This window comes from Drosophila serrata, unplaced genomic scaffold (genome assembly GCF_035046125.1).
Source record: "Drosophila serrata isolate PLE 108 unplaced genomic scaffold, ASM3504612v1 contig_363, whole genome shotgun sequence".
In the NCBI taxonomy this organism is placed as follows: Eukaryota; Metazoa; Arthropoda; class Insecta; order Diptera; family Drosophilidae; genus Drosophila; species Drosophila serrata.
Genome location: NW_028257261.1, coordinates 44161 through 105108, shown reverse-complemented (window position 1 = coordinate 105108; position 60948 = coordinate 44161). Strand labels below are relative to the sequence as shown.

The following is a 60948-nucleotide window of genomic DNA, read 5'->3' as shown; positions in this document are numbered from 1 at the left end:
GGGGGGCGATCCTGCCACTGAAGATCCTGTAAAATGTAGCCCAGTGAAAATTCCCACGTCGCAAACGAAGTCGAAAAGTAAAGGCGGGGGCGTCGTGGGCAATTCAAAATCGTCTGCTTTATTTCGCTGCATACATAAGACTAAATAGCCTCAATGTAAGGGCTGCGCTCCCGACCGATAAGCTACGCTTAACAGTGCGAGAGCGGGCACGAGAAGTGGAGCGCGAACTAGCCGTCCCTCAGCTCGCTTAGCAGCGAGAGAAGCTCGGGAACTCGGGAGCGGGCGTTCGCGAACATCGAAGAGTGGGCGCGGGAGCGCTTTGTCTAGCCCGATGAGCAGTGCGAAGAGCCTACTTGCGGGAGTGCAAGAGCGGCCAAAGCTTTGGAGGCTCGGTGAACAGAGGCGGCGCCGCGAAGGGCCTTCTGACGTGAACATTCTCATCCCCTTGCAACAACTCGGGTTGCAAAATATTCGTCCTGTATAAGCACTGCCGCGTTCTGCAGGCCGTCCTGACTAGCGGCGGAAATTGCCTATGCGCACCGGAGTGGAGCGGTGGACGGAGGCCGTGGAGTGGCTGAGGAGGGCGGGGGAGAGGCCCAGGATCGTAGAGGAGACGTCGACGTCGGTAGCGGATGAAGTTCGGTGGCAACCTCGGAATCGGTTGGATTGGACCTCTGATCAGAGCGTTCGCGTGGTGCGAAGCGGTGGCATCTTCTCGAAGCGGACTGGAAAAAAAAATGTATCATTTAGAAGAGCGGTCAGTAAATAAAGCGAATTGGGAGCACGGAATCATCCGATGCTGTGATCGGGGTGCGGGAACTGGACTTCCCGTCATATGCAGGAGCGTGTGGTGATGCTGATTGCACGTCTTGTTGGGAATGTTCGTGGGCCAAACAGTTCGAACAGTAACGTTTGGTGGACACCGCGCTGAGCCTCTTCTCAGCACTGAGCCTGAGGAACTTGTGGCATTTTTGAAGCGGATGGATTCCGCTGCAGACTCGGCATGGGTAGGATAAATTACCTCGGGAACGTCTGCTCTTGATGTCGTGGGGTACCCAGTAATTGAGGGCGTTGGGAGTAGTGATTCGCGTGGAGAACGCGGATATCCTTTGGATCGGTGCGGTTAATGGGCTGGAAGGTTCAGGAGCAATCTGAACACTGGAGGAAGAGTTTCTGGGATGCAGCAGAGTGTGATGCCGTCTGCGGCACTTAAGGCAGGAGTGGGCACTGGGGCAATCCCGCTGCTGATGGCCTCGTGCCAAACAATTCAGGCAGAGCTGCTTTCTCTTAATGTATTCGGAGCGCCCACTCACGTCCATCTCAAGGAACCGTGGACATAAGCGCACGGGGTGGTTCTCTCGAGAACAGAGATCGCACCCCTTGGAGGCTGGCGCCACTCGGGTTTCGTACGAGTTGAGTCTGCGAACCGGAGCGCTCGTGGGTGCCGATCTGACATCGCCGATGGCCTCCAGAGTGCGATGACGCTCGGTCAAAAAAGCATCCAACTCCTTCCAGGTTGGGATGTCGGCTTTGTTGTGGATGGATTGTTCCCACAGAGAAAGGGTTACTTTGGGAAGCTTTGAGGAAACCATATACACCAACAGACAATCCCAAGCCTCAACTTGAATGGAGGACATTTCTAGCGCGGTCAGGCAGCTTTGGATGGTGCTTTGCAGTTCCTTCAGCGCGACTCCCGATTGTTGAGGGACAGCCTGGATGTTGAAGAGGATTTTCAACTGGCTGTTAACTAATAATCTTTGATTTTCGAAGCGGTCGGTGAGGCTTCGCCACGCCGAGACGAAACCTTCATTGGTGAGCGGGGCCTTGGAAACTATGGCGTTCGCGTCGCCACTTGTTGTCGAGAATAGGTGGAACAATTTTTCGACTGGTGTGACCCGAGAGTTGATGATATAAATTGCCGTGAACAAGTCCCTGAAGGTGGGCCAGCGAAGATAGTCGCCCGCAAACACCTCGGTGTCTACCGGTGGTAAACGACAACCGGTGGAAGGGGGTGTGTTGTCGCTGCTGGGAACCAGAGTTGACTGGGCCGCGCCCCGTTCTATTATCTCCTGCAGCTGGGCCACGCACCTGGAGTAGACGGAGTAGCAGTAGCTATACTTAGCTTCTAACACCGCCGTCGTCGGACCCGAAGAGCAGTTCGGAGCAGCTCTCGTAACTCGACTCCACCTTTTCCCACAAAGCCCGGATTTGGTCCCTATGAAACTGGCACATGTAGGGGGAGAATCGTTCAGAATCCAGGGCTCCCGGAGTGTGGATCGTAGCCTCGAAGTGGCTAACCCGATCTGTGGTGGCAATGAAGCGCTTGAGAGCGGCATCTACCGCATTCTGAGCCACTTTTGCAGCTGACCGAGTTGTTACCGGCGAGGAACCGCGAATGGTATCGACAGACTCGTCGCTTTTTGCCCTTGAGATGGCCGTAGTAGGCCTTGGCTTCAATTGGGACGCCCGCGGAGGTGCGGATTGGGACCTGCCCAAACGGATGGATGGGATCGGACGCGGTTTTTTGGCGTCTCCCGTGGGCATTCTCGGAATAGAATGCTGTAGATCAGGACTTGTCGACTGTAGGACGAGAGGACGGTCACACTAACGCACAGTCTGGGTCGCCCAAAACGGATAAAGTGGAGAAAAGAAAAAATAGATGAACCTCGGCAACAAGGCTTGACGTTCGGATCGAGGAAGCCGACTGAAATGTCAACAACAGCCGCAGTCGCAGATCGTGGGGGTGGGAGTTCGGATTTGAGTGGTATTGGGAGTTGTCTCGCAACCCTAACACAAAAATAATTTTTTAATTTTTAATTAGCCGCGAATGTTTGAAGCCGTAAAGGTTGAATTTAAAAAAAAAAACTCGATTTTTAGTAGCGGAACTGCTTGCTGGGTGATGCCGTCGGCAAAGCAGTGCGTATGTGAGGGACCCAAGAATTAGACGGCCAAAACCAACAACAACTCGCCGGCTGTGGCGGATAAGTGTAAACATAATTAAACACTTGCCGTTGCAGTCGCAGATCGTGTGGGAGGGAGTTCGGATTTTAGTTGTGTTGGTAACTGTCTCGCAACCCGAAAACAAAATAACTTTTAATTTTTAATTAGCCGCGAATGCCTATTGTTTGAAGCCGAAGGTGGAAAAACAAAGAACTCGATTCTTGGTAGCGGAACTGCTTGATGTGTGATGCCGTCAGCAAAGCAGTGCGTATGTGAGGGACCCAAGAATTACAAGGCAACAACAACACGGCCGTGTCGGCGGCTAAATTGACGACAATTAAAAAAAAAACCCATAAAAACAACCCTCGTTTGTGTTTGGGTTTCGCTGCTCCGTTCAGAAGCGAAGCTTGCCCGATATATGTATGTACAATTTGTCACAAAAGTGTTTTCGCATGAACTTTTTCTTATATTTTTCCCAATTTTATTAATATAAATCAACTATGAAATAAGTTTTGAACAAATTTTTTTATTATTTTATATTCTACATTTATTTCTTAATAGTATTCAAAAAACAAAACTTAAATTCTTCAATTAACAAAAAACATATAACAAAAACAAAAAAAGTCTCCCTAAAGCCCACTGTCACAAAAGTGTTTTCGTTTTTACCATCTCTGCTGTTTCTCGTCTTTCGCATATGCTTGTACCGTTATAACGGTAGTTTTTCTGCGAATAGATGAAATTAATGTGCATTTCGAGCATTTCGTGGTCATTTTTTGGTTATATGCAGACGGAGACAGTCGAGAAATTAAATGTTTTACAATGCCAGGAAAACGAGTGTCGTTCGATGTAACACAACTGGTGTATTACAACCATAACAATGGAAAAACCACTGCAGAACTTGCAAGTATGTTCAAGCTGCATATACGCACTGTCCAAAATATAATAAGTCGCGCAAAAAATGAAAATAGACTCGAAAATAAACCAGTAAATGGTCGGCCGAGTAAGCTCTCTGACAGAGTAATTCGTCTTATTATGAGGAAGGTGGACCAGAACCCCATGATCTCGACAAGACAACTGGCGGCTGAGGTGAGAGAGGAATGTGGAGTGGATGTTTCTCATGAAACTATTCGAAGGACAATTAAAAGCAATAATTTTACATCCCGGGTAGCTAGGAAGAAACCTTTGCTATCAAAGGCAAATGTTGAGAAGCGCCTTTCTTTTGCAACAATTCTTGTAAATGAACCCCAAACTTATTGGAACGACGTTATTTTTTGTGACGAGTCGAAAATAATGTTATTTTATAACTTGGGACCCAACCGAGTGTGGCGAAAGCCGTTGACAGCTCTAAACAATAAAAACATAATACCGACAGTAAAATTCGGCAAATTGTCCGTCATGGTGTGGGGGTGCATCTCCATCAAAGGTGTCGGCGATTTGGTTTTTATTGAAAGTACAATGGATGCTAATCAATATCTGAATATATTAAAAACCAATTTAGTAAATAGCGCGAAAAAATTTGGATTTGGACAGAGCTTTAAGTTTTACCAAGACAACGACCCAAAGCATAAAGCTCAGAATGTACGACTATGGACACTGTATAATTGCGGTAAAGTGATCGACACTCCTGCCCAGAGCCCGGATATTAACCCCATAGAGAATGTGTGGGCGTTTTTAAAGAAGAAGGTAGCAAAAAGACATCCCACATCCCGACCAATGCTAAAAGCAGTCATTTTGGAAGAGTGGAATCAGATCCCACTGGATTATATAGAAAAATTAATAAATTCGATGAATTCACGACTAACATCTGTTATTAAGGCCAAAGGTCATCATACAAAATATTAATTTCTTCTAATTATAAGTCTAGCTTTAAAATATCACCGATATGTTAAAAACGAAAACACTTTTGTGACAGTGGGCTTTAGGGAGACTTTTTTTGTTTTTGTTATATGTTTTTTGTTAATTGAAGAATTTAAGTTTTGTTTTTTGAATACTATTAAGAAATAAATGTAGAATATAAAATAATAAAAAAATTTGTTCAAAACTTATTTCATAGTTGTTTTATATTAATAAAATTGGGAAAAATATAAGAAAAAGTTCGTGCGAAAACACTTTTGTGACAAATTGTATGTATGTAAAATGATTGTGGAGATCGATGCTCAGCGCAGCATTGCGCGAAGCTTGCCCAATATATATGTATGTATTGTAAGTTTATATAGATAAAAAATAGGATTTATAAATTTCGGAAAATTTCAAATCCTTGGTTCACGAACTTTATTTCTTTAAAAATTGTAGGTGTCGGATTTTGTCACGTCGACACTGTTCAGCTGTCGAATGTATAAGTGCAGGTGCTTGTACACGCTCTAGGCACAAAGAGGAGACGAAAAAAAAAGACAAATAATTACTTGATATGCCCTTATGCGGGCGTGTGTATATATGTATGTAATAGCTGGGAGATCGATGCTCAGCGCAGAATAGCGCGAAGCTTGCCCAATATATATGTATGTTCGCCCAATATATGTTGGTATGTAAATATGTAGGGTTTGTATTAGCACAGTGGAGCGTCGAGAAGTGGACTGTACTGAACTGTGCGAACAGAAAAATGTGTATGGATACAGCACAAAAAATTAGCGAAAAAAATATCGTGACAGCGGCAGACTTTTCGGCGATCAGGGTGAATTCCCGCAACAAGCGCACACCGGCTGGCCGATATTAATTATGCCTTTCTTTTTGTAACACAATTTCACTGCTCACGGATAATTTTTTTTGTACGGAAATATTAGCCCAAGTTTAGAATGCGTGTGTGTGTATGTGGCTGCACATAGGCCCCGACCGTTGGCAAGTGGAGGAACAGCGGGGAATCGAAAAGACGGCGAGGACGATGGCGGCGCACACAAAACGGACACGGATGGAAAATTTCGAAGTTCGGAGGCGAATAGAAAGTGGAATTTTTCACTGCCGTGGTGTCAGGAAAACTCGTACGGGGAGTTGACACGAACAAAACAGTAAATTTTGCAGCGGTGCGATCGAAATTAAATGTTCGGCCCACTGTTGAAGACCGGCAGCGAGAACAAGACGGAAGCAAGCATATACTTATCTCTAGCGGAAAAATCACCGGGAACTGCTGGTGAAAGGACGGAAGGATATCCGATCCGGCTCGAAGGACCAATGTTTGTAGGGGGGCGATCCTGCCGCTAAAGATCCTGTATTGGAAAATAGCTCCCGCGACGCAGTCGGAAAATAGATAACCCGTAGTGGTTAAATCATAAGTCGGTGGCGTCGTGGAGCTCCAATAATTGCTTCCGCTTTATTACGCATCATACATAGTACTAACTAGCTTAAACATAAGGGCTGCGCTCCCGACCGATAAGCTAAGCTTAACAGTGCGAGAGCGGGCCCGCGAAGTGAAGCGCGAACTAGCCCTCCCTCAGCTCGCTTAGCAGCGAGCGAAGATCGGGAACTCGGGAGCGGGAGTTCGCAAACATCGAAGAGTGGGCGCGGAAGCGCTTAGACTAGCCCGATGAGCAGTGCGCGAAGAGCCGACTTGCGGGAGTGCAAGAGCGGCAAAACTTTGGAATCTCGGTGGGCAGAGGCGGCGCCGCGAAGGGCCTCCTGACGTGAACACCAACTATTGCCGATCTCCTGCTCTCGCTTTAACTAGGCAAACTGACCGGGAGCTCGTTTTTTCTCTTTAAGTTAGTCTTATGTAAGCAGCGAATAAAAGCTGACGCTCAGCTGAAACTACCACGACGCCCCCGCCTTTATCTTTTCAACCCTGACGGGTTAAATTTTTCGCCAGCAACGTGGGACTTTCTTGGGCTTCCATTGCCGAGTCTTTGCGGGCAGGATCGCCTCCATAATCATAATTTCACACTCGAACTATGTGTGGATAATCAAATATTAAATACATTATTACTATAATGTTTCAATCAATTATTCTTTTTAATAAATTTGAGCCGTTGAACAGTAAAATGTAAAAGCAAGCATGGAGCAATTGCGTCAAGAATAATCAGACGATACACGAGCTTTCCTCATAATTTACTGTGTTCCAGGCTTTTTTTACCCATATATCAAATCCTTACACACATACAGCAAGTTGAATATTTTTTTCTATGTTAGGAATTCCCCAGAAACTATTTAAATGACAAATAATTACGTTAACCGGGTCAGATTGTAAATATATATATATATATATCAACATGTCAAAATTTTCACTCAAGAATGTTCTAATTTGATATTAACATAGTCCAGTTAGGTTAGGTTATCCCAGAAGGCTCTCGTGGGAGCCATGTATAGGTCAAGATGGCCCTAGTTGTGTCAATGTTATTTGTATGGACCTGGAGAAGTTCTTAAAGATCAAGGTGTTTTTGTCCAAGGCAAGTAGTTCATCTGGTAGAACTAGGTCATTTAGTGGCTCTTTGCACATGATCTTAGATGGTGTGCAGGGTGTAGAATGTCTTCTTTATCTGCTTTTGCTTGTGTGAAAGGAGATGTTTTCCGTTCTGTCGCTCGTCAGTCTGACGCCATCCATTGCAAGTACGTCAGCGGTCTCGTTGGCATCGATGCCCTGATGGCTGGGAACCCAAAGATCCGCACTGACGTTGTCGTCCTTGGGAAATAAAGTCCCTTCGTGCTTGCTAGTACATTTTTGGAACTGACCCCTGACGATTGCATGTATATAATTGTCGCTTGATTGTCTACGAACAGGTTTACCGTCTTTGGTGGACGGTCTATTTTCTGCGCAAGCTTTGCCGCGTTCCTGATGGCGAATATTTTTTAGGCTTATCTCAGGGTCTGTACAGTATATGCCTATGTATATATGTATGTTTTCCGTTCTGTCGCTCGTCAGTCTGACGCCATCCATTGCAAGTACGTCAGCGGTCTCGTTGGCATCGATGCCCTGATGGCTGGGAACCCAAAGATCCGCACTGACGTTGTCGTCCTTGGGAAATAAAGTCCCTTCGTGCTTGCTAGTACATTTTTGGAACTGACCCCTGACGATTGCATGTATATAATTGTCGCTTGATTGTCTACGAACAGGTTTACCGTCTTTGGTGGACGGTCTATTTTCTGCGCAAGCTTTGCCGCGTTCCTGATGGCGAATATTTTTTAGGCTTATCTCAGGGTCTGTACAGTATATGCCCGCACCTACTTTGTCAGTATAAATGTTAAGTATTGAGTATGGCACTGAGCCGTTTTCCAGTCCTCGAGTCCCATGAATGTTGTTGTTTTGACATCCGGGCAGGTTCTAGGTATCTTGTAGTCAGATTTACTGCTCATGTCTCAACCAATGGAACTGTGCTCGAATCCTTGAAGCGACATATTTCCTGATGTTACTAGGCGTTTCACCATTGAAGCGGTGCCCCAATCTGATTGTACCCGTCTGCAACTTAGTAGATTTCCTATCCAAAAGTTGATGGCGGGGTGCGTGTTGGTCGCTCCTAGGCGCTCCATTATTGCGTCTGAGCTTACGTTGTTGAATGCACGGATATGTCTCCAATGACTCCGAGCGCATTTTCTTTGTTGTGCAGGGCTCTCTCATTTGTGGGTACTAACGAATGTAGTGCCGTCTTCACTGATTTCCCTTTTGTGTATGCACGCTGGTTGGTTGACAGTGATCTGCCCACATCGTTTCTGATATATCATCATATTCTATCATCTTGAGTAAAAAAGAGGTGAGACTCATCGGCCTGTAGTCCTTGGGACTGACGTGGCTGCTGTATATTTCGTATAGATCTGGAGTGATAACTTCTTTGGTCGCGTGCAGCATGGCTGGAAATATTCCATCTAGTCCTGACGTTTTTTGTCCCCGCGAAGGAGTCTATAGCCCAGTGGATTCTTCTAGTGGATATGAGTTTATTTGGGAGATGCTCTTCCCTGGTTGCTAGTACCTGGTGCTTGTTAGCATCGGTGATCTCTGTGCAGCCTGTGAAGTGCGCGTGCATTAGTGCTGTTAGGGCCTCTTCGCTACCCTCAGTCCACTGCCCGTCGTCGCGTTTGAGCTGACTTTGTATGGTGGGTTGCTTTAAAATCAACTTCCGTAGTCTTGCCGTTTCTGGGGCCATCTCTATGTTGGAGCTGAAGTTTCTCCACGAGCTTCTTTGTGCATTGCGTATTTCTTTCTTGTAGTTCCTTAGCAGGATTTTGTATTCCTCGTTGATTATATCATCCTTCGGTTGCTTGACGATTTTGAAGAACTCTCTGACGTTATTGCGTTGGAGCGGTCCTCCAGGGTGGTCTGGTCCACTTCTTGGTTCTTGATATTAGGTATGATGCGTGGTATGCGCCTAGTAATTCCTTGGAGAGGGTCTCCAGGAACTTTTCTATATTTACCTCGGATTTTACTAAGCTCGGAAAAGTCGCGAGTTTGACAGCGATTGTTTTTTGAACTTTCCCCAGTTGGTATTTTTGGTCTCTTAAGGACTTTCCAATCGAATACCATAGTACTCTGTCCCGCTGCGAGTGTTATATTTAGCACGTTGGACGAGTCGGGTCCTACATAGGTGTGTTCCTCCCCTACGTTTGCAATATATAAGTACGTTAAAAGTATCAAGTCTAAAGGTGACTCACCTCTGTTGCTTATATAGGGGATCCCCCACACGCTGTGGTGCGCGTTGGCGTCTGCACCCACGAGAAATTGGCGTTCTATCGGGCTGGCTGCTACCAGGCTCCTGAGTTTCTTCGGTGGGGCTGTCCTGCCGTGTGTCATGTAGCAGGAAGGCGCCAGAAGGCGTTTCTTCTTGCTTTCCAGCATCACAGCAGCCAGGTCATCCGAGCTGTGTAGACCATTCAATACGAGTACGGTGGTTCTGTTTATGCTTACCTATGGCGTGTAGAACACATTGTAGGTCGAGGACTTTAGTCCGGCATTGACATTGCCCAAGGCAATCCACGGCTCTTGGACCAAAGCTAAATTGACGGACCATTGCTCCATGGTAATGAGGAGTTCCGCTGACACTAGTTTACTTTTATGTAAGTTGAGCTGTTACACTCTGAGAGTCATGGCATTTCTTGGGCGGCGTCTATGATGGTGTTCAGACCTAGGTCCTTCACCACCTCAACTGAATACGGGGTGGCGCTTCTTGAGACGCAGGAGGATACAGGATATCCTCCGCCTCCCTGTTGATATGGAGTTTTGCGTATTGGCCCCCCTCTTGGGTAGTGGGCTTGCAATCTGCAGTACCCTCCAGTCTGCTATAAGTACGTAGGGGCTTTGTCGCTGTAGCAGCTTCAACGCCCGGTCTCCTTTGATTGCGATGGGGAAGAGTACCTTCGCCTTCGGTATGGATGGAATTATTTCCCTTTCCACCACCTCCAGCTTGGCCCCCTCCCACAGCCCTTCCATTTGGCCGACCGTTTCCGTCAGCCATTTCCAAATTGAGTCGTCCATACACTTCGGGATTTTGACCCGCGTCGCCGGAGCATTTTTAATTACGCTCCTGGCGGAGCGTTGCCTTTTGCTGGCCAGCAGCTCCTCCACTTTATTAGCAAATCCACCTATTGGGGATATATCCGAAAGCTACAAGCCAGCCTTGTTTAATAATTTGCTCGGCCCAGGCTAGCTTTGCCTATTCTTCTAGGGAGAGGTACGCCTTATCCTGGAGTGGACTCTAGATCTAGAGAGACGCCTTGCACTGCGCCTTAGCTTTCATGCTCTCGCTTAACCGTTTCGGTCAGTCACTGCATGGGGAGCTAGAGAAGGCTCTCTTCCACTTCCAACCATGGCTAGTGATTCATTTCCTCAAGCGTTTGGGCGGGAGAAATTGAAACGAAACCTCAGCTAGACACTGCATTACCACGTTGTACAGGATAATTCAGTGCCCATTGCCATCCGGCGCCCTCGTGGAGGCTAGAAAGCTAGAAGCTAGAAATTTTTGACGGACACTGAGGCAAATTCGCTTAACAATTATTATTGGTTGCGTTCAGCAGTGTCTCTATTGTCTTCTCTATTAAATTAGGCTATTAGTTTATTCCATTTATTTTGTTAAATTACATTAATAAAATTTAGTTTAATGCCGGACATTAAAACTGTAATCGATTTAAAGCCTGGTATTGACATAAGACTTTTCACAACGAAATGGCTATATATTTCGCGCGGAAATCAATGTAACCAAAGAAAATCAGTCTTTCGGTTTCTACGCAAACTACTTTCTCAGTTTTAAAGCGAACTGAATGCAGTTAGTCTTCTATATACTCTCACTCGTATGTAAGTATGTAGCAGCCATTGGAACGATCCGAAAATTAAAAATAATAAAATCTATAACCTTTCCAGTTTTCAATAGATTTTCATCAAGAATTTTGCTTTAAATTTTATACAAATCGGACTACTTTCTAGAATTACAATTAAAAATTATTATTCAACATATTTTCATCATATTTTAGATATATATGCCTGCTCCGGTGTTCACTTTCGCAAAAATTTACCGATTTCGATTTTGAAAATGAAAATCGGTGCTCCCATTTTCACTTTAACATGATTCTCGCAATTTGAGAAACGGGCACCTTTGTCTAACCGAAATGAAGAGTATATGCCTGCTTCTACATCAAATCAGATCTTATTTGATAAGGTAAAAAAAAATTTATTCTGTGGTCTATTGATGTTTACTCGGCACCAATAATTTTTAATAATTTTAAAGGAGGATCAAAAACATTGTTTAAAAATAATGGCTATTTAATTGAAGTACTTAAGTGGGGGCAAGCGAAATTAAAACAGTGAAAAATTTGGCTCTTTTTAGAGGGAAGCAGCTGTTTGCAGTTTAATTCATATTTGATAATGTAATCCATATCAAATAAAAAAGGCATTTTTCACGTTGTATGCGTTTGACCAGACAAGGTTCCAGCTATTTAAGAAGCAATAAACGATAAGAAAACTAAATATTCCGATATCAAAAATTAAAATTTTGCAAATCTATGAATGTAAAACTGTAAATATGATATGAATGAATGAAATCAGAGCAGGCATTACTTCATTGTTTCTTAAAATAAACATATATAATTTATATTGTATTTATTCCTAAAGATCGAAGTTCAATCTGCAAGGGTATATAAACTTCGCCGTGCCGAAGTTTGGTTCCTTTCTAGTTTTTATTATATAATACAACAGTAAAGCTTTTGCATGCAATAAGAGGCACAAATGCACACAAAATATATTCTGCTTCCTAGAAAAAATAATGTAAATAAAAACAGCGCAAAATTTGAACTATTGAAAATCTGTTGTAATTTTTATACCCTTGCAGGGTATTATAATTTCAGTCAGAAGTTTGCAACTTAGTGAAGGAGGCACCTCCGACCATATAAAGTATATACATATATCAGGATCAACAGTCGAGTCGATCTAGCCATGTCCGTCTGTCCGTTTCTACGCTAACAAGTCTCTCAGTTTTGAAGATATCTGAATGAAACTTTGTAGTTAGCATCCTATATACTCTCACTCGTATATATGTCGGAACGGGCCAGATCAGACGACTATATCATATAGCTGCCATAGGAATGATCGGATAATTTTTCCAAAAAAAATAATTACATTTTCATTTTTCAACAGAATTTGACCAAATTTGAGATATAGCCATATTATATTATGTTACATTTTTATGTAACATTTTATGTATGTATATTATATATCATATAGCTCCCATAGGAACGATCGAGAAATTAATACAATTAAAAATTAGAAAATTTTCCGTTTTCAAAAGAATTTGATTAAATTGAGACTTTGCCAATTTATATTACTCTACAATTTTGTCTCAAATTTTATGAAAATCAAACGACTATATCATATAGGTGCCGTATAAACGATCGTAACATGTAGAGGAAAAATGAAAGTATGTGAATGTAAAACTGAAAATATAATATGTATAGGTGAATGAAATGAAAGCAGGTATTACTTCATTGTTTTTAAAATATATAATATATATAATTTATATTGTCTGCATTCCAAGTCATCGAAGTTCTATCTGCAAGGGTGTATAAACTTCGACGTGCCGAAGTTAGCTTCCTTTCTTGTTTTAAGTAAATTCTACTTTACCTATTTTATAAATATACACAGAAATACATATATGTAGCAGGCTAGTTAGTATTACCATGCTCTGGTCACATTAATTAAGTGGTTACGTTCTCATGAGAGATCATCAAGCTACTCCGTGTAAAATGGGGGTCGATGTATATTAGCCAAGAGTGAGAAAACACTTTCTGAGACAAACCAAACCAAAGGAGGTTGTAAGTGAAAGAAGAGCTAACCTAAGAAAAATAATGACAAGAAAGGAGAAAAACAAATTGTTAAATAAATAAATAAAGTGAAGTGGAAAACTAAGAAGCGGTCACTAACATCAGTAGTGGGATTCGGTAGAAAATTTTTGTCCTTTTATTGGAAAACTGAAGTAATGAAATGGTACAACGGTACAATGATACAAGGGGTAGCAACAACAGTTTCGAGAATTTTTAACAGCCACTTAACAGAAGCTGCCGGAATATAAAACGCGGCAAGGGCAGAGATGGCGGCAGAGACGAGGGCAGAGGCAGCGACAGAAACAACGCTGAAAGTACATGGCAGCGAGATGGCATCAGAATGGCAACGGAGAGCTTTGCATCAACTGGTTTCAACATGGCCAGGGAAATTCTGACGGACTTCGGTGGCAAAGTCTGTATGCGGTCATGGATTGACGGATGGGACAACATTTCGGCGCTACATAGGTTGACAGACATGCAGCGGCGAATTTTGCTGATCAGCAAACTTAAAGGAGATTCCCTACAATGGCTGCATGCTGATGCCGGACGGTTTGCGAAACCCATAGATGAGCTTATCGAAGAACTGAAGTCAGCTTTTGGGGGCATCGAATCTAAAGCGATATTAAGGCGCGGGTCTGGTCGTCAGATGAGCAATTTGCTTGTATTTTGAGGAGAAGTTCTGATTGGCTCGAGACGTGGCGATGGAAGATGATGATCTGGTAGATGGGCTCGTAGAGGGCATCCCAATACCAAGTCTCCGAACGAAGGCTAAACTGCAATGTTTAGATGGCCCAAGAAGTATGTTACGAGCATTTTCGGACATCAAGTTGCCAGCAAGAGTGTCAACAACATCGAAGGTCTCTGCAGCGAAGGAGGTTTCAAATCGCTGCTCGTTGCGCTGTTTCAATTGCAACGGAAAGAGGCACTGGATGAGGGAGTACTTCAAGCCAAAAAGAGGGCCAGGTTCGTGCTATGGCTGCGGCACAGATGATCGCCGTATTGCCCGTATTGCCGTATTGCCCGCCGTATGTACGACCTGTAGTTCCGAAAGTAAAATGTGAAATTAATATAGTTTATAAAAACTAAACCATTTATCAGTGCACCAAGGAGACTGTCATATTGTAAAAAAGGAAGAATTATAAAAATTTTTAGAAGAATACATTAGAGATGGAATTATCCAACCTAGTAGATCGGAGAACGCTTCGCTCAATGTGTTAGTGAAGAAGAAAACGTCGGGGAACTTAGATTTTGTATAGATTTTAGAAAATGGACCAAAATCATGGCGAAGAGCAATTATCCGATACCATTAATTAATGACCTTTTAAATTGTTTAGTGGGAAATGGAGGGGGGCGACTCTAAAATACTTCCACTCAATAATAAAAACACGGAAACTATTTCGGAGCATTACGCGACGTGCGTCGGATCTTTACTGATTGGGGAGTGATATATAACTAACTACATCTAAATAAAAGCTAGCGTAGGCAAGCGGATTGAAAGCTCTTTGGACTGACTGAAAAGGGAGAGGGACCCTACGTGACATTTCGTGGTTTGTAGCTGGATCACACTGCCTCTCGAAAATAAGCGTCTTTCGTCGTAAACATTCATGTTTTGGTATTTTCGAAACGGTTTATAAGTTCGCCACCTTTTTATTTAGATTTAGAATTTAGGAACCAATCGTAATCGGAGTATAGCTATAATATAGTTAATAAATATTTGACAATAATTTTACATTTATTTGGAAACCTTTGATTTTGGCTAAGGAAAATAAAAAATCAAAACCGAAACTAGTTGGACTAGCTATTAAATAGCTTACGAGTGTGGTGATAATTATTTGCCGACAATTTAAAATTATTCGGCAAAAATTAAAAATTTTTATTTTAGATTTAATTTCCTTAAAGTCGCTGGTGGAGGATTCTGTCTCGTCGGCACTGTATCACCGTTCTTTGCCAATGAGTCATATTTGAGTGCAGGTGGATGTGCACGTTGTACGAGCAAAGAGGAGACGAAATAAATTTGACGACTTCGCTGACACTTTATAAATAAATTTATTTAAATCTTTGTTACAGGAATTTATGGTGCCTTTGGACCTCTTAATAAATGAGTTCATATGGCAAACAAGTAGCCAGGAAACCGCCAAATATTTTGTTTCCATTGGAGACCGTGGATACAAAAGTCAGTCATCAACTTCCGGAATCACAAGAGATGGAGTCATGTTTTACACACAAGTTCACCGGGATAACATTGGTTGCTGGGACACTGCAAAGCCATATACTCGCGGGAATATGATGTTACTTTTCAATCAAAGTTATAACGGCTCCAATACCATCCTCCAATTCCCAAATGATTTAAAAGTGGATAACGAAGAGCAACAAAATGTGTGGATAATGAGCAATCGTTTACCAATTTTTTTGTATAGTACCTTGGATTACAGTGAAGTTAATTTTAGGATTTTAAAGGCTAGTGTCAGTAAGATAATATATGCTAATCATATATGTAATCCCGGTTATAAGAATAGCAATGACCGAAAGTCAGCTAATGTAATAATAGAAGAAGGACAATGTTATTAAAGATGTTAATACTATTTGTTCAACTCAAACACAATATAATTATACAAAATCATAAAGGAAAGAAACCAGTCTTTGGAATTATTTGGAATTTTGTTTCTTTTGGTTTGCTCATCTGTGGCATACCTATATTATAATAAATACTACAATTTTTATTTTTATTAATGTTTTGAAATGTTCTTAAATATTATATTTATTCGTCATCCATATCATATCATCCATGTTTTCTAACATTTCAATTGGAAATAATCAATAAATCAAGTGTATTATGTTTTTTTTTTTTTTTTATTTCAACAGCAGGAATTTGTCTTTAGGGAGTTAAGTTAAACTATTTTACTTATGTGAGGTTAAATTCATCGCTCTGTCTAGTTCCAAATGCCTAAAGGACGACGTGCGAACTTCGGCTGCCGCAAAAGACAAGCAAGCCAGCAAACAAGTGTATTTACAGAACTTAAGCGAAGAAAGGAAAAATATAATAATAATAAAGTATAATATAATAATAATAAGAGAAATTACCTAATGAGACAACGCGTGAGCACACGAAAATCGTTGGCATCATACAATCGGTTGGCAGAGAAGTGCAATACAATATTGATACCCTGCAGGAATTCGTTAGAAATAATGTGCTGTTGCTGAATGAACAGGAAAAACATGTATACGAAACATTAATCCAAGCGGGAGACAATATTACTGGTGGTGTATTCTTCCTGGACGCACCTTGAGCTATACGGAAAACAATAGTAATTTTAATGATTTTGGCCACTATTCGATCCAAATGTGACCTAGCTTTGGCGTAGTTCTAAGTTCAATAAGTGACCCTTAAGAAGATTGGAGAAGAAGGAATAAAAAAGAAGAAAGAACCCTTTGGTAAGCGAGAGGCTTTAAAATAAGCACGGCGCTAAGAAAATTCTTGTGTGGGAATATCGGCAGCTTTAAATTTTCGTCGCCGAATTGGGCAGCAAGACAAACGCTCAGGCCGAGAGGAGAGCGGAGGAAGATAAGCCCAAAGAGGAGGAGACGAAGAAGCGATACTCATCCAAGCGCGGGAGACCGGCGTCGGAAGGAGTTGTTATCAACATTGGCTAATTAAAATTAAGCATTCTGGAAGAGGGCCAAATTTTCGATAGGATAGGAGTAAATTTTGATTTTCAGCCTCCTCATCAACAGCTCTATGCAGGAAAGCGCTTTCTTCGCGGGATGATTACTGGTGAGTGAGTAAGTGGGTGGCTCGTAGCCATTAATTTGTAATTACGGCCCAAATGCGCCATACAAAGTCCTCCTAGAATTTGAGTCTCCGTTCCATATGAAAGAAAAACCCAGAGAATGCTAGCTTAAGGTAAAAAGGGAAATAATAATCGAAAGCCTCTAAAATTAAAACCTAATTAAGAGGTTCACAACTCTTTGCGAGCCTCGAACTGTCCCCTATGCTTTCTGATCTCTACGCCGAGAAAAATTGTGTTTATGTTTGCAAATGCGAATGTTTGCAGAGGACACATTGTCTTTTATATTTATATCGCTTCGCGATTAAATCAACATCATTGTCGGGTCATTTCCAAATAGTTTAAATTTAGATATAAGTTTTAGGGTACATGGTTTATAGGGAATTTATATTGCCGAATTTTAAGGATGCAAATTTTAGATTATAAGGAATAAACTTTTTATGAGGTAAACAGCCACTCTCAATTTGTCTTCAGCTAGCCAGCCTTCCTTAGGGATGCCTTAGCCAGGGTTCAGAAGGGGTCATCCAATGTCATGTAGGATGTGATGACCATGGAAGGGTGGGCAAAGCCGCTTCAACTCCATCAGGAGCGAGCTAAATGTCCCGCAAGTTGGTTTACCAGTTGTTGTCTCAGTGTATGTGTTTGGTTTGGTTATGTATTTTTCGTCGTAGCACGCATTGATGTAAACTATGAGATTCGTTTAATAGGCATTTCCTAGAGAGGCAAGAATACCACCCATTAGCCGATGAGCCCGAGTCGAGATAAGAAGCGTGCACCGACCTAGGAATAAGAACATCTGCCAGAATCGTTACAAGAATTATCAGAATTATGCTTGTTTAAGTCAAAAAGCAATTATTGTCGCAAAGAATAATGATGTACACGCACTGAAAGACACACAAATCCGTTGATACCATAAGAAATCCCGATGATGTAGTAAATTGTTTAACTGAGTTTTTGAACATTTTGGAGTTACCAGGATTTCCATCACATAACTTCCAAGTTTTTATGATATTGCGTAACTGGAATCCACCACGACTTTGCAAAAGGATTCGACTTTCGGTAAAAAGACATAGGCCGTATTTGATTAATGAACCATTATTAATGGAAAATACGTTGGTGAAAATGTACATGTTCCTTGAATACCAATGATTCCGCCTGATCTTCCGTTTGACTTTCAATAAATTTAGAAAATCATTGTTTTGCACATGGGCAGGTATAATTTGCGTGTTCACGAGTTGTAAAACCATCCGGTTTGTTTGTGTTAACGTCAGACCAAAAAACTAAAAAAACGTGCTTTCCCAAAAAGCACTTTAATGAAACGGATCATTTGGGGATACGCATAACGCGTAACGATTTAGTATTTACTTTGAATTCACTTTCATTTACTTAGAGAAGTTCAAGTAAATATCACTTAATTTATATGATAGAAATGAATTCATTACAGTTGTGAAATGAAATAACATTTTTTCTTTTCCAAAAAAAATAGAAATAAAATTTTTCGTCATCTTTTAATCACCAAACAAAATATTGCATAAAACGAACCCATCTGGTGGAGAAACGGAGTTCGCCAGATTTGCTAGTTATCATTATAAATTTGTTTAAAAAAATACTTTGATCTTGTAAGGATACTAATCACGGGCCGGAGTATAAACAAAGCCGGCCCAGTATCCTCCACAAAAATGTTTATATTTACTGGGACAGGCAGGATTTCGGGAGTAAAGAGGGAAATCCGTCTCCCGGATACCGACGCCTGTCCCACTCGGCTTCGGGCCATGCCTCGGGGCCGGCCCCGGTGCCTGGTGCCAACCGTCCCTCAATCCGACCAAGGCGCGGCCCGCGTCCACGTCCTCGTCACCCGAGTATCGGGGCTGCAGGACTCGCCTGGGTAGAGGGACAACTCCGTGCATAGGCATGATGACCACGTCACCCGTGTGCCGCCCGCTACGCCCAGAGAGGAACCCTGTCAACCGTGAACCGTTCCCGCCTTGGCCGCCAAGCTGGGTGGTGGGATAGGAGAGGGAGGAAAACCTAATTGGACAAAACAAAGACCGCAGTAGCGTCACAAAATAATTATTTAATGTCAAAGATCCCTACCGTAACTCTTCCTCGCACATGACCCCCTCTACAAGAATCGCGTCAAGGCCCAGCTCACCCGCTCCTCATTGTTCTTCATGGGGCCGCGTCTATGCCCTGAGCCTGGGTCGCCCGGCACTCTGGAGGCGTGGAAGTTCTCCTGGCCGCGTGGAGCCCGGCTCCTATTTTCCGGTTGCGGACCGACTCCAAGAGGCACGTCTGCCCTCTTGGGCTGTTGAAAACCGACTTCACGATCGGGGGCAGAGGGCCTTCTTCCGCCCTCCTTCGCCTGTTCCTGAAGATCGTTATGGTCGTCGGCGATCGGCTTCGCTGTCGGCAAACGGGTTTTGCCGAAGCTCCTCGTTGTAATCTCGGGTGTGTGTTGATGCTCGGCCGTGTGCTGTTTTGCCAAGGGTGCGACTGTACTTGGCGCCGCTCGGATGTGTGACTATGCTGCTGCTCTGCCGGGTGTATGGCTGTACTTCGGCTTTGCTGTCGGCAAGCGGGTTTCGCCAATAGCGAGTGGCCGATGGCTGCCGATGGCGAGTGGCTCTTTCGAGTGCGTGGCTCCGCCGTGTGTGTGTCTCCGCCGTGCCCCACTGCGTGTGTGGCTCCACCGTGTGTGTGGTCCTGCCGTGTGTATGGCTCCGCCGTGTGTGTGGCTCCGTCGTGTGTGGAATCTGGTGGGGTGTTGCTCCTATTCTTGTCCTTAGTACTATTTTTACTACTAGTCCAACCGCTATTCCTACTGCTAATCTTACTACTATCTTTACATTGTACCCTCGTTGGGTCTTTTCCTGTCTGGTTCCCTATATATATTCCTACTATGTACAAAACTACAAATATTTATCCCTGTCGGGGCGGTGCTGGCCAACGCCCAGCTGGATGCGCTGCTGCTTCCCTGAAGTTCGGCTTGGGCCTGCTCATGTTGAGTCCGGAACCGCTCTGTACTCGTCGGTGGACGGGAGGGGTTCCACCCTCATGACCGGGTGATTCCGGGTGGCAGCGTGGCCTAGCACGACGCTGAAATCAATGCGTGGTGACGCAGCGGCTAACGCGGCCAGATCCGGATCGCGGGACGGTTCCGCGATTCGGTGAACGTTGATGTCTGTATGAGACGCCGGTGGATGGCGGCAATGGGGGGTGCCCCATTCGTCCCTGAGGGGGCTGTACTGGGACATCGGTGCGGGTGTTGTCCGGCTGTCGTCCCGGCCGACGAACATTTGCAGCAGTGTGTTGTCGGGCGATCCTTCCCACTGCATGAGACTGAGGGACACTAGCAGCCTCTCAAGGGACGGGGATTGGGTTCGTCCCGAACCTTGACGACCTAATAAGGTCCATCATACTTGGCTGTTAGCTTGGCAGCAAACCCTTCGGCAGCGTTGGATAATGCGTACCGGCGCACGAAAACTAGAGCACCCAGTGCTGGTCTCCTTTCCCTTCGTCGTAAGTTGTAGTGCCTGCCTTGCTCCGCGATGGCACGTTTGGCGTTATCGCGAGCAACTTTGAAGATGCTGTGTAGTTGTTGGCTTCGCTCTTCAGTCGGGATCATGATGATTCCTCGCCCAGGTGTTACCTTGTCGTAGAGAGTGTTGGGTAGGCGTGGCTCCAGGCCTTGGACAAGGAAGGCGGGGCTGAATCTTGTAGTGTCGGATAAGGTACTTTTTACTGCGAGTGATATCTCTGGGAGCAGCTGGTCCGGTGCAATTTGCCCTCTCTGTCTGTCCCGTCGTCTCAAACCAGAGTCTTCGGGATTCCGAAACGTCAGAGTATCCTTTCCCGGAAGGCTCGCTCCAAGTATGGCACAGTGGCTCGTCGCAAGGGGATTAGCTCGACCCATTTGCTGATCGAGTCCAGAAACACAAGGAGAACTGTGTTTACATGTTTGGACAGCGGGAGAGGTCCCACGAAGTCGGCGCATAGGATCTGGAAAGGTTCGTTAACCTGGCGTGTGAATATCTTTCCAGCTGCTTTCTCCTGGCTAACCTTAAAGCGTTGGCAGCTACTTCCCGGAACGATCGGGGCCAGTAATACCTCTGGGCCACCAGTGTACATGTTTTCTGTACGCCCAGGTGCCCGGCGGTCGGAGGATCGTAGCATTCCTGTAGTACCCTCCTGCTCCGGACGCAAGCCTATACGTCGGTATAGCTGTCCGTTGTCCGCGCGGTAGTCGGGATACTTGGTGGGTTCCTGCTGAATTGCAGGTGTTGTCCTGCACCTGCGCTTATTGAACGCTTGCAAGGGGTTGACGCGTCGGCAACCAAGTTCTGGGTCCCACGTCGATAGTTGATGTCGTACTGGAACTGTTGCAATTCCAACGCCCATCGAGTGATTCGTCCCGTGGGGTTGTCGATGGAATTTAACCACTTTACGGAGTGGTGATCGGTGAGTACCTCGAATCGGTACTCTTCCCACACTATCGCAAGACATTCCTTTTCGGTGACCGAGTAGTTTCACTCGGCGTTGTTGAGCCGGCGGCTGGCGTATGCGATGACGCGTTCCTGCTGTTGGATGGTTTGTGTCCGTCGACCGTGACCTCTGCCCGGATACGACTATGATCCTGTTAGATTGCGGTGGTCAGTTTCTCTGGGCATTTGGCGGTGTCCTCGAGTAGTTCCCTGATACTCGAGGCCCTTGCACGTTTTCCGGGGTCTGGGTCCTTCAGCAATCGATGGTTCGAGGGGTTGCGACATTCCCTGGAGGCGTGTCCCTCCTGTTTGCAGTTTTGGCAAGCGGATCGAATCGGTACCCTTCCCACACTGTCGCAAAATATTCCTTTTCGGTGACCGAGTAATTCCGCTCGGCGTTGTTGAGCCTGCGGCTCCTACTTTCCAGACCATTCCCACTTCCGATTCTTCTTGAGAAGGGAAGTCATAGGTTCCACTACGTCGGCAAAGTTCGGTACAAAGCGTCTGTACCAGGACGCTATGCCGAGGCATCGGCGAAGCTCCTTGAGGTTCGTCGGCGCTGTTAGCTCCCTTATGGCGACTATCTTATCCGGATCCTTGTGAATCCCGGCTTCACCAATCACATGTCCAAGTTATGTGATACTCCGTAGAAATAACTTACACTTATCCCGGCTCAGGCGGCGGTTGGCACCGCTTACGCGTCTGAACACTTCCCGTAGATCACTATGATGTCATCCAAATATGCGAAGTAATGTGACTCCATGTCAGGGCTGATGACGCTGTCGCACGTTAAAAAGTTGCCGAGTGTAGGCCGAAAGGCATCACCTTCCAATGAAATAATCCTCGGCCGGTGAGAGTGAATGGTGGTATACGCCAGTATCCATTCTTGAGATCCAGCGTCGATATGAAACGGGCTTTGCGCAGTCGTTCCAAAATATGATGGATCCTCGGTACGGGATATGCGTCAGGGATTACCCTAATAGGACAAAAAAATCACCGCAGTAGCGTCACATAATAATTGTTTAATGTCAAAGATGCCAACCGTAAAACAACACCTAACTCTTCCTCGCACGTGAGCCCCTCTACGGGAATCGCGTCAAGGCCCAGCTCACACGCTCCTCATGGTTCTTCATGGGGCCGCCTATCCACGGTGGAGGACCCCATGGTTGGTGTCGTTGTCGGCGTAGCTGGCAGCGTCGATGCCCTGAGCCTGGGTCATCCGGAACTCTGGCTCCTCGTGGTGACGACTCCCGGAGGCGTGGCAGCTCTCCTGGGCGGGTGGAGACCGGCTCCTAGGCACGTCTGCCCTCTTGGGCTGTTGAAAACCGACTACACGATCGGCGGGCATAGGGACTTCAACCGTCGTCTTCTGCCGCCTATCTCTCTGCTGCTCTGGCGTTTGCGCCCTTCGCTGGCTCTGCCGATGGCGTGTGGCTCTGACGCTGTGGGCTCTGCTGAGTGCGTGGCTCCGCCGTTTGTGTGGCCCTGCCGTGTGTGTGGCCCTGCCGTATTTGTGGCCCCGCCATGTGTGTGGCTCCGCCGCACTACTACTATTTCTACCGATAATCCTACTGCTAATCTTACTACTATCTTTACATTGTGCCCTCCTTGGATCTTTTCCTGTCTGATTCCCTATATCTATTCCTACTATACACAAAACTATATCTACAAATATTTACTTAAGTATGTGGGGAACCATCGGTTCCTCACAATCTGAAACCAAAAATAAGTAAAGACACAGCTTTATTCGAGAAAAGAAACGAATGTATTTCACAAAAATATTAATATACAAATCAAAAACATGGTTGTATTGTGTTTATGGTTATAGCATCATTCTGTTACTTCTTTTTTTCCATTCTCCTTTAAAATTTCCGGATATTCCAATTTAACTCCCGTCTCGCAAGTAAAAATGGGACAGCAGTAAGGAAACGGTGCGGTCTTGTTTGTCTTTTCCGTATCCAATTTACATTTTTCGTTGGCCAAGGGCAATGGGCCACAATCCTCTACGAGCTCCAGAAGTCTGATCAAAAAATGTTTATTTAAATATATAAATAAATTAAAAAATGGTACTAAATTAAAATTATATTGTAAAAAAATACAAAAAAAAACTTTTACTTGGCATCGTTTTCCTCATTTTGTACACATGTAGAGCGACCACAAAATGGCGTCAAGTCCCAGGATTTTCCTGGCTCAACAGTTGCACATCGAGTTGAGGCAAAGCACATTGCTGGAAAATCTTTAAATGGGAGAATAATTCAATAATCTAAGTATACTAATACATTACTAAAGATAAATCCATTTTGCAATTTCTAGGATTTTGGTTTTAACATAGTTCTATGAAAATATACTCCTACATATAGGATATTTTTCAAAATATTTTTTATTTACTTTCAACTTTTTACTTATGATACTTGTATACTTTAGGTACTGGTACACTTTATTTACTTTTTTGTTAGTTTCAGAATTAATTTTAATTTTTTGAAAATCAGTATTATATCATATATACATATGTAGATGTCATAGAAACATACGGGAAATTAATATAAAACAAGAAAGGGAGCTAACTAAAATTAATACCTAAATTCTAGTATAATATAAAATGGATATATGTATCTCAAATTTTACAAATATATGTGCAAAACTGAAAAAGTTTATAATGTTTAATTTTAATAGTTTCTCGATCGTTCCAATGGCAGGTATATGATATAGTAGTCCGAATTTCATAAATTTAATACCGAATTTCTAGAACAGTACAAAATGGCAAAATCTCTAATTTTATGAAAATCTGTTGAAGACTTGAAAAGTTATAATACTTTTCTCAAAAAATTTCCTAAGGCAGCTTTATGATATAGTTTTCCGATCCGTGTCGTTTTGAATTATATACGAGTGAGAGTATATAGAAGACTAACTGCAAAGTTGTATTTAGATAGCTTGAAAACTGAAAGACTAGTTTTCGTAGAAACAGACAGAAGGACAGACGGACATTAGGGTGGGTCGATTTCAAAATCGCTTAGGCACATATAATTATCTACAGACGTTTTGGTTTAACACATGTTCGCCTGCGCAGAGCGCTACACAAAACGTATATGGTATATATATATATACATATATGTTAACAGCAATAACAGCCGAATATATGTAAATATATCATCCTGATTGCACGTCTTGCATCGGATTATCGGATGGATTCAGCTGCATACTCGGCAACGGTAGGAGTGAGTGCATGTGGAACGCCTGCTTTTGATGCCGTCGTACCCAGTAATTGGCGGATTCGAAGTTATAAATCGAGCGGCGAACGACGAAATCTCTTGGATCGGTGCGGAAGGTTCAGGAGGAATCTGAACACCGGAGGACGAGTTGCTGGGATGCAGCAAGGTGTGATGCCGTCTGGTGCTGGTGGTCTCGTGCGAAAAAATTCAAGCAGAGTTGCTTTCTTCGGACGATATCAGATCGCTCGAATACAGTCATTTCGAGGAAACGGGGACATATACGCACGGGGTGGTATTTCCTGGAAATCAGGACACAGCTTTACTCGACTTGGACACAAAAAACAAAATGTTCGGCCCACTGTTGAAGACCGGCAGTGAGAACGAGGCGGAAGAAAGCTTATACTTATCTTTAGTGAAAAAATCACCGGTAACTGCTGGTGAAAGGACCGAAGAATATCCGTATCCGGCTCGAAGGACGAAAAAATGTAAGGGGCGAAACTGCCGTTAAAAATCCGTGAAGAAAATTAGCGTGGGATAATTCGAAGCGTGTCAGCTTTATTGGGCTGCATACAAGTTACTAATTAGCTTAAACGTAAGCGCCACGCTCCCGACCGATAAGATAAGCTTATCAGTGCGAGACCGAGACCGGGAATTGGAGCGCAAACTAGCCGTCCCTCAGCTCGCTTAGCAGCAAGGCTAGAGGCCAGAATTAGAGGAGTAAAACTTCACAGTTGAATATTTAAAGGGAAAAGTTAATTTTGTAACTGATGCGTTATCAAGAATAACCTTCAAGGACTTACAAAACAATACTGTAAATATACCTGAAGTCACAACAAGAAAGCAATGTAGACAAGAATCCTGCGCAGCAAAAGATAAAGTAGAATTGCCTAGGTAATCTACAAAAGTAGCTTCAAAGGCCAACGTATACGAAGTCATAAACAAGTTGTGACCATGCATGTAAACAATATGACATGTTTATTTAAACATAGCAGAAAAATTACAGCAACATATGATCTTAGCTATTTATATACTAATGGAACCATTGATTTACATAGATCAACTCTTTCACAGGCTTGAAAAGCAAGTCGGTATATATAAAATCAGCCAACTTAAAGTGGCACCGCGGTGACCATAATAAAGAATACAAACGAAAAAGAAGTTACATTATCTACATTCCAAGATGATTCAACACAAGGAGGTCATACAGGCATTACAAAAATCTAGGCCAAGGCCCAGAGACACTATTACTAGAGAAATATGTCTAAAGACATAAAAGAGTACATAAGAAAATGTCCTAAATGCCAAAAGTCTAAAACGGCTAAACATACTAAGACTCCATTAACCATAACCGAAACTCCTCAAACAGCTTCCGATAGGGTAATTATGGATACAATTGGCCCACTAAAAAAATCAAACAATGGCAACGAATACGCAGTAACACTCATAAGCGATTTGACTAAATATTTGGTAGTCATAAAAATACCATAAAAAATTATAAAACAGTAGCTAAATCTAATTTTGAAGAATTTAGTCTGAAGTACGGTCCAATGAAGACGTTCATTACGGATATGGGAACAGAATATAAAAACTCAATAATTACAGACTTGTGAAAGTATTTAAAAATCGACAATATAACATCATTTCAGTAGATATAACTGATTGGGACGTATGGCTCCAATATTTCGTATACTGATTCAATACGACACCTTCTATGATACAAGATTATTATAAGCTAGTTTTTGGTAAGGCATCAAACTTACCAACTCAATTTAATATGGCAGATAGAATAGAACCACTATATAATTCAGATGAGTATTCTAAGGAATATAAATTAAGATTTGTAATAGCTTATAAAAGAGCTAGAATAATAATAGAAGGAAATAAGACTAAAAATAAGGAACAATATTATAGAAAATGTAGAGATATTCATCTCAGCATAGGAGACCTAGTTTTGCTTATTACTTATCTCTTAGTCTAAAGGTGGGCACACTTTTTTTTCTGCACAGTATATTTGGGTGTGAATGAGTAGGATAGTATGGTCGGTTTCGATTAACAGTGTTCTCACTCATTTCATAGTTGTACAGCTGTTGATGAGTGCAGCGAAATCGGTGTACAGTAGTCAAGGCACTGTACAGTGTTTTGGTGTGCTGTTGACTTACTGTACAGTGAGTGAAACTTCATGACTGGTACATACACACATATAGAGTTCTCGTGTGCATGGTAGAATTATACAAGGTAGTCTCGTCGGCTGCCTATCCGTTCGGCTTTTTGTGAGTGCGTTCTCGTTTGTCAAAGGAAAAGGTTGTGTGCGGACGATTTTTTTTTGACTATTAACCCTTGTGTGAGATGTCGTTTTGCAATTTCTGTCGGAAGCACGTGCATGGAGTAAAATTGATAAAAGCACCGAAATGTTTAACGAAGTGGACATTGTGGGAGGAAATTAAGGAGCTGGAAATTGTTTTTTTAGATATAGTTTCTGATTATTTTAGTACTACAAAAAAAGTTAAGGAGAAACTATTAATACCTGCTAAGAATATAAACATTAATTTAGATATAAACAAATTTTACTTTAAGATTCGGATTTATTTTAAAATTAAGAATTAAAACAACAAAATAGCTTTACAAAAACAACGATTAATTTCAAATTCAAAACTATTAAAAATTAAATTATAAAACACTTCAACTCTTTTTCCTATGTATGAACAATTTAACCCCCATGGACTATCTAAGGGTTAAACTAAAAGCTCTTTTATCGTTTCACTCGCACTTACTTCGCAGACTCCTCTCACTCGCACTTGCTGTGAGTAATGCATAGGGGAGTGCTTTTGGCGACGAGACTACTTTATATAATTCTACCATGCTCGTGTGTATGTATGTCATAGAAAGAATACGTTTAAAAAATTGATTTGTCGTTTTAAATGTATTTAATTTAAAATAAAGAAATTAGAAATTTCGAAAATAATAATATTTGACTTAAACATAGATTTAATAATTATTTTATGTTATTAAAAAATTTATATTTAAATTATTAATAGTGATATGGAGAAACATTATTCTATTTACCATGGGTTCAGTGGTGGCAATTTTGGATCGTTTTTCACAAATTAAATTTTTGGCAACAGAAAATGCCCTTTTCGATGCTGAACTGCTCGCGGGAGCTGCTAGTATCTTACAGCTAATTTGATAAAGTAAAGGAAAACTGTCTTTATTAATTGTCCACCACTGCAGGACATCAAAATCTTCACTGTACGCTTTATTTATATGTCTATATGTTTGAAGTTCATCCAGAATATATTGCAAAATATTTGTGCTCTGAACAGGTTCCGAATAATCTGAAAATATATTATCTATGTCATGTGCAGGTGCGTCGAGCGTCGTTTTCTTTGCAATCCATGTTTATGCACTTATTAAAAAATATTGCACTCATCTGTACAGTTGTACACAGTCATCCAACAAGCTGTACAGCTATTTAAAAAGAGACAAATATAGTACTCACTCACGAAGAGTACAACCATATACAGTTTTCACTCGGAGTGAGTACACTGAAAATGTTGTGCTATCTTCTTCTGGCCAATAGAGAATACTGTGCACTAAGAAATGGGTGCAGTATTTTTAAGAACACTACACTACTGTACAGAACTGTTGTGCTGCAAATGAGTACATTCATGGAGAAGTCTCATATGTAAGTTCGATTTCAAACATACAGGGCCCTACAATGTAAAACACATAGGAGAAAGAGAAACATCATAATCTCCGATGATAAAAATAAAAAACAAACAGTACATAAGGATAGGTTTAAATTATTCATTTCTTAAACCAATAAATTTACTATTATTTCATTACAAAAATGCGTTTAATTTAAATGTTCCTCTAACTTTATATATTTCAAATTCCATTTGATTTTTTTAACATTTAATAATAATAAAAATCTTAATAAAAATAACCAAAAAAAATAATAATAAATATATTTATTTTTTTCCTTAATATTCGGTAAAATCGTAAAAAAAAAGACGTTATATAATTACGTTATATACATATCGAATGCGCACTGTACGCAGTGTTGCGCATTAAAATTATTACAAACACATTGTAACACTTGGCCACAATATGCATTAACAAATCTAAGATTCAAGCAGTTCCGAAGTGCCCTGTAATATGATCGCGGATGAGTGAACTCGGCATAGAAAATTCTTAATTGACATATTTGACATGCGCAACGACTATGCCACTATATTGGCTATATAACTCCTCTCCGCCGGACCGACTCTCGGCTGCCCTCACTTACGCATAAACACTTATGCATAAGCATTGACCGCTGCTCTGCCAGCGGCACTTATTTATATATATATATTTATATACATAAGCGTTGGCCGCTGCGCTGCTCACTCAGCTATGCAATTCTAAGCTTAATTCTTAAGTCAAGGCAGCATTCAACAAATGACTCCCAAACGAAATGGATGGTTTTGTATAAATAAAATAAAACCAATATAAAAACTAAAACAACAAAAAGTAGATCTTTTATACAAGGAACAATTAATTACAAGGGCCTCAACGCAATGACAACGCACTGTAGGGGCGTACAAGTCATCTCATTATAAGATTTATACACATGCAGGGTATTATAACAACAGTCAGAAGTTTGCAACGCATCATCATCTCAGACCATATAAAGTATATATATATTCTTGATCAGTATCAACAGGCGAGTCGATCTAGCCATATCCGTCTGTCCGTTTCTACGCAAACTAGTCTCTCAGCTTTGAAGCTATCTTAATGAAACTTACTCGTATATACATATATCGGAACGAGCCGGATCGGATATATAGCTGTCATAGAAAGGATCGTAAAATTCTTAGAAAACAAATCTTAACTTTTCCAACTTTCAACAGATTTTCATCAAATTTGAGATATAGCCCTTTTATATTATTCTAGTGTTTTTGATTTAATTTTATGAGAATCGGAAGAATATATCATATAGCTGCCAAATGCAAGACTGTGAATGTTAAACTGTAAATATAATATGTATAGGTGAATGAAATAAAAGCAGGCATTACTTCATTGTTTTTTTTTAACATAAATTTATATCATTTATATTGTATTAATTCCTAGTGACCGAAGTTCAATCTGCAAGGGTATATAAGCTTCGGCGTGCCTGTTATTAGGCGATCAAATATTGGACGGAATACACCTGCTGCACATTCGCAAGTGAATATTCGTAATAACCAAGCACAAAATTAACGTGCCTAACAAAATGCATTGAGACGAACCAAATATGGACAGGTTCGACCTGCAGAAATTATACCTCAAAATAGACTACATTTTACTAGAAGAAGGAAACATGTAAATATAAACTTGACTTCTGCAACCGTATATAAAGATCTTAGCTGGGTTGTTATTGGTGGTTTATTGTCTGTCACATGTCCGCATTGCAAAGCAGTGAAATTTAAGTTGGACTGTGATGCATCGTCCAGAGCCATTGTATTCGCTTCTCTATGGAAATATGTACAACACAATCAAATCGTTTTCTGACGTATGCACAAAAATATTATGGATCCTTTCTAATATCACTTGGTGATGATATCGTTAACAGTCAGTCCGTTCTCAAAGGTAATGGCTTATAAATATTATGAATTAAAAAAAAATTATTATTAAAGTTTTCAAAAGGCCCGCTGGAAGCCATGCAAAAATTGAATGCACCCACAATCAGTGTTGTGGCAGTTGTAATTGTTGGCGAAAATGAACAATTACAGCGCGTGTACGAGAACCTGTAACGTGTAACAGTGAGTCGCGGGCTGTGACTCCAAGAGCCGATACTTGATGGGCACGCTATAGAGTCCGGCCTTCCTCGTCGGCTTGGGGGGTGTTGTTCTTGCTTGTACCGACTCCAGCTCTTGCGACCATTTTATTAATAAATAGCTAGAATTGAGCGTGCTGCGACGATATGAACGAGCAAAACAATATCGGTAACTGAGAATAGAAAACTCGAAAAAAAGGTTTAAAAGCAAAAAAGATTGAAGAAACCCAGGGAAGCGAACCCACGGCTGTTATTGTGGTCGCGATATCCCCTCCCATCCTATGATCACGCCCGTCCAGCTGGGCTCGGATGACCCCTTCGAATTCTTCCTACGCGCATCAGCAGAGTTCAGTTGGATTCAAGCTTAGAAATAGTTTTATTGGTATTCATTAATTCCGCCCGGTGTTTAGTTCAGCACTAAGTTTAGTAATAGAAAACGACGAGATAATACTACATCCCATAGCCATAATATTTAACGATAGTAAAATTGTTTTCTTTCTTAATAGTTCTATACAAATTCAACTTAATTGACTTTAACTTCTTCCGAATATTTCTAATTTCTTAATGTACAAATTCAAAGATGGCTTCACGTGCACGTCGGCCTCAATCAATGACCACGGCCTGATCTAAACTTATAATAATAGTATCTAAAATTTACCTCTCTATTCTTTTGGTAAATTCGGTTTCAAAGTACGGGCGCTAGCGTCAAAAAAAAAAAAACAAAAAAATCATCCAATTATCTTAATTTTAGTAGGCAATAGAAGCAAGCGTTACTTAATATTTTATATCAATCTCTTGAGAAAAGCGAAAGGAAATTCTTAAACTTGGGTTGGTGACTCACTGCATTTTTTTCCACGCTCTCTCAAAAGCGACAGCACGCGCTTAGTTCCAATTCTGCCTATTCTAGCAATTGGCTCCCTTTAAATTATCCGCCAGCTAAGAAAACATTTAAGGCTAAGCTTAACAAGAGGGTTTACAGGCTAGTTAGAAATGGCTTTTCAGCCGAATTAAGTTTAGCAAGAGTTCACTTCTAATTCAGACTCGATTCAAAAGCACAATTTGACGACACTAAGCGTCTAGAGGACCATCAGCCAACAGCGATCGTTACGTCTGGCGAACGAAGTGTGAGGTTATGTCAAACGGCTGTGCGGTACGTGGCTTGCAGGCAAAGGGAGTAGGGCCGTGAGCCGAGGCTGAAGATCGGCGACGAAGCGTGATGAATATTCCGCGGCGTTGGAGACGGCGTAGGTCCGAGCCGGAGGCACATCCTCCCAATTGGCAATGCGCGCGCCCTAGCACATGAAGAATCCCTCGACGAGGCATCCGACACCATTGATGCTCAGCACAAACTTATATCTCCATTTGGTCTTCTCGTTGGTCCTTGTTAGTTCCGGAGCAACCTTCCCGCAGAGGCAACAGAGGGTGTTCCTCTAAAACAATTCGTTCGCCTCGAAAGGTCTGTAAGGCCTTCCGGGGAGAAATTCTCGAAACAATATAAACACAGCCTCGCCCAGCCGCAAACTCAATGCCCGTGGCGCAAAGGCGAAGGCGGTGCCCGAAATCACTCCTTTGGCGACCTGTAAACAGTTTAATATTAAACTTATATCCCAAAGACGACCCACCGTTTCGTTACTTTTGGCTTTGACTATCAGATTTTCGCACCAACTGTGAACACTTTCTTTCTGCGAATTTGGATTATACCCCAGTCAAGGCGAGACAGGTCCGAATAAACTTTGCCTTTAAAATGTAACTATTGGCAACTCCAAACTCACACACGTCTATTCGCAGATAAATCAAGAACAAAATAGGATGAGATCAAAAATGGCTGGCGGAACTTCGCGGCCACTGACAAGGAGTCACACTTAGCAACAGTATTTGCTAACAGCTGATCCTCGATAACTATCTTCACTAGGTAGCAACATCCTTTTTTAGCTCCCCTAGTTAATCGACGTTCATTGGCGGGGTTTTTAAAACTGTCGCTTCAGGCCGTTACAAACCATCGATCATATCATGCACTTTAATGCCTTAGAGATGAAGTCCAATCTTCCATTTTAATTTAAGCGGATTCACTTAACAGTTCGTTTGGCTTTTGCGATGATAATCAATACATAGCATGGTCACCCGTCTGTGGATTAACCTTGAATATCCCTGATTTTCGCATGGTCAGTTGTATGTAGCATGTTTCCGTGTTGGAAAGCCGTTTCCATTGTTTATTTTTATGCCCGAAAAACAATTTTTAAATTTAATTTATTATATCGCTCATCATATCAAAAAAATTGTTGCCGTCGGCAACAAGTATTTGAACCTTTCGACCCTTCGCTTCTCACCCCACAAACCTTCCAAGGAGGAACCCTCAAAAATGTTTATTTTTAATGCTATTGAATTTAATTCGTTAAATGGTAAAAAGTAGTTGAAACCACTCGAATTAAAACTGTGAAAATATGACGATCCATTTGTTAAAAAAAAAATATGTTTAAAGGCTGGTAATAAAATAAAGTAAATTCGTTTGAATGTTGGTAGCAGAATTGGTATAACTGAAATCAAAGAAATTAAAAAAAAAGGCGCGAAAATGGTCATACTAACAGCTGAACATTTTTTTTTTAACAAACTTGCCGGGCTAGCTTGCGGATGCCCAGGGTGGGGTCCGACCCAATGCCAGCAGTCCGCACATAGGTATTCGATATATCGGACGTCTAGGAAACTTTCATCACGGACAAAAACTCACATCACTATGAACGAAAAAAATAAATAAACAAGCAAACATATCTGGACGACACTTCAGGGACGCAATTGTTGGCATAGATCAGTGTTGCCAGGTGATGAGCGCCCATATAAGCTAGATTTAAAAAAAAAATAAGCTAGAATAAGCTAAACAATTTTTAAAAAATGCGAAAAAACAAGCTACACCCAAATATGAGAAAACACGAAACATATAATATATATTATTATATTATATGAATATGTTATTATTAAAGAAAGTCTTAAAAATATGTTCTTAAAGTAAGCACTTAAAACAAATTAGTTAATATTTCATCAATTCCTTCATGTTGTTCGTCGCCGAGTGTTCGGCAATGAACAAACAAAGCGCTGCTTCCTGATCCTGAGTCTTGCAACACTTAGCCGGAAAATTTATTTTTTGCGATTCAGCAACTGATCTCATTGATAAAATGTGCTTTTTCGATGCCGCATGCTGCCTGATTTAAAAAATTTTGGCTGATATTGTCGACTTACAGTAGCAACAATATGCTTTGGTTCCTTCTCCTGGCACTTAAATTCGTTGTTTTGGAGCCAAGCATCCCGAAAAATCTGTTTATATATAACTTTCGGCATTTTGAGGACACGCTTTACCTATTTTCACAACACAACAAAATTATTGGTGGTAACACTTCAGCCAACAAATCGATCTCCGATGACACTTTCGATTAGAAATAAGTTCACGATCACATTAAATGCACATAACCATCGGAAAAAAAGAACAAACTCCAATATTTTCATGCTATAAAGCATATTTTTCGTAAAAAACATTCCGTGGATGTCAAAAATACATAAAAAGCTAAAATATGCTAGATGAATTTTAAAATAAGCTATATTTCAAGCTATAAGCTAGATGGAAATTTTTCAAGCTTTTCTAGTTTCAAATATGCTAGAACTAGCTTATAATAAGCTAACCTGGCAACACTGGCATAGATATATCCACCACAACGCACCAAACCATCCTGTGATGGATTACCACTAGGTAATCTTGGGACACCACCCATATCCGGCGAACCGGAGCCTAATCCAGGCGGTCTGGCGACCAGCCTTCTTGCCATGTAAAGTTTTTACTTAGCGTTCATTTCAGGTTTTAATTCGTTATAAACTAACAGTCTCTTACGTCTAACATAGCAGGGTTTCAATAGTTTTAATCTATCCTATTCCGGACAAACCGTCACCCCATCCCGGAAAGCGCTTCCGCCAAGATTGTGACAGCGGAGAAGAAGCGGGGGGTTGATTTTCACGATCGCACTAACTGCAGTTTATTCTAAGCAGATTCTTTGATTTTGCAGCACTTGTGCAAGTCGGCCCGGATTTTCGGCCGGCAATGGGAGAAACGAAACGAAACGAGCTGCGGCTCGTTGGCGGACTGGATGAAGCTCCGGTGGTAGCTGGTCCCACTTCACAAACAAATTGCCGGCGGCGGGTTCAGCCCCAGATAACATCACAGAAACCAAAACAGAAAAAAGTGCTGTGTCCAGTGAATTTTTCACGGCCACGGTTTTTCTATATTTTCAGAAAATTGCCTTTCACCTTTGGCTGCTGCCGGTCCGCTGCACGATTTCGGCCAAACCGTAATAAGGAATTAATGAGAACAGCATATTAAAAGAAACAAATAATATATTTTCTTTAAAAATAAAAATAGATTTTTAAGTATTGAAGTTATGAAGAAAGGAACCTATCTTCGGGACGGCGAAGTTTCTATACCTTATTTAATCATTAATATTATAATACAATATAAATTATATATATATATTTATGTTTCATAAAAATAAAGTAATGCCTACTTTTGTTACATGTAGTCGTCCCGTTTTTTTATACCCTTGCAGGGTATTATAATTTCAGTCAGAAGTTTGCAACGCAGTGAAGGAGGCACCTCCGACTATATAAAGTATATATATTCTTGATCAGGATCAACAGCCGGTCGATCTAGCCATGTCCGTCTGTCCTTCTGTCCGTCTGTCCGTTTCTACGCAAACTAGTCTCTCAGTTTTGAAGCTATCTGAATGAAACTTTGTGGTTAGCCTTCTATATACTCTCACTCTTATATATGTCGGAACGGGCCTGATCGGAAGACTATATTCTATAGCTGCCATAGGAACAATCGGAAAATTTTTACAAAAAATATGTTAACTGTTTCAGTTTTCAATAGAATTGGCTCAAATTTGAGATATAGCCATTTTACTATACTCTACAATTTTGTATAACATTTTATGAAAATCGGACTACTATATCATATAGCTCCCATAGGAACGATCGAGAAATTAATACAATTAAATTTATAACTTTTTCAGTTTTCAGCTGACTTTCATCAAATTTGAGGTATAGCCATTTTATTTAAGTCTTAAATTTTGTGTCTAATTTCATAAAACGATCGTTTGATGTAGAGGAAAAATGCAAATCAGTGAATGTAAAATTGCAAATATAATATGTATAGGTGAATGAAATGAAAGCAGCAGGTATTACTTCATTGTTTTTTAACACAAATATATATAATTTATATTGTATGGATTCCTATTCATAGAAGTTCTATCTGCAAGGGTATATAAACTTCGGCGTGTCGAAGTTAGCTTCCTTTCTTGTTTTTAATAAATCCGAAATTCTGGAATATTATATATGGGGGAAGATCTCTGAGTAGATGAAAAAAATTGTAAAAAAGGAACATCGAAGTTATCATTTTTAATAGTATTAATTTCTCGATTGATCCTATGGCAGATATATGATAAAAAAATACATAATGATTTTTTATAAAACTTGATTAAAAAATATGTTGATAACTGCAAAAGTTATAATTTTTTTTTTTCTAAAAATTTTCCGATTATTCCTATGGAAGCTGAGCAGAGCTCGCAAATAACTGTCGACCGTTTCTCGTTGTCTGCAAATAAGTGTCTTTTCCTGACACTTTACGAAAAAACTCAGAGAGCAACCGAAATAAGGAATCCGTTTTTTTTAATTCTGTTTTGTTCTGGTTGTTCAAAGACCGTTTTGTCGTGTTCAGTGAAGCAAAAAGTCTTTTGCATATGTATTGGTATACACTCACACGCATAGGCAAGCAAGTCGTTAAGCGTCTGTATTGCGATCGTGAATTGAGTGTGTGTGAGTAAATGCAAAGACCGTTTGCGTTGAGTTTTTCGGTCAATCGGTCTTTTGCTGACTCTCATTGTGCGAGCGTTTCTCGTTTCGCTCTTTAGGCAATGCTCATTGAAAGAGCGACACACAAAGAGCTCAACGAAAAACGTTCAACAGAAAACATAAAAGAATACAGCAAGAGTCTCTTGCTCAGAGCGAGAGCGAGAGAGTATGAACTTTTTCGGTTGTGCTCGCAACGAGAGCGCAAGAAAAAAATCGGTCGACAGTTATTTGCGAGCTCTGAAACTGAGAGACTAGTTTGAGTAGAAACTGAGAAACGGGCGGGCAGACGGACATAGCTAGATCAACTCGGCTCTGATTATTATAGAGCCGGAAAAGTCTTTTTCACTGCGTTGCAAACTTCTTATATTTTAGTTCCCTGGAGGGGTATAAAAAATTTAAATTAACAAACAATATGTCAAAAGAAAAGATGGTGTTTCATATGCTCATGAAACAAATTAAGTTAATAGGGCTTCTTAATTTACAAAAATTAGTACGATTGTTTTGTTATTTAAAAATTAACTTATGGGAAAAAATAATACAATTTAGTTAAATAGCACTATTCAAAAAAATTTTAACATGTCTTATTCATAATTTGTAAGACCAAGATTGGCAGCACAAACGTCAATTATTTCAATTTCTTAAAAAAAAAAATAATGAGAGATTTCTTAATAATTTCATTAGTATATCTGTAGTCTTATCCAAAAAGTGTTAAAAGTAATGTACGACCTTGGCTGAATGAGCATAAATTTGAATCAAAGTGTATCTTTTGAACTTTCTATATTAAATCTAAAATTTAAAAATATTTATAATATGTATATGTAATATATACATACGTACATACATATTTATATAAAAATAAAATACTTTACTATTGAAAATAAAAAATTAAAACTCACCTCTTAGAACATCAGCAGGAATAAGACGTTTGTAAATTCGAATTTCCCCAGCTTTATCTATAACTTCAACATTTTCTTCAGCTCCACTTATAAAAGGAGCCAAAAGAGTTGCTATAGACAAGGCCAGAATAACAAAGTGAAAACGATTGCTCATTTTTTATGAAATGCCTTTAAAGGTTTGAAATAATATTGGAACACTTTGTCCCAGTAGTTTCAAAATGTATTTCCACTAAATGGCATCAATTGTGCCAAGTTAAGTCTGAGAGCAGCGAAAGTTTACAACAAATTGAAACCAGTCAAAAGGCACACCTATACTTTTATGGAAAAGTCATATGTCCATACATACATATGTATGTATATGCATGCATGTACATATTTATATGAAGTCTTTCTATAACAAAGCTCTTTTTTCAGAGCTGCTCTTTCATATTATAGTGTACATACGTGAACGGCAGTGGTATTTGCCGACCCGCGGTATAGGGTAGAAGCGACCATTTATTTAAAGCCCAGCTTTGGTACGGTCCGGTTTGCACAAGAGCTTACATACATACATATGTATGTAAGTATTTTCACAAGTAAGCACACCATTGAACATATAAATAAAAGTTAATACACTTTGCGTCATTTAAATAGGCCCACTTAAAAACATCTTGGACATTACACCACTAAGATTAGAATTGACTTAGTTATTTGTTTTTTTTTTACACAATATTTATAAGAACGTTATACTTTTGCATTAATATTATGACATAACTGCATTAATTAGAATTTGTATTATAAATTTGACAGCATCATAGTATTTTAACTAAGTCCGAGCATCTCTTCTGTTCGTGTCCGGCTAGAGCTGGAAAAAAGTCGATGTCAACATTCTATGCATTCATCCATAGAATTCGAATTCATTCATAGAATTCGATGCATTTTATTTCGGTCGATGCATCCATCCATCCATCCATCCATCTTAATCAATTTTTAAGATACATTCCCTATGTATAAGAAGATAAATCAAACTGATGTTCCCGTACTAACACAGGACTTCGTCAAAAATCGCAACAATGTAAGACCCCCGCTGAAAGGAAGACTTTCGCAGTACTGTCTCTACTGATTCGGCAGTATAAATCCTTCAAACAAAATATGTATCTAGCCAACCAACGAATTTGTACTTGTTCCGATACAGAAAACGATCCACCAAACAAAACTATCTCAACAAAAAAATACGCTTTTGGGTTTTATGAAAAATCGGATAATATATCACTCAGACAATACTTGGAGACTCCAACTCCAGGCATAAGTCTCTTAGACTATTGAAAGATCTAAAGAATCGTAATAACAATTACTTTTTTTCAGATTCACGCCAAAACTATTATTAGACATGTAATTTTCTTTATTTAATAAATGTATTTTAATTTTGTATACCCTTTCAAGGTATTACATTTTCTGTAAGAAGTTTGTAACGCAGTAAGGGAGTCTTCTCCGACCATATAATGTAACATATGTATGTACATATATATATTCTTGATCAGTATCAACAGCCGAGTCGTCCACGGTCGTTCTTCTGTCCGTTTTTACGCAAACTGGTCTCTCAGTTATGAAATTATCTGAATGAAACTTTAAAGTTAGTCTACTTTATACAAAAATACATTTTTTCTCAGCTCTATGTCCGACCCTAACCCAGGTAAAAGTAAGATATGTATGTAACTGGGCACCCCATTACTGGTATCACTAGTAGGTGTCCCCATAAAAATTAGAGTCGAACTATTTGCCTTCGCCAAAAACACCTTTAAGATTTTAATTGACCTAAGCCTGGCCCCACGTTGTGCGCCCGGTTCAACTTAACCTAACCAGAATAACAAACAATATTAGGATTAAAGGCATTACACACATATTAATGTAGAAGTACTTTGTTAGTTACCCCTTCAGAACCCTTTAGTACCAAAATTTTTTCCGGGATTAACCAAAGGCATTACAGTTTATATATAATATATAATATGCAATATTACGCTAATTTTTTTATTCACACAACAATGGCGCTCACCCTGCTCTCACAAATTGAACGCGTAAAAATCTAAAAATAGAATACGTTTGCTTGAATGAGTAAACACAAGAGCAACCCTGCAGTACCTGTCATCGGTAATTCATCAACGTTTCATCAACATTCAAGGGGGTGCTGTTGATTTTTCATCGATGACAGGCCATACAAACTGTTAATTTATTTAACATGGGCATGTCCTAGGCTGTCTTCAATAAAAATTCATCAACAAATTCATCAACAATTTATCCTCAATTTATCGATGATTCATCAACAATTCATCGATGTTTCATCAAAAATTTATCGATGTTTCATGAACAAATTTCTCAGCGGCCGGGTCATGGTACTGCCGACGACCGCCGTAACTGTATCGTGGGCAGAGCGTCTTAGTAAAAGTCGCAGTCGGCAGAGCGTCGACTCAGTAGAAGTCGCAATAGGCAGGGCGTCGCCTCGGTAGAAGTCGCAGTCCGCGCGTTGATTACAGAGGCTTATTGATGACATGCGGTACTGCAGGGAAGGGAAGCAAGTGCGTATGTGTGCGTGAATATGAGTGTGCTTCTGTCCGCAAGCGCAACGACGAAAAATTTTAATTTTATATTTTGGGCTGCTGACCGCTTGTTAGGTAGAGAGAAGATCATGGCGCGTGGCTCAGAGTTTAGAACATCCGCCTTCCAAACAAGTTAGCGCGAGTTCAAATGCCGCGTGAGGCAAACTTTTTCTTAATTGAATCTTCAATTTGTTAATGGAATGCATTTTTTTTTAAGTTTGTTTCAGTAAAGGATCGACCAACAACATTAAAAGGAATCAATAACTGTGGTTAAACAAGATAACAAAATTATAGTACATAAAAAGTACACAAACTCTCAAAAATATAATACTAAGTTCATATTAATGGGATTCTACTCTCTAGATATTTTCAGATTTTCTTTTAAAGGAATTCTACTTAGTTTGAAAAGCAAAACGTAAAATAATTGCGGGGATTTTGTTTTTTTTTTTTTTCAACGCACTTCATGTTAAAAAAAAAAATCCCGAAAGGGAAATACCTCAGCACCGAATCATACGTTGAAAGGAGCAGCGTTCAATTCAGGTACTGAATGATGATTGATTGATGCTTGTAATTTTTTCTTTATTTTTATAAGTAATGGAACAAATATAAATACTAAAAGCTTAATTCCAATTTAAGAAAATCATTTATTTTCATATCAAATTCTACAAATTGGGTTATTTACATAATATGTACATACAAAATATATAAATGTGTATGTATATTACATATTTAAGTAATTATATACATATAATTGTTATTTTTATTAAAACAATAAAAATATCATTTAAATTTATAATTATATATATATATATATATTTACAATTATTTAATTCAACTGACTAAGAAACAATATATTAAAACACAAATTATAAAAATAAAATAAAATACATGTTAAAATATGTAATAGGTTCAATCGCGGAATCGGTATTTTTAGGGACGCCATGTTGCTGAATGCGTATAAGAGAGGTGCTGGCTCTAGAGAGAGCGTGAGAAAGAGCGGCTGGGTCAAGAGCGCTGTCTCGGCTTTTGAAAAAAAAGTGAGTGTCGACGATCGAATATTGTTATCGATAGGCGTCGTTAGTATATTAAGAGAGAAAATACTAATGTATTTGAGCACTAGTGTATATGGGCATATTTTTTTATTGCAATTATTCAACGCCAAAATGTACAAAAGAAGTTGTACAGGCAGTGTTACACAAGAAAGAAGCAAACTTCGGAACGCCGGTGATTGAAATTCCGGCAGCCATGCAGACTAAAATTCGGTCATTAGGAATTAATACAATATAAACTATATATATTTATGTTAAAAACAATGAAGTAATGCCAGCTTTTATTTCATTCACCTATGTACATATATAACATATTATATACATACATACATATATATCCACAGTTTTACACTCACAGTTTTGCATTTTTTTTCAATATCTAACTATCGTTTGTGTGGCAGCTATGTGATATAGCTTTCAGATTTTCATAACATTAAAACCGAATTAAAACTAGAAAACTGGTTATATGAAAACAAGAAAGGAAGCTATCTTCTGCACGCCGATGTTTATATACCCTTGCAGATAGAATTTCGATGACTAAGAATCAGTACAATATAAATTACATGTATTTATATTAAAAACCAATAAAGTAATACCTGCTTTCATTTCATTCACATATACATACATATTATATTTGCAGTTGTACATTCACATACTTTCATTTTTCCACCTACATATATGATATTGTCGTCCGATTTTCATAAAATATGTTACGGAACTGCCTTTCTTTGGGCAACGCCGGGCTAGCTCAGGGTGCCCAGGGCTGGGTCCGACCCAATGCCCGCAGTCCGCACAATTAGAATATACCGAATTAATCGGACGTCTCAGACTAAACGATAAGTGTCATCACTAACAATACAAAAAGGTAAACAAACACGAAAATTAAGCTGCTGGGTTGAATTTGTGGCTCGGCTGGTTCCGCCACGACGCGCCCACCCATCCAGTGATGCCTCCTCCACCTTTCGGGGCATCACCCATCTCCGGCATGCCGGAGCTTACTCCAGGCGGCCTAGCGACTGGCCCATCTCCCCCCCAGGTAAACTTACTCCATTTTAATTTTTAATCTCTTACTGGCTATTGATTATAAATTTTTGGCATCTTACATCTAACAGATTTATAAACATGGTTTAGGCGCCAACTCGTCCACGGCGAGAACGTGGCCTCAGCCAGGGATGCGCTTGCACCAAGGCTGCCCTTTATTGAGGACCGACAACGTTGGCGGAGGAGAAGCTTTTCGGCCACAATTTGGCCACGATTGGCTGACAAGAAATTTCCCTCTTTCACCTACTATCCCTACTGGAGCTCCATAAGAAATAGCATAGGGTCGGGGTTCAAACAAAACTGAGGACTTACTAAGGGCTTCTTCCCCGTTCCCCTATTGGTCGCAGCGCATGGGTTGCACCAATCCCGGACCCAGGATACGATCAATCCGGAGGGCGAGACAAACACACTAATACCTCACATCTAACACTAACTAACAATAACAATAATGTCTTACACCTAACAACAACTAACCATAACACTAATGTTTTACACCTAACAACTTAAATGTATTATTTTTTTCTTCTTTTATATATTCCAACTCGCCCTGGTTTGGCGCCGGGTGGTAAGGGCAGCCCGCAGGTCGGCGGCAGCTGCCTGGGCAGAAATTAATGCGCAATTCGCCCTTGGTATCATCCCATGCGGAACGGACTCACCGGATCTGGGGTCTTCTTTGGACTGCGGCGGCGGCGACGGCTCCGAAGTTGGCTCCGGCCGGCGGACTTGGCTGCGCCGGTCACTCTGGCCGGTGGTTGTTGGTTGCGGCAGCGGCGACGGTTGTTGGTTGCGGGGGCCGGCGGACTTGGCTTGCGGCGGCGAAGACGCGGTACCCAGCAGCTCGGGCGACGGCTCTGGGAAAACGGCACTGGGTGGCTCTGAGGCGACGGCTCAGGCAAACGGCACTGGGTGGCGATCGGTCACGTCTCCCACTTCTTTCCGGGATCACGTTTTTTTTTTCCCTTTCCGAAGTTAACCGGCCGAAAATCACGCACCACGTTATCCATCCAGTTTTTTTCCGCTCGCACCTCCCTTTATAGCCCGGTTCCTTCCCTCTGTTCCAGAGGTCCAGGCGTTACTTTTCCTATTCCTTCATTACCTTTGTCGAGAGAAAGGGCAAGAACCCTTTCTCTTAGGCCGCATTCGAACTTCCCGGCTCGCTCATTTTTCCTCGCCCCCTCCTGGTCCAACCAATCCCACCTATCCCTATCGATATATCGATAGTCCTGCAGTCCGTTCCCACCCGAAATGCAACAAATATGACAGAATAATATAAAATGGCTATATCTCAAATTTGATTAAAATTGAAAAAATTGAAAACTGAAGATGTTATAATTATACCCTTGCAGGGTATTATAATTTCAGTCAGAAGTTTGCAACGCAGTGAAGGAGGCACCTCAGACCATAAAAGATATATATTTTCTTGATCAGAATCAACAGCCGAGTCGATCTAGCCATGTCCGTCTGTCCGTTTCTACGCAAACTAGTCTCTCAGTTTTTAAGCTATCTGAATGAAACTTTGCAGTTAGTCTTCTATATACTCTCACTCGTATATATGTCGGAACGGGCCGGATCGGACGACTATATCATATAGCTGCCATAGGAATGATCGGAAAATTTTTACAAGAAGAATTATAAAATCATCAAATCATCATCATCAAATTTGAGATAAAGCCATTTCATATTATTCTACAATTTTGTGTAAAATATGAAAATTGGACAACTATATCATATAGCTCCCATAGGAACGATCGAGAAATTAATTCAATTAAAAAGTATAACATTTTCAGTTTTCAACAGATTTTCATCAAATTTGATACATAGCCATTTTATAAGAAATAAAAGAAATTACTAAAATTAAAGATTATAACTTCTTCAGTTTTCACCAGATTTTTTTCAAATATGAGATATAGCCATTTTATTTTAATCTACAATTCTGTGTAAAGTTATAAAAAAAAACCGGACTACTATATCACATAGCTGCTGGAACGATCAAAAAATGAATACAATTAAAAATTATAAAGTTTTCAGTTTTCAGCAGATTTTCATTAAATTTAAGATATAGCCATTTTATATCAGTCTTAAATTTGTTGGCAAATTTTATGAAAATCGGACGACTATATCACATAGGTGCCATACAAACGATTGTTAGATGTGGAGCAAAAATGCAAATCTGTGAATGTAAAACTGAAAATATAATATGTATAGGTGAATGAAATGAAAGCAGGTATTACTTCATTGTTTTTTAACATTAATATATATATATTTTATATTGTATGGAAGGAATCCAGGAAGTCATCGAAGTTCTATCTGCAAGGGTATAAAAACTTCGGCGTGCCGAAGTTAGCTTCCTTTCTTGTTTTTAATTGTATTAATTTCTCGATCGTTCCTATGGGAGCTATATGATATAAAAGTCCGATATGAATAAATTTTTTTGTGAAAATTTTCCGATCTTTCCTATGGCAGCTATATGATATAGTCGTCCGATCTGGCCCGTTCCGACATATATACGAGTGAGAGTATATAGAAGGCTAACTACAAAGTGTCATTCAGATTGCTTCAAAACTGAGAGACTAGTTTGCGTAGAAACGGACAGACGGACATGGCTAGATCGACTCGGCTGTTGATTCTGATCAAGAAAATATATATCTTTTATGGTCTGAGGTGCCTCCTTCACTGCGTTGCAAACTTCTGACTGAAATTATAATACCCTGCAAGGGTATAAAAAATTATGCCACTATTAGAACAGAGAATGAAGAGCCCAATGGGGCGGGCGATTTTGTTAACAAAGAAATTCGAAATCTTTAAAATAATGGCATAATTACAAAATCTGTGTCTCCGTACAAGAATCCAAAATGGATAGTAGACAAGAAGGGCGCTGATGAAATGGGTAACAAGAACATGTGACTAGTAATCGACTTTCGCAAACTTAATGAAAGAACGGTTTCTAATAAGTATCCCATGCCGAATATCTATAATATTGGGAAACTTTGGCAAGTCCAGGTATTTCACGACATTGGACTTTTAGTCAGGTTACCATGCTTGCGGATCGTAAAAAGACTTCCTTTTCGGTAAACGGAGGGAAGTATGAATTTCAAAGACTCCCTTTTGGTTTGAAAAATGCAGCCAGCATATTTCAGAGGACAGTCGATGAAATTTTTCGGAAACAAATCGAATATGTGGATGATGTGATTATTTTTTCGGAAAGCTTAGAATTAATGTCACTTACTTAGTTTGGGTGGTTAAGAATCTTTACAAAGCCAACATGTGGGTGTCAGTGAAATCGAGCTTTTTTAAAAAGAGTGGAAGTTTTTTGGGATTCATAGTCACCAGTAGCGGTGTAAGAACCGACCCAGAGAAGGTAAAAGCCATTCAAGACTTCCCGGAACCAAAATCCGTTTTTAAAGTCAGATCATTCCTCGGCCTGGCGAGCTATAACGGATAGGCTATTAAGGATTTTGCAGCAATAGCTAGACCCATTTCAGACATCTTAAAAGGCGGAAACGGAAGTGTTGGTAGGCATAGGTCACGAAACATTCTGTTACACTCGTCTAAAACGAAGCAACAAGCTTTTTAGAAACTACGAAACATATTGGCATTTGATAACCCTGATTACAAAATGGCGTTTGATCTAACGACGGTCCCCTCTGCCCATGGTATTGGTGCAGTCCTATGCCAAGAAGGACGCCCCATTACAATAATTTCAAGAACGTTAAAAGACAGAGAAATCAACTACGCCACAAATGAGATAGAGTTATTAGCCATTGTATGGGCTGTGGTCAAATTACCACAAAATAAATATCTTCACCGACCACCAGCCGTTAACTTTTGCGGTATCGAAATCCAATCCAAAAGAAAAAATCAAAAGGTGGAAAGCTCGCATTGACCAGTCTGGTACGCGTGTTTATTACAAACCCGGTAAAGAAAATCTTGTTGCCGATGCACTTTCTCGGCAACAACTAAATGTCATGGGGGAACAAGAGCGCTGCCACACAGCGAACTTTCCCTGACCCACACGATCGAAACAACGGACAAGCCATTGAACTGTTTTCAGTATCAAATAACTCTGGAGGAGGGACGCTTTCCGTTAAAACGCAGTTTCGTACTCTTTGAAAACAAGAAATGACACGCGGTAAACATTTCCTGCAAAGAGTCATTACTTCATAAACCCGCAATTATACAGTACGAACTGGTTCGCCTATTTCCAAAAATTTTGGCATTGGAAAAATTGCGCGGAGAGACGCAAGATCATGACTGCCGAGCACAATTGGCCACTCAGATCGGCACAGGAAAATGTCAAGCAAGTACTCTCCATATATAATTTTCCCAAAATGGCGAAACTAGCTAACGAAATCGTTCAAACCTGCAATACCTACGCGAGGGTCAAATATGATAGGCATCCAAGGAAACTGGAAATCGGCGAGTCGCCGATCCCCTCCTATGCCGGGGAGATGTTACACATAGATATCTTCTCAACAGATAGGAAATATTTCCTGACATGCATCGATAAGTTCTTAAAGTTCACAGCCGTGCAACATATTCCCTCTAGAACGATTGAGGACCTCAAACCGGCAATGTTGCAGTTAATGAACTGCTTTTCAAGAGCCAAAACGATCTACTGTGACAATGAACCGTCATTAAATTCGCATACGATTTCGGCAATGCTGACTTACCACTTTGGAGTTAGTATCCCAAATGCACCACCCTTACACAATGTATCGAACGGTCAGGTGGAACGACTTCACAGCACCCTGCTGGAACTCGCTAGGTGCATTAAAATCGAAAAAGGACCAACCAACAATGTAGAGTTAATTTTACAGCAACTACCAAGTACAAAAAGTCAATTCACTCGGTCTGTAACAAAAGACCATCTGATGTTGTGCAGTCGTACACGGATGACTTACAAATAGAAATACGAAAAAAAAAGCCCCCAGAATACGCAAAGAAAGAAGGAAAATGCGTCTCGGCAGAATAGGGTCTTCGAGGTTGGTGACAAGGAAATAAACTCACACCCTTGTGTGAAGAGAGAGCCGTATAAACGGACCTGGGGACAGCGGTCCTCATTAAGGGGAGGATGGTTCAAAAGGACAATTTTAGTTCAATTTTTATCACACCTTTAAGCCACTTTGCGCAATTTCTTACTAACTATAAGGTTCATTGGCAGTGGCATAGTTTGTTTTAAGTTTATTTCATTGGTGGTGGGAACCAGAGAACTGCAAGGGTGGCATTTTTTGACACCCGACTCACACTCAACAAATTTCGGGTTCCAGTGCCACTCACCACCGGCCACTAAAGTAACATGCAAACACCCGCACAAAATCGGTTGTATGCAAGCACCCGGCACATCGGCACCCGATCAATGCGGTTCTTTTATTCGGCGGGCGCCGATCACCATGGAATCAAAACGAATGAGTAGAGCAGGCAGGCGGTACGAAAAACACCTAGGCAAAAAAGGGTTGTGGGAAAAACACACAAATAGTGTCTCGTAGACACCTAGGTATTTATGACGTCATCGCCTGTTTGTTTTTTTCTCGAACTCTTGTGGGCGATTGGACTCAGACAATTCTTGAAAGAGTACAGTTATGAACTGCATACATGTATCTATAGCCGAACTTATTCGTCAAACAATCAAAAACAAAAACACGCACACGACCTTTTTTTGGGTTTCTTTTCACCCTATTTTTCTTAGACCGTCTTGCTCGCACCCATGCGAAATGTATCCATACAAAAAAATAGCTGCGATCGATCTTCGCTTGTGTGTAGGTGACTCGAAACATTGTGCCACAACACTCGCTCGCACCCTTTTAGTCAGTACCAAAAAACTCCCGGGTGCCAAATACACTCGGTTGTTTTTTACCACCGCAAAAAGGGTACCATAAACACCTGGGTGTCTCAGTTACCCAGTGTTTTGCGGGTGCACTTGTAGGAGCGGTGGCTCGTTGCATTTCTCTATAAGCAAAAAATTGCTACAGTTTAATCTCACAGGTTTGGACCCATACTTTGTCTGTTCCTATCCTTGACTTCGGCTCACATTACTGATTATTCACTGGCCAAGTATATCCCCATCGTGGTGAAATCCTAGTATGGGAGGAGTTCGCATTCATCACACACACAGCAAAACAAGCAAACACAGCAAATAAGGCGATATGTTATATAGAGTCGTTGGGCGTACATCACAGAGTAGCTATGAGTTTAGATTTCTTAGGACCAATGCTAAAGATCGTAGCAGGGACACCGGAAGCTGGTGACTTAGACTGACTGTCAATTTAATTTTTAGATCGGCCAAAAACTCACAAGTAGATACTGGACATTTATATGAGACATTACTTGCTGGAAACAGAATGCTGATGACAGAATTACAAAATGTAATGCTTGCAATAACCCTTGCCAAAATTTATATTTTTGTCCGAATATTTTAGATCATGAAGATTTAAAATCATGTTAAAAGCATGTCAAAGAATAAGTTTTCGCAGTCGCCCATTGTGAGACAATTTCGCAGATAAAAGACAACTTCGTAGTGAAATGCAATGGAGAAATTCACACCACTAAGAACTTCTCAGTTCCAGCTTCCCTCTGTTGCACATCACCGCCAACCAGGATGTCCTCAGCCTCCCATACCTTCACCGCTTGAGTGAACGGAACTTGGAGTTCATCAAGGAGTTTAGAGTAGAAATCGACAACAACCAAACGCATCTCGGCCTTGACTTAGAAGGGGGAGTAGTTAACTGTGGTTTACCAGAGTAAATACCATCGTGTCGGCCAAACTGCTGACCTAGCAATGGGCCGGACGCTCATGCACAGACGACAAACACAGCATATTTGTGTGGCTGCTGTGAGCTTATTTTAGATATAAGACCATTCCTTAATTTCAGTTCTGTTTTCAAGGTACTCCAATAAAGATCTAATGCTCATAAGTGCTACTACGGCCATCGCCGTTAGTATTATATAGAGGTTTCTTGAGCAAAGTTTCTTATTTTGATCCAATCCAAAAAAAAAATCCAAAAATCATATGTTCATAAGCATTTTTTTGACCCCCTAGAAATCAAAATCATATAATATATGTATATCGTTTTATAAAAATGCATAAGAACTAACATTAACTTATATTTATTTTTAATAAAAGATTCCATCAATGTAAGCACTTTCCTAAGTCATCTAGATTATTTATTAAAAATTAACAGATTTATTTAGTCTAGTGTAGTCGTTCGATCCGACTTATATATGAGTAAGCATATTTAGAAGACTAAGACTTCAGATTGCTTCAAAAAGTAGACTAGTTTGCGTGGACACGAACAGACGGACATGGCTAGTTCGAATCGGCAGTTGATGCTGATCTCGAATATATATGTATACCTTATAGGTCCGTAAATGCCGCCACTATGTTGCAAGTGTATATAAATAGCAATGTCCGACATATACATACAAGTTTATTGAAGGATCTTCAACATTTATATTTGTTACAGCGAAGAATGCGAATGCTCTTATTGTACAATTAAAATATATATTTTGTAGTATTATTTCTTAGCCAATTCAGCGGAGAGCCAATCAAGTCCCTCATAAAGTCCGTGACCCTGTGTAGCGCAAGTAGCTTGAATAAACCACTTAAAAAGGAAAGATAATTACAGTTTTGATTAAAGTAACAATACAAAACATACGTGGCGATTCCTCAATTGATTAAGACGTAATTTATCCGTTAACTCTGCAGCCGTCATTGCGTTGGGAAGGTCCTGTTTATTGGCAAAAACCAAGAGCACAGCATCCCGGAGCTCATCCTCTTGAAGCTAAGGATAAGACAATAAATTAGATTATTATACATATTTATCTAAGAAAGCAAACAACTAATACCATATTTTGTAATTCCTTTTCGGCTTCATTAATTCGATCGCGATCGTTTGAGTCAACAACAAATATTAAGCCTTGAGTATTTTGGAAATAATGACGCCACAATGGCCGGATTTTATCTTGGCCGCCAACGTCCCAAACGGTGAAACATATATTTTTATATTCCACAGTTTCCACATTAAAGCCAATAGTTGGAATGGTTGTGACAATCTCTCCGAGCTTTAGTTTGTAGAGTATTGTTGTTTTTCCAGCAGCATCCAAGCCAACTATAAAGAATGATACAAAATATTTTACAAGATTAGTATTCAGAATTTGCAAACAATAAAAAATGCAATATACATATGTATATAGAAGTATTTTGCTCAGATAACATCAAGCATAGCTAGGAACGTTACCCATAAGTATTCGCATTTGTTTCTTCCCAAAAAGACGCGTAAGAAGGCTTGATATGGTGAGACCCATTTCTTCAATTGGTGTTTTATTTCTTAGTATGTAGTTCTTTTATTAAATTGACGTGTAAACTAGTCATTTAATTGGTAGGGCCAGGTTCGGTAAACAAAAAATTCCGAATTGCCAACCTACAAAATATGTTCGACTTGAAACAACTACAAAAGGAACATTAAATAGGTTTGATGGGAAACAGCAAGATAGAGGCAAAAATATATCAGAACGTTTGACTTGAAGAAGAGGAAAGAAATAAAAAAGTACAATAAGTGCAATTATAAATATAATAGTTGCAATTTAAAAATATCTGTATTGGAATTAACAAAATAATTGACTTTAATTATTTATACACCCTTCCTACACTGTCCATATGTTTAGATGTTTGGCAGATGTGAAACGTCGATTCCCACAGAGCACCATCCATCATCCGATAACTGCTGAATGACGAGCTGTGGCGAGGGATAGAGAAACATCAATTACTTCTTTCAGCAGAAACACATAATCATCAGTAATCAATCACTAACCAAGCGACAAAGTGTGTTCTTCTGAACGCTCATGATACATAACGCCTTCTTAAAAATAATAGGCAGAAACCTATCGTTATCGTCTGTCTTCCCTCTGATTTCATGACTAATAATCTATTTTTTTCTTTTGGTTTGCATTCTTCATTTTAAATCTGGCAGGGTATTAAAATTTCAGTCAGAAGTTACCAACTTATTGAAGGAGCTATCTCCGACCAGATGAGGTATATATGTATATTCTTGATAAGAATCTGAAGCTGAGCCGATCTAGCAATGTTCGTCTGTCCGTTTCCACCCAAACTAGTCCCTCAGTTTAAAAATCTGAATGAAAGATTAAATATTAATGATAGAATTGCAATCTGAACTGCCGTGCCGAATTAATGTTTAAGGGAGTAGACCACCCTGACATTTTTAAAAAATCGGATTTTTTATTTTTACTTGACGACATTCTTACGGTCATTTTAAGATATCGGGCTTAAAGATATCTCATATCTTGTAAATTCTACAGCTGCCAGTATACCTTAGAGTATATTCTTTATCTTCTTTTGCGTTTTTCTCAAAACTACGTTTTTTAAAACGGTGTACATGATGCCTCAAAAACTGCTTGACCGATTCTCTCCAAATTTTTTACACAGCTTCTCTATACGTCTTCTATGGCATGACGTAGAATTTTTTTCGATATGATTTTTTGTTTTAAATTTATAAAATTTTTTTTCCAAAAACGGCACGTTTTGCTATAGCCATACTTATACAGTTTATAAAAAATTTTTGTTTTTTAATTTCGGATAACAAATGTGGTGTGCAGCATGTACACCATCTGATCATTCCCTAAAAAAATTCCTTTTTTGACTGGCTATATCTCCGCCATTCGTAAATATTTTTTTTCTTTCAATAAGTATTTTTTTTTTAATTATATTATATATATTAACATATGAACTTTGATGTACTTAAAATAAAAAGGTGTATTCTTAATAACTATGTCAAAATTAATTTATGAAAAACCCTCCAATTGTCGGACCTTCAGGGTGGTCTACCGCTTTAATACACTTTAAATTATATATATAAATATATATATATATATGTTATCCTCCGTATTAACAGAAAGTTTCTATGTCAGCTGTATTTTATAGTCTCATTAAATTAAAGTGGAAATTCTACAATGATTCGAATATAATGAAAACTAGCAAAGTTATAAATTTTTTATAAATTGACCCATCGTTCCTATGATAGCTCAATGATATACATATTTGACAAATTCGGCCCATTCCGACTTTTATACGATTGAGAGTTTATTTGTAAGTAAAATTAGCGTCGGTGAGTTAGCGTCAAAATGGAACGATGGGAAAATGCTACACGGGGAGATTTCTTATTTTAAATTAAGTTCTTAAATAATGCACCAATTCGAACAAATTCGCGTCGGAATTAGAAAATATTTTTCTCTATCGTTTGCTATACCCTGAATATAAGGACACTTCATTTAACGGATTAGCTAATTTATACCAAATTTCTTCGAATGGCGATGTCATATATGGGCCAGTCAGTTTACTGATTCCCAGTTGGACCTTTTAGCCAAACTCCTGCCGACTTTCATGCTTACCCGTTCAGTGGGTAGGACCCACCGTTTATGTAAAGTTCTCATTCGCTTTTATTTATGCGTGGCCGGTTTAATTCATGATGTCGACGTCGCTGTTCCACTCATGACCAAATTCACCCTGAACGCTCAGTGGGGTAATTCATGGTGCTTATGATCAAATTCTTCATGAGCGGTATGGATAAAATGGAGGAAAAAATTCTAACCATAAAAAAAAATTTGAAAAAAAGCTTCGACTTTTTTCACAAGCTGATTTTTTTTATTTGTTACATTAAAATTGTACTAAATCATTTTGAACCATACTCAAAAACTTTTTTACAATATTATATGACCAACTGGGGATTGAACCTACGTCTTAATGTTTAACAGTCAGGCCGCTTACACATCGCGCCACGTAGACAACTTAAATTGGGTCGGTGATATACACACATGCGCATAACGCGTGTGAGAGGGACAAACACTTGCAACCCCTTTAGGGTTAGGAGATTTATTTTTTTGCTCGCTTGATATTTGTCTTTGCGTCGCGAGGCGATCGTGGCGCGTGGCTCTGTGGTTAGAACATCCGCCTTCCAAATAGGCTAGCGCTAGTTCAAATCCCGAGCGAGTCAAACCTTTTTTTAATCTATTGCTAATTTGTTAATTTAATGTTTTTTTTTTTTTTAATTTTGTTTCATTTAAAGATGGACAAACAAAATTAAAATGAATCATTAACTGTGGTTAAATAATATAAATAGATAGTTATAGTACATAAAAAGTACACAAATTCTCGAAAATATAATATTAAGTTCATATTTATAGGTTATTACTATCTAGACATTTTCGGATTTTCATTGAGAGGAATTCTACGTAGTTTGAAAAGCAAAATGTAAAATATTTGCGGGGATTTTCTTTATCGTCGTTTAAAAAATTATCCCAAAAGAAAAATACCTCAGCACCGAACTCAACTTTGAACGGAGCAGTTCGATTTAGGTGCCTGAATGCCGCGCTTGCCGCTTTGCTGAACTGGGGACCATGCATAAGGCCTGTTCTATATAGTTTTCTATCCAGAATCGCTCACCGCATAAAGCAAAGTCCGACTGAGTTGTTTCATTAAATACATTTCTTATTGTCTTTAAATGAAGTATTTTCTTAATATTGCTCATTGGTCTGGTTTAGAAAACCGCTCTCTGCAGGCTTACGTCTGGTTATATTTTAATAGTTTCCGCTCTAATTATTAGCCCAAATGCACCATACACTGTTATTTGGTTTTCTCGAAATCTGACTTTTAAAAACAAATGTAATTTTCAACAAATATTCCTTTATTTTCCCCTAGTAAGCCTATATAGCGTCCATATTGGCATATATATATTGGAACGTATTTTAGAAAAGTGGGAATGTCAACGCCCCCCTCCGCCCAACAGAAATCGAAAAAAATTAATATTTAAAGCAGTTTTCAAGTTAGGGACCCCAATTTTGGAACACACGATGATGTCCTATTTAAAATGTGTCCCGCAAATTTTATCCAGATCGGATAACAAATATAAAAGGTATTCAAGAAGAAAAATAACTATTTTTTTATTATTCTAGGTATTCATTTTCAACTTCATCATTGCCATCAATTTCATTATTATTATAAAAAAATATGTATTGTCGTCTTCCCTTACGTCGATATCACTTTTAACGGTTAACAAAACCTTTTGTTTCGCGGAGTTTGATTGTTTCACAATATATTTCAGGACGAATTGAACCTCCCTTGCTTACGCCACACTACTAGCAGTTCTGCATTGCTGATCAAGATGTTGCTTCCTAATAATTCAAATTACGCAAAAAACCGCAAAAAAACGCACAATAAGCTCACATATTTTGAATTCAGAATTGGCAAACCTATAACAGGTTATTGTGCTCACAGAAACCTGGTTAAAGCCGGAGATGCTGAGCTCCGAAGTTTTTCCAGCTGTGTTAACGGTATATCGGCTAGATCGCCCTATCAGACGCGGGGGTGGAGTTCTTATAGTGGTGGACTCCTCACTCACGTCAGAATTATTAACCTTCGAGGAATGCAACGATGTTGAATTCCTCTGTGTGAAGCTATCTATCAAAGGTGCTCAGCTGAGCACCACCTCAGAGATAGCGAAAATGTCTCACCATCAGAGACGAGCGAGGGTCAACAGAGCCCGCTTCGTTCTCGGCAAGATAGCCAAGAATGAGGCTGAGGGCAAAACTGAACCTCGGGTTGCCGAGGACAAGGCCAAATTCCTTGCGGAGATCGCGGAATATGAGCAGTATAAAGCGGCAAACCCGGCGGCGTTCCAGCCCTCGAAGGCAAAGCGAATTCGCTCACAGGAAGTGAGCGAAAGCGCACCTAAGAGAGCGAAGGACCCACAGGGTAAGCCGCGTGCGACGAACTTTGTCAGCCAGGCAAAGAAGTTTAGCGAGGTGGAGGCCAGAGACAGTCTGGCTATGGCACTGGTGGACGAGCTCCATGACGACGGTCGCCTGCTGTCGGAGAAGTGGGAGGAGATCGAGGCCAAGTTGGCCGACATGGTGACCGACAGGTTGGTCAGCATGCCGACCGGCCCCATCCCCTCCGTCGACTCCTCAGACGTGGTCAGAGGGCACCGGGTCATCAGGTGCGACGACGGGTTCTCCCGAAGCTTCCTGGCGGAGTGTGTGGCTAAGATTAGCGACACATTGGCTGGCCTTAAGATTAGGCTAGTCCACGCCAGGGAGATCCCAAGGAGACCCAGAGCTCGCATCTGGTTACCTAAGGGCCAAACTGACCATGCAAGGTTGATTGCCTGTCTGAAGGCCCAGAACCCAGATATACATACAGAGGACTGGACCATCCTCAGGGCAGAGCAGGTAATGAAGGCGAGCCAGCCTTTCCTCCTGCTGATTAACCAGCATTGTCTGCCCCAGCTGGAGGCAAACGACCACAAGGTCCGGTACGGCATCAGGAAGGCCAAGATTAAGGTCTTCTTGGCCGAGCCGAACGAGATTCTGGAGGAGGTCGATAACACCAACAAATTGTTGGACGACATGGTCATCGACGACAAATCTCCTGACGCCACCCCCACCAACATCGATGTCGAAAATCGTGCAGATTAACCTGATGCGCAGCTCGCACGCTTCAGCTAATCTCACGATCCTTCTAAGGGGAAGGGATATCAACATCGGTCTGATACAGGAGCCTTGGACCAGGGACGGGCAAGTCGCTGGACTGAGAATCCAAGGATACACACTACTGTGCACAAACTCGAATGGTAGGTCGAGAGCTTGCATTGTAATCAAGAATCATTTGAACGCTTTTCTCTGTCCCAATCTCAGCACACCTTACCTAGCAGTGGCCAGATTCGTGGTGGCGGATGGGAGCGGAGTCACCCTATCATCAGCGTACATGGTCCATGACGAGCCGGCCCCGCCTGAGCCGGTAGTCAAGCTGCTGCAATGGGCGGAAGCGACGAAGACGACCCTGGTGCTCGGGTGTGATGCGAACGCGAGGCACACGCTCTGGGGTAGTTCGGAAACTAATGAAAGAGGTTAGTCACTCTTTGACAATATTATATGTATAAATGTAACGATATGCAATAAGGGTAATACCCCGACCTTTGTCTTTCCGAGCACGGAAAATTTTCAAGGTTGGGAAGAGGTGTTAGACCTCACATTACTTATAGAACAAAATAATTACAGGGTCGAGAACTGGAGGGTATCAACAGAACACTCCTTCTCAGACCATAGATACATTTTCTTTGATATAACGACACCAGTTAAGAAACAGCGAGCTCAGGAAGAGCGCGAGAAAATCCTTTAACCACAGCTATGCAACCCGGGATTGGGGATCATACAAAGAGGCACAAAAATTTTACAAGAAGGCAGTATACAAGGCCAAGAAAGAGTCGTGGCAAAACTACTGCGAGTCACTGGAAAGCATAAAGGACACGGCGAGAGTAAGCAAAATTTTCGCCAAAGGTCACATAAGCCCTACCCTGATCAACAGGGCAGATGGCTTTGCTACGACGACAATTGAGGAGTCACTAGAGTTACTAGTTGACACCCACTTCCCAGGAAGCCTAAGAGTGAGCTCGGAACCCGAGGAGGGAACGAGCTCTCACCTACGAAAGACATCATTACCTCTGAGCGAATCCAGTGGGCAATAGATTCTTTCGATAAGTATAAAAGCCCGGGCCCAGACGGCTTAATACCGGCAATGCTACAATCAGCTAAGGACAGTATTTGCAAATGGCTAAAAGCCATTTACGAAGCTTGTTTAAGACTGACGCACGTCCCACTGCTGTGGAGAGAGGCTAAGGTTATTTTTATACCGAAACCGGGCAGAAGGGGGCACATCCTAGCAAAGGATTATAGACCGATAAGTCTCACCTCCTTCACCCTGAAGACACTAGAGAGACTCCTGGACGTCCACATCCGAGAGTCTCTAGAAGGACATCAACTCTCGCATGCGCAGCATGCGTATCGCAGAGGAAAATCTACGGAAAGAGCGCTACACGTAGTTGTACATCATGTCGAGAAGACATTACAACACAAACAATACACGATGGCAGCCTTCCTAGACATCGAAGGCGCGTTCAATAACGTGAACCCCGACTCTATCCTGGGCTCCCTGAACTTGCTAGGTATTGAGAGAGGCATCAGAGAGTGGATCGGAGTCATGCTAAAGAGCAGGACGATCACAGCCAAACTGAGTGGCACTCACCTTACGCGGACTGTGAAGAGAGGCACACCTCAGGGCGGGGTACTATCGCCCCTACTCTGGCTCACAAATATGAACGCCATATTGACAGATCTCAATACGGGTGGAGTCAAAGCAGTTGCATACGCGGACGACGTAGTACTGCTAGTATCAGTACCATACCCTGACGTTATTAGCGAAATAATGACGGGTGCGCTAGGTCGTTTAAACAAATGGGCAGAAACCTGCGGACTAGGTATCAACCCCACTTAAACGGAACTTATGCTCTTCACACGAAGAACTAAGATACCACCCTTCAACAAGCCCAGTATTAGCGGCATGGAGCTAAAACTATCGGAGCGAGCGAAGTATCTAGGATATATTCTGGATAAAAAGCTCTCATGGAAAGATAACATTGCAAAAATGTTTGGGAACAAATGGGGACTGCACCCAAAGATAATTCTATGGCTCTACACTGCAGTGGTACGACCAATTCTTACATACGGAGCCCTAGTATGGTGGCCGGCACTAACTAGGGCTTACAACAGAACGAAGCTGACTCGGATGGAACGGGTAGCGAGTGCGGGGGCAGTGGGTGCAATGCGCTCATGCCCCGTGGCTGCTCTCAACGCTATCCTAGATATAATGCCGATGCCGGCACAGAGCGCAGTAAGACTGAAGGCGAGCAATTGCTGGAGGGACTACGGCGCCGGGCACGGCAAGATCCTTGGGAGCAGCGGCATTAACACAGACGTTAAGACCGACTACATGATCGCGGAAATGAAATTCGGGAAGGCATTCGACATCATACCCATCAAGGGATGACTGGAGTAGGGGCAGAGTAGTAGTGGAGAACGAGGTGTCCCTCTACACCGATGGCTCAAAAATGAGCTGCGGCGAAGGGGCTGGGATCTTCGCTGAAAATTGGGAAATTGAAAAGGCTTTTAATCTCTCCAACTCAGCGACGGTCTTTCAGGCTGAGTTACTAGTCATAAGGGAAGTAGTCGAACTTTCCTTGAGGTAGGACCTCAGGGGCAACAGAGTTCGAATCTTCTCGGATAGCCAAGCGGCTATAAAGTCCCTAGCTGCCGTGAAAACGAACTCACGACTAGTGGCAGAATGCAAGAAGGCCCTTAATAGACTTGCTGACAAAAATAAGGTACAAGTAACATGGGTACCGGGACACAACGAGAGCCCAGGAAACGAGAAGGCAGACGAACTAGCCCGTGCAGGCTCGGCAGGGCTAAGTTCAGACTTCGAGTTACCGATCTCCCTAAACGCGATCCAGACAAGGATCCATGACCACTTTAAGCAGATAGCTAATAAAGAGTGGCAAAGAAAGAGCGATCACAGAAGGTCAAGGGAATGCTGGCCGAGGTACGACGAAAAACGAACCAGGGAACTGCTATCCAACAGCAAGCGGAATATCAGCAGGTTCACGGCACTCACCACGGGACATTGGGCGATCGATTCGCACGCAATGAAGTTGGGACTGCCATACAACGCAATTTGTAGAAGCTGTAAGCAACCTACAGAGCAAGAGAGCAAGACACCGGAACATCTGCTCTGCTTCTGCCCAGCGCTAAACCACATTAGATTTCGCCACTTCGGTGCCTACCAGATGGAGTCACTGAGAAGCATAGGAAAGCTGAAAGTTTCAGCAATCCTAGGTTTCCTTGCTGACTCTGGATGGTACTGATAGTGAATAACAACAAAAAAACAGAGGGAGTGGAACAAAAAGGAGCTTAGCTCTAATTGGAGGCCCCAGCAATGGGCCTCACCACTGTAACCTACCTACCTCATTGGTCCGATCTATACATGTGCACTGACATGGCAGTTGCCGTGGATATTTTTTACAGTGCCATGAATTCATTTTTTACAGAATGTGTTCCGTTATATTATCCGCCAAGCTCGAATGAACCGCCGTGGTTTACTAAAGAGTTGAGCCCACTTAAAAATAAAAAATCTAGACTGTATGCAAAATTTAAATTCACCGGTTCTCAATCTGCCTTTTCATCTTATTTATCAGCTCGGTCAAACTTTACCGTGCTGAACGCGCAGTGTTATAAAAACTATTTAACTCGTTGTAGGGCCCAGTTCTCTCAGGACCCAAAACAGTTTTATTATTTCGTTAACACTAAACGTAAGCCTATAACAAATCCTTCCTCGCTTTCATTTGAAAATACTACCGCAAATAATGATCAGGCAATAGCCGATCTATTTTCGCAGTTTTTTCAAATAACCTATTCAAGCTCTTCGTATCTACACCAGACCTATTCCTACGACATACCCAAATCAAACTTAATTTTCTGTCCTAGCCTAAAGGAAAGCTCTCTCCTTTTAGATCTTCATCGTGTCAAGCCAGTTTATTCGCCAGGTCCCGACGGAATTCCTGGCTATGTGCTCAGGTATTGTGCCGACGCCCTGTGCTATCCCCTTCTGAAATTGTTTACCTTGTCCTTGGAAACCTCCCACTTTCCCATTATTTGGAAGGAATCGTTTATTATTCCTCTCCACAAAAAAGGCAGCAAATTGGATGCCAGCAAAAAGGAATCTCTAAGTTGTCGGCCGTCCCTAAATTATTTAAAACCATTATCACCCCTCACTTACAGCACCTTTGGAGATCGGTTATTTCTCCATGTCAACATGGTTTTATTAAGCGAATATCAACAACAACAAATCTTTTGGAGCTCTCTTCCTATATCATAAAGGGCTTCCATTATAATTGTCAGACAGATGTAATCTATACTGATTTCAGTAAAGCATTTGACTCTGTTAACCATTCTCTCCTCCTTAGAAAACTCGATTCAATGGGTTTTCCAAGTGATCTTCTTAATTGGGTCTCATTTTATTTGAATGGCAGATCGCAAAAGGTCCTCTTTAAGAATAATTTATCCAATGTTCTAAGGGTTACATCTGGCGTTCCGCAAGGAAGCCATTTGGGACCCTGATTGTTTACATTATTTATAAATGACCTGCCCAAAGTCTTGACTAACTCCAGAGTACTTATGTACGCGGATGACATCAAGCTTTGCGTGCAATACAATGACGTTGCCTGCCAGTCGGATTTACAAACCGATCTTAATAATTTCCAAACTTGGTGCCGTGTAAACTTATTAAACCTAAATGGCTCGAAATGCAAGCTAATGACATTCTCTCGTGTCGTTCCTAAGCTTGCTACTTACACGCTGAACTGCTGTTTTTTGAAAAGAATTAATTCTGTTGATGATTTGGGCGTCCGCTTGGACCCAAAACTTGACTTTATTAATCATACTTCGTCTATGGTGAATAGAGCCAGGGGTGTGCTTGGATTTATTAAACGGTGGTCGAAGGAATTCAATGACTCCTATGTTACTAAATCCTTATATACTTCCTTAGTTCGTCCTATCCTAGAATATGGATGCTGCGTTTGGAGCCCTCAGTACGGCGTCCATAGTAAATTAATTGAGTCGGTTCAAAAGAACTTTTTACTGTTCGCTCTACGTGGCTTAAATTGGGATGCAAACCAAAGATTACCTTCCTACTCTAGTACACTCCTATTAATAAACTTGGCCCACTTAGCCATTCGTAGAACGATGCTAGAGATAGCTTTTATTTTTAACCTCATACATGGTGATGTGGAAAGTGCTGACTTGTTGAGTCAGCTTAATTTCCAAGTACCATGTAGAACTACTAGATCCTATATCCCATTAGTGTTGCGCCACTGTAGAACCTCCTTTGAACCTTTAACCTTTTAGAGTGCTATGTGCAAATTATAATGATTTGTACACACTAATCTCTAACGTAGATACCCTTCCCAAATTAAAATCTTAAATACTAACACACTTAGTAAGCATGCAAGCTAACAATCTGGCAGCACGCCGGTAGTCAATTTCCTCGTATTCTGTCTTATAGTTTCCATCACGCCTACTAACACCTAACCCAAACAGGCACGTGTCTGGTGTCATACAGGCCACTTGAATGTACTGACCTTAGTGCATCAACGTCCAAGAATGTATATGGAAACTCA

General features: G+C 40.9%; 3 protein-coding genes and 4 long non-coding RNA genes across 11 annotated transcripts; 3 read left to right on the top strand and 4 right to left on the bottom strand.

Moving 5' to 3' along the window:
- Positions 1 to 8724: 8724 nt before the first annotated feature.
- LOC147642705 (uncharacterized) lies at positions 8725 to 9871 on the bottom strand. The gene is made up of 5 exons (XM_086839245.1): positions 9777 to 9871; positions 9508 to 9713; positions 9271 to 9453; positions 8829 to 9193; positions 8725 to 8775 (listed from the first exon to the last, which is right to left on the bottom strand). The coding sequence occupies exons 1-5, from the start codon at positions 9869 to 9871 to the stop codon at positions 8725 to 8727; spliced, it is 900 nt and encodes a 299-aa protein (XP_086695371.1).
- A 13298-nt stretch (positions 9872 to 23169) lies between these two features.
- LOC110184517 (uncharacterized) lies at positions 23170 to 37490 on the bottom strand. Its single transcript, XM_020953085.2, has 3 exons — positions 37213 to 37490; positions 23543 to 23663; positions 23170 to 23447 (listed from the first exon to the last, which is right to left on the bottom strand). The coding sequence occupies exons 1-3, from the start codon at positions 37364 to 37366 to the stop codon at positions 23258 to 23260; spliced, it is 465 nt and encodes a 154-aa protein (XP_020808744.1). The 5' UTR covers positions 37367 to 37490; the 3' UTR covers positions 23170 to 23257.
- On the bottom strand, positions 30788 to 32578 carry LOC110184518 (uncharacterized). Its single transcript, XR_002319705.2, has 2 exons — positions 32064 to 32578; positions 30788 to 32007 (listed from the first exon to the last, which is right to left on the bottom strand). It is a non-coding gene; the product is annotated as an uncharacterized LOC110184518 (long non-coding RNA).
- On the top strand, positions 34114 to 34979 carry LOC147642704 (uncharacterized). Of its 4 annotated transcripts, none has more exons than XR_015273114.1 (3): positions 34114 to 34242; positions 34319 to 34416; positions 34477 to 34979. It is a non-coding gene; the product is annotated as an uncharacterized LOC147642704 (long non-coding RNA). The 4 variants fall into 4 exon arrangements; XR_015273117.1 differs by having other exon boundaries at positions 34316 to 34416; XR_015273115.1 differs by having other exon boundaries at positions 34297 to 34416.
- On the top strand, positions 37422 to 38631 carry LOC147642703 (uncharacterized). Of its 2 annotated transcripts, none has more exons than XR_015273118.1 (3): positions 37422 to 37562; positions 37627 to 37787; positions 38243 to 38631. It is a non-coding gene; the product is annotated as an uncharacterized LOC147642703 (long non-coding RNA). The 2 variants fall into 2 exon arrangements; XR_015273119.1 differs by having other exon boundaries at positions 37424 to 37562; positions 37846 to 38631.
- Positions 38632 to 41596: 2965 nt separating this feature from the next.
- On the top strand, positions 41597 to 43192 carry LOC147642702 (uncharacterized). Its single transcript, XR_015273113.1, has 2 exons — positions 41597 to 41870; positions 41947 to 43192. It is a non-coding gene; the product is annotated as an uncharacterized LOC147642702 (long non-coding RNA).
- Positions 43193 to 49279: 6087 nt separating this feature from the next.
- Arf4 (ADP-ribosylation factor 2) lies at positions 49280 to 50237 on the bottom strand. Its single transcript, XM_020953089.2, has 4 exons — positions 50110 to 50237; positions 49718 to 49980; positions 49528 to 49653; positions 49280 to 49473 (listed from the first exon to the last, which is right to left on the bottom strand). The coding sequence occupies exons 1-4, from the start codon at positions 50174 to 50176 to the stop codon at positions 49387 to 49389; spliced, it is 543 nt and encodes a 180-aa protein (XP_020808748.1). The 5' UTR covers positions 50177 to 50237; the 3' UTR covers positions 49280 to 49386.
- Between the last annotated feature and the right edge of the window lie 10711 nt (positions 50238 to 60948).

Excerpts from the sequence above, each read along its gene's own strand:
- LOC147642705 (XM_086839245.1), bottom strand. The coding sequence starts at position 9,871 with ATGGAGCAATGGTCCGTCAATTTAGCTTTGGTCCAAGAGCCGTGGATT. Across the intron at positions 9,714-9,776 it reads AAGTCCTCGACCTACAATGT|CTCGGATGACCTGGCTGCTG; the intron begins GTTCTACACGCC and ends TGGTCTACACAG. Across the intron at positions 9,194-9,270 it reads CGAGCTTAGTAAAATCCGAG|AACCAAGAAGTGGACCAGAC; the intron begins GTAAATATAGAA and ends CCTAATATCAAG.
- LOC110184517 (XM_020953085.2), bottom strand. The coding sequence starts at position 37,366 with ATGAGCAATCGTTTTCACTTTGTTATTCTGGCCTTGTCTATAGCAACT. Across the intron at positions 23,664-37,212 it reads TCCTGCTGATGTTCTAAGAG|ATTTTCCAGCAATGTGCTTT; the intron begins GTGAGTTTTAAT and ends TCCCATTTAAAG. Across the intron at positions 23,448-23,542 it reads AATGAGGAAAACGATGCCAA|ACTTCTGGAGCTCGTAGAGG; the intron begins GTAAAAGTTTTT and ends TTTTTTGATCAG.
- Arf4 (XM_020953089.2), bottom strand. The coding sequence starts at position 50,176 with ATGGGTCTCACCATATCAAGCCTTCTTACGCGTCTTTTTGGGAAGAAA. Across the intron at positions 49,981-50,109 it reads ACAAATGCGAATACTTATGG|TTGGCTTGGATGCTGCTGGA; the intron begins GTAACGTTCCTA and ends CATTCTTTATAG. Across the intron at positions 49,654-49,717 it reads AAAAGGAATTACAAAATATG|CTTCAAGAGGATGAGCTCCG; the intron begins GTATTAGTTGTT and ends TCTTATCCTTAG.